This window comes from Leucopleurus acutus (genome assembly GCF_964270905.1).
Source record: "Leucopleurus acutus genome assembly, chromosome: 3".
NCBI classification, from domain to species: domain Eukaryota; kingdom Metazoa; phylum Chordata; class Mammalia; order Artiodactyla; family Delphinidae; genus Leucopleurus; species Leucopleurus acutus.
The window spans coordinates 92,327,350-92,388,297 of NC_139145.1; the positions used below are offsets into that span (position 1 = coordinate 92,327,350).

General features: G+C 37.1%; 2 protein-coding genes and 1 pseudogene across 7 annotated transcripts; 2 read left to right on the forward strand and 1 right to left on the reverse strand.

Annotated features, from left to right (window-relative positions):
• Positions 1–11,782: 11,782 nt before the first annotated feature.
• On the forward strand, positions 11,783–12,908 carry PYGO2 (pygopus family PHD finger 2; the record flags this gene model as incomplete). The annotated part of the gene is given in 6 exon segments (XM_082835661.1): positions 11,783–12,083; positions 12,086–12,202; positions 12,205–12,291; positions 12,294–12,334; positions 12,338–12,397; positions 12,399–12,908. Coding segments are annotated over 6 exon segments (1,116 nt in total).
• A 21,095-nt stretch (positions 12,909–34,003) lies between these two features.
• NUDT12 (nudix hydrolase 12) lies at positions 34,004–46,027 on the forward strand. Of its 5 annotated transcripts, none has more exons than XM_082835664.1 (7): positions 34,004–34,083; positions 36,524–36,735; positions 37,285–37,883; positions 41,301–41,468; positions 42,088–42,201; positions 44,240–44,439; positions 45,408–46,027. In XM_082835664.1, the coding sequence occupies exons 2-7, from the start codon at positions 36,530–36,532 to the stop codon at positions 45,516–45,518; spliced, it is 1,398 nt and encodes a 465-aa protein (XP_082691790.1). In that variant the 5' UTR covers positions 34,004–34,083; positions 36,524–36,529; the 3' UTR covers positions 45,519–46,027. The 5 variants fall into 5 exon arrangements, with proteins under 5 accessions (XP_082691790.1, XP_082691789.1, XP_082691792.1 ...); XM_082835663.1 differs by having other exon boundaries at positions 34,030–34,134; XM_082835666.1 differs by lacking the exon at positions 34,004–34,083 and adding an exon at positions 34,107–34,277.
• Positions 46,028–46,192: 165 nt separating this feature from the next.
• LOC309959506 (acyl-protein thioesterase 1-like) lies at positions 46,193–47,928 on the reverse strand (annotated as a pseudogene). The gene has a single exon. The product of its transcript is annotated as an acyl-protein thioesterase 1-like (transcript).
• Positions 47,929–60,948: the final 13,020 nt, after the last annotated feature.

The following is a 60,948-nucleotide window of genomic DNA, read 5'->3' on the forward strand; positions in this document are numbered from 1 at the left end:
GGGGATTAAGAGCGCTGCTTAAAGGAGCTCCAGAGACGGGCGTGAGCCGCGGCTAAAAGCACTGACCCCAGAGACAGGCATGAGACGCAGAGGCTGCTGCTGCCGCCACCAAGAAGCCTGTGTGCGACCACAGGTCACTCTCCACACCTCCCCTCCTGAGAGCCTGCGCAGCCCGCCACTGCCAGGGTCCCGTGATCCAGGGACAACTTCCCCGGGAGAACGCACGGCACATCTCAGGCTGGTGCAACGTCACAATGGCCTCTGCCGCCGCAGACTCGCCCCGCATCCGTACCCCTCCTTCCTCCCCGATGGCCTGAGTGAGCCAGAGCCCCCCAATCAGCAACCCTTTTAACCCCGTCCTGTCTGAGCAAAGAACAGACGCCCTCCGGCGACCTACACACAGAGGCGGAGCCAAATCCAAAGCTGAACCCCGGGAGCTGTGCGAACAAAGAAGAGAAAGGGAAATTTCTCCCAGCAGCCTCAGGAGCAGCAGATTAAATCTCCACAATCAACTTAAAGTACACTGCATCAGTGGAATACCGAAATAGACAACGAATCATCTCAAATTGAGGAAGTAGACTTTGAGAGCAAGATATATTATTTTTTCCCCTTTTCCTCTTTTTGTGAGTGTGTATGTGTATGCTTCTGTGTGAGATTTTCTCTATATAGCTTTGCTTTCACCATTTGCCCTAGGGTCTGCCCATCCGTTTTTTGTTTCTTTTTTTTTTAACTTTAAAAATATTTTTTTATTAATAATTATTTTTTATTTAACTAACTTTATTTTATCTTACTTTATTTTATCCTCTTTCTTTCTTTCTACTTTTTCTCCCTTTTATTCTGAGCCATGTGCATAAAAGACTCTTGGTGCTGCAGCCAGGCATCAGGGCTGTGCCTCTGAGGTGGGAGAGCCACCTTCAGGACACTGGTCCACAACAGACATCCCAGCTCCACATAATATCAAACAGCGAAAATCTCCCAGAGATCTCCATCTCAACACAAACACCCAGCTTCACTCAACGACCAGCAAGCTACAGTGCTGAACACCCTATGCCAAACAACTAGCAAGACAGGAACACAAACCCACGATTAGCAGAGAGGCTGCCTAAAATCATAATAAGGCCACAGACACCCCAAAACACACCACCAGACGTGGACCTGCCCACCAGAAAGACAAGATCCAGCCTCATCCACCAGAACACAGGCACTAGTCCCCTCCACCGGGAAGCCTACACAACCCACTGAACCAACCTTAGCCACTGGGGACAGACACCAAAAACAACGGGAACTACGAACCTGCAGCCTGCAAAAAGGAGACCCCAAACACAGTAAGAGAAGCAAAATGAGAAGACAGAAAAAACACACAGCAGAAGAAGGAGCAAGATAAAAACCCACCAGACCTAAAAAATGAAGAGGAAATAGGCAGTCAACCTGAAAAAGAATTCAGAATAATGATAGTAAAGATGATCCAACATCTTGGAAATAGAATAGAGAAAATGCAAGAAATATCTAACAAGGACCTAGAAGAACTAAAGAGGAAACAAGCAACAATGAACAACACAATAAATGAAATTAAAAATACTCTAGAAGGGATCAATAGCAGAATAACTGACGCAGAAGAACGGATAAGTGACCTGGAAGATAAAATAGTGGAAATAACTACTGCAGAGCAGAATAAAGAAAAAATAATGAAAAGAACTGAGGACAGTCTCAGAGACCTCTGGGACAACATTAAACGCACCAGCATTTGAATAATAGGGGTCCCAGAAGAAGAAGAGAAAAAGAAACGGACTAAGAAAATATTTGAAGAGATTATAGTTGAAAACTTCCCTAATATGGGAAAGGAAATAGTTAATCAAGTCCAGGAAGCACAGAGAGTCCAATACAGGATAAATCCAAGGAGAAACATGCCAAAACATGTATTAATCAAATTAGCAGAAATTAAATACAAAGAAAACATATTAAAAGCAGCAACGGAAAAACAACAAATAACACACAAGGGAATCCCCATAAGGTTAACAGCTGATCTTTCAGCAGAAACTCTGCAAGCCAGAAGGGAGTGGCAGGACATATTTAAAGTGATGAAGGAAAAAAACCTACAATCAAGATCACTCTACCCAGCAAGGATCTCATTCAGATTTGATGGAGAAATTAAAACCTTTACAGATAAGCAAAAGCTGAGAGAGTTCAGCACCACAAAATCAGCTTTACAACAAATGCTAAAGGAACTTCTCTAGGCAAGAAACACAAAAGGAGGAAAAGACCTACAATAACAAAACCCAAACCAATTAAGAAAATGGGAATAGGAACATACATATCGATAATTACCTTAAATGTAAATGGATTAAATGCTCCCACCATAAGACACAGACTGGCTGAATCGATACAAAAATAAGACCCATATATATGCTGTCTACAAGAAACCCACTTCAGAGCTAGGGACACATACAGACTGAAAGTGAGGGAATGGAGAAAGATATTCCATGCAAATGGAAATCAAAAGAAAGCTGGAGTAGCAATTCTCATATCAGACAAAATAGACTTTAAAATAAAGACTATTACAAGAGACAAAGAAGGACATTACATAATGATCAAGGGATCGATCCAAGAAGAAGATATAACTGTAAATATTTATGCAACCAACATAGGAGCACCTCAATACATAAGGCAAATACTAACAGACATAAAAGGGGAGATCGACAGTAACACATTCATAGTAGGGGACTTTAACACCTCACTTTCACCAATGGACAGATCATCCAAAATGAAAATAAATAAGGAAACACAAGCTTTAAATGATACATTCAACAAGATGGACTTAATTGATATTTATAGGACATTCCATCCAAAAACAACAGAATACATATTTTTCTCAAGTGCTCATGGAACATTCTCCAGGATAGATCATATCTTGGGTCACACTCAAGCCTTAGTAAATTTAAGAAAATTGAAATCGTATCAAGTATCTTTTCCAACCACAACACAAGATCTGTCAAAATACAAACACATGGAGGCTAAACAATACACTACTTAATAACGAAGTGATCACTGAAGAAATCAAAGAGGAAATCAAAAAAGACCTAGAAACAAATGACAATGGAGACACGATGACCCAAAACCTATGGGATGCAGCAAAAGCAGTTCTAAGAGGGAAGTTTATAGCAATACAATCCTACCTTAAGAAACAGGAAACATCTCGAATCAACAACCTAACCTCCTTGCACCTAAAGCAATTAGAGAAAGAAGAACAAAAAAAAACCCAAAGGGAAAAGAAGGAAAAAAATCATAAAAATCAGATAAGAAATAAATGAAAAAGAAATGAAGGAAATGATAGCAAAAATCAATAAAACTAAAAGCTGGTTCTTTGAGAAGATAAACAAAATTGATAAACCATTAGCCAGACTCATCAAGAAAAAAAGGGAGAAGACTCAAATCAATAGAATTAGAAATAAAAAAGGAGAAGTAACAACTGACACTGCAGAAATACAAAAGATCATGAGAGATTACTACAAGCAACTCTATGCCAATAAAATGGACAACCTGGAAGAAATGTACAAATTCTTAGATATGTACAACCTGCCAAGACTGAATCAGGAAGGAATAGAAAATATGAACAGACCAATCACAAGCACTGAAATTGAAACTGTGATTAAAAATCTTCCAACAAACAAAAGCCCAGGACCAGATGGCTTCACAGGCGAATCCTACCAAACATTTAGAGAAGAGCTAACACCTATCCTTCTCAAACTCTTCCAAAATACAGCAGAGGGAGGAACACTCCCAAACTCATTCTATGAGGCCACCATCACCCTGACACCAAAATCAGACAAAGATGTCACAAAAAGAAAACTACAGGCCAATATCACTAATGAATATAGATGCAAAAATCCTCAACAAAATACTAGCAAACAGAATCCAACAGCACATTAAAAGGATCATATGCCATGATCAAGTGGGGTTTATTCCAGGAATGCAAGGATTCTTCAATATATGCAAATCAATCAACGTGATATACCATATTAACAAATTAAAGGAGAAAAACCATATAACCAACTCAATAGGTGCAGAGAAAGCTTTCAACACCCATTTATGATAAAAACCCTGCAGAAAGTAGGCATAGAGGGAACTTTCCTCAACATAATAAAGGCCATATATGACAAACCCCAGCCAACATCGTCCTCAATGGTGAAAAACTGAAAGCATTTCCACTAAGATCAGGAACAAGACAAGGTTGCCCACTCTCACCACTCTTATTCAAGATAGTTTTGGAAGTTTTAGCCATAGTAATCAGAGAAGAAAAGGAAATAAAAGGAATCCAAATCGGAAAAGAAGAAGTAAAGCTGTCACTGTTTGCAGATGCCATGATACTATATATAGAGTATCCTAAAGATGCTACCAGAAAACTACTAGAGCTAATCAATGAATGTGGTAAAGTAGCAGGATACAAAATTAATGCACAGAAATCTCTGGCATTCCTATACACTAATAATGAAAAATCTAAAAGTGAAATCAAGAAAACACTCCCATTTACCACTGCAACAAAAAGAATAAAATATCTAGGAATAAACCTACCTAAGGAGACAAAAGACCTGTAGCAGAAAATTATAAGACACTGATGAAAGAAATTAAAGATGATACAAATAGATGGAGAGATATACCATGTTCTTAGATTGGAAGAATCAACATTATGAAAATGATTCTACTACCCAAAGCAATCTACAGATTCAATGCAATCCCTATCAAATTACCACTGGCATTTTTCACAGAATTAGAACAAAAAATTTCACAATTTGTATGGAAACACAAAAGACCCCGAATAGCCAAAGCAATCTTGAGAACGAAAAATGGAGCTGGAGGAATCAGGCTCCCTGACTTCAGGCTATACTACAAAGCTACAGTAATCAAGACAGTATGGTACTGGCACAAAAACAGAAATATAGATCAATGGAACAGGATAGAAAGCCCAGAGATAAACCCACGCACATATGGTCACCTTATCTTTGATAAAGGAGGCAGGAATGTACAGTGGAGAAAGGACAGCCTCTTCAATAAGTGGTGCTGGGAAAACTGGACAGCTACATGTAAAAGTATGAGATTAGAACACTCCCTAACACCATACACAAAAATAAGCTCAAAATGGATTAAAGACCTAAATGTAAGGCCAGACACTATCAAACTCTTAGAAGAAAACATAGGCAAAACACTCTATGACATAAATCACAGCAAGATCCTTTTTGACCCACCTCCTAGAGAAATGGAAATAAAAACAAAAATAAACAAATGGGATCTAATGAGACTTAAAAGCTTTTGCACATCAATGGAAACCATAAACAAGACCAAAAGACCACCCTCAGAATGGGAGAAAATATTTGCAAATGAAGCAACTGACAAAGGATTAATCTCCAAAATTTACAAGCAGCTCATGCAGCTCAATAACAAAAAAACAAACAACCCAATCCAAAAATGGGCAGAAGACCTAAACAGACATTTCTCCAAAGAAGATATACAGATAGCCAACAAACACATGAAAGAATGCTCAACATCATTAATCATTAGAGAAATGCAAATCAAATCTACAATGAGATATCATCTCATACTGGTCAGAACTGCCATCATCAGAAAATCTACAAACAATAAATGCTGGAGAGGGTGTGGAGAAAAGGGAACACTCTTGCACTGCTGGTGGGAATGTGAATTGGTACAGCCACTACGGAGAACAGTATGGAGGTTCCTTAAAAAACTACAAATAGAACTGCCATATGACCCAGCAATCCCACTACTGGGCATATACCCTGAGAAAACCATAATTCAAAAAGAGTCATGTACCAAAATGTTCATTGCAGCTCTATTTACAATAGCCAGGACATGGAAGCAACCTAAGTGTCTATCATCGGATGTATGGATAAAGAAGATGTGGCACATATATACAATGGAATATTACTCAGCCATAAAAAGAAACGAAATTGAGTTTTTTGTAGTGAGGTGGACAGACTTAGAGTCTGTCATGCAGAGTGAAGTAACTCAGAGAAAGACAAATACCGTATACTAACATATATATGGAATCTAAGAAAAAAAAATGTCACGAAGAACCTAGGGGTAAGATGGGAATAAAGACACAGACCTACTAGAGAATGAACTTGAGGATATCGGGAAGGGCAAGGGTAAGCTGTGACACAGTGAGAGAGTGGCATGGACATATATACACTACCAAACGTAAAATAGATAGCTCATGGGAAGTAGCTGCATAGCACAGGGAGAACAGCTCGGTGGTTTGTGCCCACCTAGAGGGGTGGGATAGGGAGGGTGGGAGGGAGCGAGACGCAAGAGGGAGAGATACGGGAACATATGTATATGTATAACTGATTCACTTTGTTATAAAGCAGAAACTAACACACCATTGTAAAGCAATTATACTCCAATAAAGATGTTAAAAAAAAAAGTTGATTTTATTTTGAAAAGCTAACATGAAATCACCAAAGAGATTACTTCTAAAGCAGTTCTTTCAGATAGAGCCTTAAAACTAAATGTCCAAATCATTTATTTTTATTTCCTCTCACAACTAATAGGGAATACAGTTCTCAATTTCTTCTAAGGCTGTCACAAAATAAAAGATTATTTTGAAAAAATTTTGATCTCATCTAAATGTCCAACTAAGACCATGCAAGGAAACTTTATGAAAACAACTCTCTCTAAGAAGCACCTTCCTTGTTCCTGTCTCAATTAATCTATTAATATTTAAAGTTACTTTTAGGTAAGTTGTTTTGTTTCGTTGAGTTTATTTCTTAAAATGTGCAAAGGACCAGGGACTTCCCTGGTGGTCCAGTGGTAAAGAATCCACCTTCGAATGCAGGGGACGCAGGTTTGATCCCTGGTCGGGGAACTAAGATCCCACATGCTGCAGGGCAACTAAACCCAGGCGCCACAGCTACTGAGCTCACGTGCCTCAACTAGAGGGCCCACGTGCTCTGGGGCCTGCGTACCAAAACCAGAGAAGAGAAAACTCACACACCACAACTAGAGAGAAGCCCCAATGCCGCAACAAAAAGATCCCGCATGGCTAAACAAAGATCCCGCATGCCACAACTAAAACCCGACGCAAACAAAAAAATAAATAAGTAAATAAATAAATACATAATATTAAAAGAAAAAAGTGTGCAAAAGACCAAATGATTCATTAGAGTCTGCCTACAGATGTTTCATGAAATTACATCATCTAAAACAAAATAATTCTAAGACCCAAATTAACAAACAGAAACTTTGTGTTTTGTATTTAGAAGACATTTAATGGCATTTTTGTCTTTCTTTCTCAAATTTTTCCAAAGCCTCTTATACTACGAATTAATTTCCTCTCTCCAATCAGAAATCCATCTTTACAGATACCTCTCTCCAATCAGAAGTCCATCTTTATAAAGTATAAAACTTAGGATCTAGATTTGTCTAAAATGGTAATTTATGATTTAAAAAACCCTAGATTCAGTTTAAACAGCAGCAACTGTAATTACATCCCACTTTTAACACTGCTTTACTGATCCTATTTAAGCTTTTGATTGATCCTATTTAAGCTTTTCAAGAACCAACATAGTGACAACTTGTTCATTCAGAGGAAATCAAGAAAAGATTATATTCAAATGAATATAAACTCATGTCATGTTCACTGAGATGCTCTCAAAGCTTTGGATGTCTTCTGAAACGTAACATATTTTGTGGTCACAAAGATACACTTCTCTCAGTGGCTTCTCATTTTAGGAACTGGGTTTGTTCATTTCTACAATACCTTTGCACCCTCTTATGGTCATTTTAGGATTTGCTTTATTGGGAGCAATTTATTCAAGGCTATTCAATGGTTTCTTTATCTTGTAAATTTGAATTTTTATTAGAATAATGACATTTACACACTTTCCACCTTTAAATCTGTAATTTCGTAATCCCAAATATTAATTGAAGCTCATACTTCCTCACACTGTTGAGAAAACAGAAGTATACAGAGTTGAGGTTACTAGAATAATAATTAGAAACACTCCATACCTTCCAATTATGTCTGACATATTAACAAGCTAATAAGAATTTAAGATTCTGCCTCCTAGGCACAAAGCAATTCAATAGTAATGCCATCATTAGGTATCACAGTTCTTATTTTCTGATACTGACATGATGAAATCAACTTAGAATCTGTTTGGGCCTGTTTATATAAAGCATGGATATGACTTCTAACTTAGTACAATGTCCTAAAAATAACAGCATAAATGTGGCTGTCCTTCATTAAGAAGTTGCAATAGCAAGATAAACACACATAACACACACATAAACACACACAACACACACACACACGCACGCACATACACTTTACACTTTATAACTTATTTGGCTCGTGTTGTCTTGGAAACATTAAATTCCTTTAACCTAGAGATCTTTAAAAAAAACCTAAGGATCAAATGTTACCATTCTATTATATTTAATTTGATAACCATAATAAAAACAAAGACCGCTTGTCCCTTTCCTGACTTAAAATCTCCTTCTTTCTGTTATAGTTTCATGTGTAGAAAACATTTAGGAAAAATGTGTAAAGCTTTAATGGCAAGCTTTATTTCTGAATTCATGCTGCTGCCAATGATAAGGATACCTGCTTTGTGATAGAAAAAAAAAAAAGAAACAACTGTTCAAACTGTACATATGGCAGAGGAACTACTCTTTAAAGTGTTTATGAGAAGAACTGTTGCATTACCATATTTTTTTTTCTTTCCAGGGCGACAGCTACACATTTTAAGATACTTTCAACTTGAAGTATAACTTGAGTACTATAAGCTTTAAATTCCTAACTTATAATACCTTCATATTTTTGTCAGAAAAATACATCAGAACCTATACATGTATCTATAAATCAATAATTTTGGTTTCAAAATACAACTACTGTTATTAAGGGCACAGACGAGTACTAACCCAAAGTGCAAGAAATTCCATAACTGAATAACAGTTGAGGGGACAGAAAATACAATTTCACCAAGCTAAAGTCAGATATCATATAGGATGATGCTCCACATATTTAAAGCTTCTATCAATTCCCAAATTACAAATGAAGTTTAAAAATAAAATTTTGGGTGGTCCATCTGAAAAATGCACTTATCTCTCACAGTAAATAATAGCACTTACAAAGATCACCAATGCCTGCACGATATCAATCTGTAGGTTTCCTATGTAATTCAATCACTGTATCAGATGTGCTGACAGCAAATATATACTTCAGAACATTAAAGTTATTGCCAGTTGTAAAAATATCCTTTCTCTACAAATATACTTTCAAAGAATCTAAAAACCCACATCATCTCTCTGACAAAGAAACCATGTATGTTGTCTAGAATACACTGTCCATATTTCATAAATACTACAAAATATGAAATTGCCAAGTGAACACTACCAATACCTCCTCTTGTATGCACTCTTTCACAATGACAGTCATTGACAACTGGAATCTACTTTACAGGTATGTCTATCTTTTTTAAAACACAATATGCTTTGTTGGACTTCCCTGGTGGTGCAGTGGTTAAGAATCCGCCTGCCAGTGCAGGGGACAGGGATTTGAGCCCTGCTCCGGGAAGATCCCACATGCCGCGGAGCAACTAAGCCCATGTGCCACAACTACTGAGCCTGAGTGCCACAATTACTGAAGCCCGCACACCTAGAGCCCGTGCTCCACAACGAGAAGCCACTGCAATGAGAAGCCCGCACACTGCAATGAAGAGTAGCCCCCGCTCGCCGCAACAAGAGAAAGCCCAATGCAGCCAAAAATAAATAAATATATTATTTAAAAATTTTTTAAAAATTAAAAATTAAAAAACAATATACTTTGTTAATGGGTATTGCAAATACTTGTGTTCAAATGTATCCTGTCCTACAAAAGTCTGATAATTTAATTGTATATTCAAAGATATAAAACAATTAAGTCCACTAGCATCAACAACCATTTAGGAAACCAATAAGTGTTGTTTGAAAGCAGAGTAACCCAGATGTCCTAAACTACTTAACATAAAATTTCAGGCCCTTCAAAATCAGCCACAGAACACTACTCTTCTTCAGCCTTATACCTTTTCACATTTCAGTGATTACACATTTAGCTCCCTTTATCAGAAATAATTCACTCTTTTAAAATTCTAATTCGAAAAGATACACACACCCTAATGTTCATAGCAGCAATATTTACAACAGCCAAGACATGAAAGCAACCTAAATGTGCATCAACAGATGAATGAATAAAGAAGATGTGGTACATATATACAATGGAATATATCAGCCACAAAAAAAGAATGAAACAATGCCACTTACAGCAACATGGATGGATCTAGAGATTAGCACACCAAGTGAAGTTAAGTCAGAGAGACAATGACAAATATCATATGGTATCGCTTATATGTGGAATCTAAAATATGATACTAATGAACTTATTTACAAAACAGAAATAGATGCACAGACATAGAAAACAAACTTATGGTTACCAAAGGGGAAAAGGAGGGGAGGGATAAATTAGGAGTTTGGAATTCGCAGATAAAAACTATATACAAAATAGATAAACAACAAGGTCCTACTGTATAGCACAGAGAACTATATTCAATATCTTATAATAACTTATAATAGAAAAGAATATGAAAAACAATATACATATATAACTGAAGCACTTTGCTGTACCATACTTCAATAAAATAAATAAATAAGAAATAATTCCCTCTCTTACTGTAGAACATCATTATACACTGGGATTTATCATACGGTAGTATAAAATATTTGTTTGAATGGCTCTCTCTCCCAACTGACCACCATATGAATTCCTTGAAGGCAGGAACTGACTTGATTCATTTTTGTTCTTTTTTTTTTGGCCACACCTTGCAGCCTGTGGGATCCTAGTTCCCCAACCAGGAACTGAACCCAGGCCCTCGGCAGGGAAAGCACGGAGTGCCAATTGCTGGACCACCAGGGAATTCCCTTGATTCATTTTTACATGCCCAGTACCTGAAAAATAGTAGGTGCTGAAGCAACATGATGCTTTTGGAGTCCAAAACATCATTATGGAAAACTGTGTTTTAATCCTAGGCTCAATCACTTAATTTTGCAGTTTCCTTATATGTAAATGAGGGATAAACACCTTGCAGGATTGTTGAGAAACTAAAAGATACCCATAAAGTGACTAACCCAGTGCCTGGCACATAGAAGGCACTGTAATATGTGTTCAGTAAATGTTAGCTGAATTGATCTTTCCCTACAGCTCTTTCCACTTATATATTTACTCAAAATATTTCCAGACTTCTCAAAATTTAAACCACTACCTTGTTCCTTTTTACTCTTTCCTATATACCAGAATTTAAATACAACCACAGCTATAAAAATAAAGGATTTTACAGTGTATTCAGGAAATTAATGCATTTGAGGGCAGTAAGTTCAATTTTTTTTCCAGAAATAAAATATCCTAAGGAATGGGAACTAAAGTACAGGGCATTCAGCTTTATTGTCTCTTCTATTTCTCACCAAAAGAGAAAAACAAAAAAGTTTCAATATTTATAAGACTAAGAAGGGATGAGCATAATTCTGCCTTAACATACATTTCTGTGGACCGCGAGGCTGGTCGGGCGGCGAGGCTGGGCGAGCGCGCAGTTGGCGCTGGGGCTCGCCGCCCCCGCCTCGCCGCACCTCGGCTTGCTGCCGCGCAGGGGCCTGCGCCGCCCCTGTCTCCCCTTCCGGGCCAGGGTGCAACCCCAGGGCGCGTCCGTCCCCGCCGCCGCTGGCTCCGGTCCCCCACTCCATGGCCGCCTCGGCGCCGCCCCCACCGGACAAGCTGGAGGGAGGTGGCGGCCCCGCCCCGGCTCCTGCACCACCCAGCATGACGGAGTTTGCGTCACCCCCAACTCCCATGGTGGATCACCTGGTTGCATCCGACCCTTCTGAGGATGACTTCGGAGCCCCTAAGGTGGGGGGCGCAGACCCTCCATTCCTGGGCAGTCCTGTCCCCTTTGGGGTCTTCCGTGTACAGGGGTGCATGGCAGGCCAGGTACCCCCAGGCTGTGACACTGGGGGTAGAGGAGGCCCCCAGCTTCTTCCTCAACAGCGCCCCCTTTCCCTCCCAACCCCATGGGCCCTGCTTTCAACATGCCCCCCCAGGGCCCTGGCTACCCTCCCCCAGGCAACATGAACTTTCCCAGCCAGCCCTTCAACCAGCCTCTGGGTCAAACTTCAGCCCGCCTGGTGGGCAGATGATGCCAGGCCCCGTGGGGGGATGTGGCTGCACAATCTCATCCACCATGGGACAGCCTCCAGAGGGGAGCTGGGCCCCCCTTCTCCCCCCCAACGCTTTGCCTAGCTAGGGGCACCTTTTGGCCCTTCTCCTCTCCAGAGACCTGGTCAGGTACTCCCCAGCTTGCGCCCCCAACACAGGTCCCTTCCCTGGTCCTGACCCTGGCTTTCCTGGCCCTAGTGGTGAGGATGGGGGGAAGCCCTTAAATGCACCTGCTCCCACTGCTTTTCGCCAGGAGCCCCACTCAGGCTCCCCAGCTGCCGCTGTTAATGGAAATCAGCCCAGTTTTCCCCCAAACAGCAGTGGGCGGGGTTGGGGCACCCCGGATGCCAATAGCCTGCCACCCCCTGGCAAGACAAGTGCGAGCTCAGCGCCCCAGCCTCCCCCAGGCCTGGTGTATCCATGTGGTGCCTGTCGGAGTGAGGTGAACGACGACCAAGATGCCGTTCTGTGTGAGGCCTCCTGCCAGAAGTGGTTCCACCGCGAGTGCAGGGGCATGACTGAGAGCGCCTGTGGGTTGCTGACCACTGAGGCCTCTGCTGTCTGGGCCTGCGATCTCTGCCTCAAGACCAAGGAGATCCAGTCTGTCTACATCCGCAAAGGCATGGGGCAGCTGGTGGCTGCTAACGATGGGTGATGCTGGCGAGGTACCCAGGAAGTGCATACGTTCCTCCCTGCTCTTCCAGGGTGGTTGTTTTCTGTCTGGCTCTTGGTCCTTGTTTCCACTGGCTTCCCATCCCCATGGGGCAGAAACACAATGGCTCCTGTGGGCAGAAAAGGAACTGAGACGGGCAGGCAGAAGAGCCTGGATTGCTCACTTTTCTGGAAACTTACGTGTTGAGACCTAGAGGTCCAGGAAACCAAAGCCCTGCCAAGCAGAGCCATTTTTGGTGGCTGTCTCTGGAGGCCTAGGGGTGTGACTGCAACAGAAAAGAGGCTGGAGAAAGACCTGAAGGGCAGGGGTGCCCCTCTACAGATGATGGATGCCCCCAACACCTGTGCCTAACACTCCTATCTAGCCCCCCAGCCCCAGCCTTAGTTTTTGGAGTCCAGTATTAAAGGTTTCTGGCCAGAGGAGTTGGGGGTCTCTTCCCATCTCTGCAGTAGCCCTTTCATGGGTGCTGGGAAACAGCTTTAGGGAATAAATGGAGATTTTCCCCTTTTCTTACCTTCCCCTTGCCTCCTCCAAGACCTACCCAACTCCTCCCCCCTCAGAGAACCAAATAGCTTGAAGAAGCAGGAGAGTACGTGGCTATGGCCACGTGGCTTGGTGATTTGGAGCTTCAAGACAGTAGGTAAGAGATGCTGTCAGGACATATCTCCCTCATACCAAAGTCACTGGTCCTTTCTCAGACTCTCTTGTGCTTTTTTCCTAATGACAATATTTTTGCTAAAAATTGGGATATGTGGTCTGACAGAGCAGAATATTTGATGTCTGGACTGTCCTGGAAGCCTGGACTCTGGCTGTACACCGCCCCCCCCCCCCCGCATCTGTTGCACATTAGTCGCAGCGCTGGTCTTCAACTTTTGGCGCCCTTACTTCCCTGCTTCCCTGGCTTGATTGAAGGAAAGCCTGAAAAGGCGCAGAGCCCTTACACCTCATTTTTTCTCCTGATGAAAGGATCCCTGTCACAGCCTGTGGGTGGGGAGGCGGCAGGACCTTCATTGCCATGGTACTAAAATGCAATCCAGAACCTGGATGTTTTTTGTTTCTCTCTTTCCCTGCTATGCTTTATATCTTCTCCGGCCTGGTGATCTAGCTGTTCTCCTTCCTCTCAGCCAGGGTCCTGCACTGCGCTTTGTTTCTATTTTATTTTTTAAGCACTGCCTGCCAGAGATGGGCCAGGGGCCTGATCGGAGCCCCTCACAGCTGCTGTCTCTTCCTTACAGCTCGTGCACACATTCCTCAGTGGGGTGGGGAAGGCAGGCTTGGGGTGTGGCCCTGAGAGGAGCTGGTGGTCCCCTGCCCCCCGCTTCTCCCGGGACCCTAGCGTGTGAAGAGAAGACAAAGGTATACTGCAGAACTCTTTCGCCTGCCCAGGTGTAGCATGCAGCCTTTGAGGCTGTGAGAAAAAAGGGAGTGGCCTCTGGGCCTCTCTCCTCCAGTGTTGCCTGCTGCAGAACAGCAGAGATGGCAGCCCCCCCACTGATGAGCTTTGTGTTGTCTTTGTGGTTCTGTGTGCCCCTCTCTTATCTGTTGCTATTTTTGTGGTCTCCCCCATCTCTGCATTTGGTAAGATGGCTCTTGCAGGGGGGCGTGTCTGTTCAGTCCCTCTCTCCCTCTCGCTCCACTGCTTTTTGGAAGGAAGTAGGGGTGGCAGAGATGTGGTGCGGAAATTTTTGTACGGTTGGATTAATAAAATGACTTGGAAAATCAAAAAAAAAGCCATACATTTCTGCCTTTTAAGCCCAGTTTAAACTTGATGAAAGGCCTAGAACACAGACTATTCATTTAAAAAAAAAAGATGCTTTAACTGCAGTGCACATTCGGTAGATAAAATCCAAAGAAAGCAGTCCTGCCTGAAACATTTACAAATCAATTCATTATACTGATTTGGAATGAGATGTGCTGTAATTTAAAACATAGATTACCACAGGCCAAACTTAAGTTCCATTTTTAAGGCACTTTCCCTTGGCTATGCACTTGACCGCAGAATTTACAAGAAACAACAATTTGCCTAACCTTAAAAAAAAGCCATTGCACTATTTACAATAGCCAGGACATGGAAGCAACCTAAGTGTCCATCAAAAGATGAATGGATAAAGAAGATGTGGCACATATATACAATGGAATATTACTCAGCCATAAAAAGAAACAAAATCGAGTTATTTGTAGTGAGGTGGATGGACCTAGAGTCTGTCATACAGAGTGAAGTAAGTCAGAAAGAGAAAAACAAATACTGTATACTAACACATATATATGGAATCTAAAAAAAAAAAAAATGGTTCTGATGAACCTAGGGGCAAGACAGGAATAAAACAGCAAACATAGAGAATGGACTTGAGGACACGGGGAGGGAGAAACGTAAGCTGGGACGAAGTGAGAGAGTAGCATTGACATACATACACTACCAAACGTAAAATAGATAGCAAGTGGGAAGCAGCCGCACAGCACAGGGAGATCAGCTCGGTGCTTTGTGACCACCTAGAGGGGTGGGATAGGGAGGGTGGGAGGGAGACGCAAGAGGGAAGGGGATATGGGGATATATGTATACATATAGATGATTCACTTTGTTATACAGCAGGAACTAACACAACATTGTAAAGCAATTATACTCCAATAAAGATGTTAAAAAAAAAAGCTACTGTATGTAAATACTAGTTTTTAAAGGGGTAATGCTTAAGAATTTAATCATAACGAAATTTCAAAAGTACAAAACATTATGTTTGAATTAACTAATAACTTCAATAAATCATTAATATTTTATTGAGAGCAGGCAATGTGTTTCCATTTCAAAATGATTTATCCCACATATAATGTCTAGAATGTTTCCATCTCATCTCCTAGTTCTAATGTAATGCTGGAAGAAAAATTTTAAGTTTCGTTCTTTTTTTTTTTCCATAGAAAAAGCTGCTCCTTGGGAAACCAGTGATTATGCTTAAGAGTCTTTTTGTCCTACTCAAATCTCCTGAAGACTTACTCTTTATCTATGCAACTTAAATATTTTGGGTTATTTTCTCCTTATCTGTCTTAAAATGCAGTGATAATAATAGCTGTCACTATACAAGGTATAGCTCAAAAAGCACTGAAACTACGTTTCAGAAAGACTCATCTAATTACAGTCATCTAATTACACATTACACTCATCTAATTACACATCAAGCAAATGGGGGCATGAAGTCGACTATTCAGTTAATTAAGTGGCTAAAATAAGTGCTTCTTGGAGGGGATAGAATATTTGTTAAAATCATTTTCTTCACAATATAGAACCTAGTAAATCTCTCTGTCATACACACACACACACACACACACACACACGCCCCTGCCAAAAAATAAAAAATAAAAACTACAGGAATCTGGAGGGCATAAGTAAATAAAATAATAAGATGCAACTGAATCATTCTGGAGTCTGCCTAAGGAGCAACAATCAATGTAAAAAAGTCTTTGCATACCCTTAAGTCTCCTTCAGTGAAATCTCTCTAGGGCCTCAGTTTCTTCATCTGAGCAATGATCCCATCAACTACATGATTTCTCAATTCTATTCTAATTTTAAGTGTTTTAAGTTCTTATTAAGTTAAATTAGATTAACAGAAATCAACGAAATTGCTGTAAGCTAATGTCTAGATGACACACGTACATATAAAGACATGAATGTTTAAATGAGCAATATGTAAGTTATTCAAACACATGTTACAGATCTTTTAAAATCCAAGAAACAGTAAACAGTTTTTGATATATCATCCTCAAAACTCTTCTTTGTTTCTAGTATTATAACACAAAAACTGTGAAAAACCAAACAGGTTTTTTTGGTATTATAACCAAAACCTCAGGGAAAACAAATTATTTTCTTTTCCAGGTTCCTTTTCTTTAAAATGAAAGAGAAATGAAACAAAATTATGGTCTATGAAAAACACCACAACCAAAGAGGATATTTTAAATTATTTCCACAGGACTTCCCTGGTGGTGCAGTGATTAAGAATCCGCCTGCCAGGGCTTCCCTGGCGGCGCAGTGGTTGAGAGTCCACCTGCTGATTCAGAGGACACGGGCCCCCGTCCGGGAAGATCCCACATGCCGCAGAGCAATTAAGCCCGTGAGTCATGGCCGCTGAGCCTGTGCGTCCGGAGCCTGTGCTCCACAACGGGACACGGGTTCGAGCCCTGGTCCGGGAAGATCTCACATTCTGCGGAGCAACTAAGCCTGTGCGCCACAACTACTGAGCCTGCGCTCTAGAACGTACAAGCCACAACTACTGAGCCTGCATGCCACAAATACTGAAGCCCAGGCGCCTAGAGCCCATGCTCTGCACCAAGAGAAGCCACTGCAATGAGAAGCCCGCACACCACAATGAAGAGTAGCCCCTGCTCGCTGCAACCAGAGAAAGCCTGAGCACAGCAAAGAAGACCCAATGCGGCCAAAAATTAGTTAATTAATTAATTTAAAAATAAATAAAAAATAAATTATTTCCACAAATGCCCAAAGCAAATTGGGCCTTCTTAAATTTGTTACCCTGTTGAACCAGAGTGCTTTAGCTTTATAAAAAGCTTTCTTGAAGTCTGCCACAAAATCTCAAAATAACTATCTTTTCTTCAACAGAAATAAGTGATGTTGCTGTGACATTTTTCCTGAAAACTTTAACAGGATTCAGACTACCTAATCTTTCTATTGTAAGTATTTTGGTTTTTTTTTTGTTTGTTTCTATAAGCAGAAAATCAAGGAAAAAATAAGCTGGATTTTCTGACTTATGTGGTCCCAAAATTAAAACAAAATTTAGTTTCTAAACAATTATTTTTAAACATATTCATCTTACAATTTTTAACCGATGCCTAAAATAATTCTTGAAATAAAATTAATTGGCAATAAATTTAAGTCTGTATTTAAAGTTTCCTTACTAATTGTATTACTCATGTAGATTTGAAAGATACATTCCTTTCCAAGCTGATCATATACCAAAAAGTCACCACCTTTGCTAGTACTGCCACCTGCTGTTGACTCTAAATCATTTTCCAACATACATAAATTGAAATAAAAATAAATGGAATAGCATGGACAAGTTGGTCTGGAAAACAAGCATCGAAACAGATTTTAAAGACAATTTGTGTACAATCCACCGATAAAGTTTTTTCTGACAATAAAGTTATATCTACACTGTAATAAGCCTCTTACTATGAAAGAGGAACATAGTATATGACTGAAAAGACCCTTGAGCCTTTTTAGTCACATTTGATTGAGATACATTTTTAATTCTTTTTATTGAAGTATACTTGTCATACAATATAATGTTAGTTTCAGGGGTACAACATAGTGATTCGACATTTATATACACTACAAACTGATCACCATGATAAGTCTAGTAATCATCTGTCAGACGGAAGTATATTTTTTACAAGACCATTAATTATGTGACAAAAAAGAGGGGATGCAGTACCAAAAAAAGTGAAAGTATTAAAGTTTTTCCAGGAAGAATTAAGTGATTTTTTAATTGAGTAGATATGTCTAATAAATGAAGAAATAAGCATATATGTACAAAGATATAAGCAAAAATTGGTGAATCCAGTTGAAGGATATACAGGGTATCATTTTTCTACCCTTTCTACCTTTCTTAGGTTTACAAACTTTCTAAATAAAAAGTTGGAGAAAAAAATATAATGCGTTGATATTCTTAATCTGCCTTACCAGTGCAGCTAAATTTCATGGAATTTAAGAGGACACTGAACTTATATTAGACAAATTTAATACATATTTTAAAGTCTGAGAAAGGCTGATACTTTTTGTTAAAGAATATTGAGGCTTTCTTTTTTTTTTCTCATTCTAGAGAAACATGATTTAGAGCAACCTTGGGCTTGTGGGAGGTGGCTAGTCATACAACTGGAGCAGTGACCTAACAGTGCCTCTTGGGTAAAACAGGAACAAAGTGTATAAAACATAAGTATACCCAATACTTTTTTCTTTTACAATTTAACAGCTTCAAAACTGTTACTTTAAAGCTTTATCAGTGTGCTTCCATTTTCCCTATCTATCAAACATTAAAAAAACCAAAACTGAGAACTTCTTTAAAACATATGCATGAAGATTTTATTATTAAAACTAAAGAAAATTCATTTTAAAGCTGCTTATTTTTTACCAAGAAATCTAACATTTGCATAATAGACAGCTTTTGGGTTGTCTGTTGAACTCTCTTTCTCTGAATTTCCCCACTCAATTCCCTCATCCACAGAATTTTAAAATCCATGATCCTAGATGGTCATAGCTTATAGGAGAGTGCTTCTCTCTTCTTGAAGTTCAGAAGTGGGATTCAAAAAGGATAGTTCAGTCTCTGACAGCATTTTTTTTGGTTGGTTTTTTTTTTTGATTTTTTTTTTTATATACAGCAGGTTCTTATTAGTCATCAATTTTATACACATCAGTGTATACACGTCAATCCCAATCACCCAATTCATCACACCACAACCCCCAACCCCCCGCGGCTTTCCCCCCTTGGTGTCCATACGTTTGTTCTCTACATCTGTGACTCAGTTTCTGCCTTGCAAACCAGTTCATCTGCACCATTTTTCTAGGTTCCACATATATGCATTAATATACGATATTTGTTTTTCTCTTTCTGATTTCACTCTGTATGACAGTCTCTAGATCCATCCACGTCTCAACAAATGACCCCAATTTCGTTCCTTTTTATGGCTGAGTAATATTCCATTGTGTATATGTACCACATCTTCTTTATCCATTCATCTGTTGATGGGCATTTAGGTTGCTTCCATGGCCTGGCTATTGTAAATAGTGCTGCAATGAATATTGGAGTGCATGTGTCTTCTCTCTCTCTCTCTCTCTCTCTCTCTCTCTCTCTCCCTCCCTCTCTCTCTCCATACATCCATCTATCTATGTCTATCATTTCTGCTTATTTATTACCCCCACTGGAGTGTAAGCTCTGTGAGTCCATGGTTGTTGTCTGTCTTATTCACAGCGGTAGCTTCAGCATCTAGAACTGAACCCGGTGAGTGATAAGGCTTAGAAATATTTTTGATGAAATAAATAGATGAATTAATCTACGCCATTCATAAAAATACTAAATATATGATTTGAAGGGAAAAATTATTCATAATTTCTCTCCAATAATTGAATTTCTCCTTTGGAATGTTTTATAGAAGTAAATCTTTTAAGTGCCACTCACAATTATGAAATATATTCCCGGGACCTTATACTTTCATAAAACCGTAACTGAATGTGTAGTTTTGATGACATTTGACTGGGAAAGCACAACATTTTCATGTGAGTTGACATTATCACTTTCTTTTTTTTTTTTATGTCTGTATTGGATAACTTTATTATCTTTTTTTTAACATCTTTATTGGAATATAATTGCTTTACAATGGTGTTAGTTCCTGCTTCACAACAAAATGAATCCGTTATATATATACATATGTTCCCATATCTCTTCCCGCTTGCATCTCCCTCCCTCCCACCCTCCCTATTCCACCCCTCCAGGTGGTCGCAAAGCACCGAGCTGATCTCCCTGTGCTATGCGGCTGCTTCCCACTAGCTATCTACCTTACGTTTGGTAGTGTATATATGTCCATGCCTCTCTCTCGCTTTGCAGTCTCTGACGTTTTGTAACATGGCAACATGAAAATTTAACAGCTATGGGGCTGCCATTGAGTACAAAATGCATGGAAAAGCAGAGAGAAATGCCCATGTGCAAAGAGAAGTTAAGAAAAGGCAAGTACAGATTTTTAAAAGGGTGGTGGGGAGAAGAAAACACAGAAAGAGAGAAAGGGAGTAATGCCTGACAGCTTTCTAGTCCCACATAAGTCCAGGAGTACTTCCTACCTATAGGTTCCGTGACCTCTCCTGTACCCATATAACCCCCTTCCCCCACTGAACTCACACTAGTTTGCTATGGGATTCTGCTTCTTGAAGCCAAAAGCCTTGACTCCAACAAGTCGTTAATACAGAAGATTCTTGGATATTTTTGATACAACAACAAAAATTAGACCCCAGCCAAAAATTTTAAAAACTGAAAGATGTAGATGCTGCCCATGAAGTACAACTGTAGAGATAAGCACTCTCCATAGCAAACTGTAATATTGATATTTACCTTGAGCAGAGTCCACACATAGGAATTACAATGGTTCCTGTGGTCGGTTGTATTATTTATTCAAAATATTCACTCCTCCTTATAAGTTCCCTCTCTTATGACTCTACTTATGTAAGAAATATCATTCCTGCCACCACAATCTCAGGCTTGGCCATGGAACTTGCTTTGGCCAATCCAAAGTAAGCCTAAGGAACCTGTGCCGTTGCCAAGCAGAAACCTGAATGCCATCTTGCAGTTTCAAGCTTTCCTTTCTCTCTGACCAAACAGGAAAAAACAACAATGTGAGGCTGTATTACAATAATGTGAGGATGTGCTACATGTCAACCTGCAATAGACATGTAACACAAACAAGAAATAAACCTATACTGTTGCTAGTCACTGAAATTTAGGAATTGATTGGTACCACAGTATAACCTGGAAAAAGCTGCTGGTGCACGTCTCAAACAGATTCTCATTATAAATAAAGCCAATGGGTAAGAAGGTAAATATTTAATTCTGAAGTTCATTTAAATATTGCTAAAAGCTCGTATTTAAAATAAGTCCTTTCAGTTTTCAAGCTACCAAAGTGTTGATGATTTTAAGGCTCTTTATACATAATACTTACCAAAGAACAGATTTATCGCTTTATCCATGTTTCTAAGAATTGCCAACAGATTTATCAAAAAGATATATTTCTTATTAAAATATATTTCAGAGATATTCTAATTTTAGCATATATACTTTACTAAAAACTGTGAATATCCTAAGACTTTTCAAAACAATGTATCATTTGAGAAAAAGTTTTAACAAAATTTTATATTCTCCTTCTATAATTATGAAACCTTGATTCCAAGGATTCTGATTCTTCCAAATAGTACAGACCAAAAGCATTGTTAACACCACTCTTATTTTATTGGTAATTTTATAATATCTTAGGTCTTATATGATCCAGGAATTAATTCTGCTTTAAGTATCTTTTTCTGAAAAAAATATACCTTATTCAATATAGTTTTGATAACTGAAAATAGTTATCAAATAAATATAAAATTAAATATGAAGCTAATTCTATACATTCTGCCACTAAGATTAGCTGTGTGATCTTAGGGAAGTCATTCAACACCTCTAAGCCAGTAGAAAGGCTTAGAAAAACAAGGAGAATAATCTACGCGAATTGCATAGAGTAGGAACCAAATGATGCTGTAACTCTTTGCTTAAACTAAAAGAAAGGCCACATGGTCACAATAAAAGAAGCAGAATAGTTACATATAGTTTTCATAAACCTTAATATGAAGATTAAATTGTTGAAGAATCAAGTAGTGTTGGAGACTCCTTCTACTTCTCCACTGACCCCACCATTTAACCACAATAAGCTGTATCAATGAGAGAGCTTTCTCATACAATTCACTTTTTTATTCTAGGTGATCATTTGATAAACACTATCCATTCCAAGTACAAAAATACTGTAAAATCTTAACAAAAAAGAGAGTAAGGAATAACCCCAATGTGTTTTAAGTTACACATGCCCATACTTCTTAAGCTTTTTCACATTTACTCATTTAATCCTTATAACAATTTTATGAGGAAGTTACTATTAATCAATCCATTATTCAGATAAGGTAACTGAGGCACAGATTAAGCAACTGGCCCAAAGTCACAGCTCAAAGTAACAGAGTCAGGTTTTGAACCTAAGCAGGTAGTATTAAATTAACCTCCACTTCAACCAAGTATTATCATACTTATACAAGTGAAGTAAAAAGAATTTGGGAAAGAAATGAAATGCAGTAGTGCCAAGAAAATAATAAACTATTATTTCATTAGTACACATTAGGAATGTCTTATTCACTTGAATTATTGAAGTTTCATATTGGCAGAAATCATGTGATTCATCAACTAATATAAATGTGTTCATCTAAATCCATTACTTCCATTGCTACAATTTATTTCTTCCATCGTTACTGATGAATCAACTTGGAAAAATCCACTTTTGTTTCATTAATGGGGCTGAGAAATTTTAACCTGTGAATTAGATTGTGTCCTTGGTAATGGAAAGGTAAACTGGAAAAGTTAAGATCATGAACAAATGTATAGTAGCTGTAACTCTAAAAATAACAGCTATTGCATCTAGAACAGATCTTTGATACAGCACAGTAGTCCACAGGAAAACACCCCAGATTGTATATATAGCATACATTTATTGTACCTTTTTGAGAATGAATCTGTAAAGATGACAATGTAAAAGAAAAAGTCCCATGGAATGACCTGTATAAATGTATAACAACTCTGCAAATACCAGTGAAAGAAACACATCTTAGACTGAGATTCAAATGCTAATGACAATTTATTGCAAGCTATTACTTGTATAAAGGAGATATGCCATTTAAACAGAGAAATTTGAATTCATGATTTGAGAAATCATTCACTAGTTGCAAGAAACTGTTTTTCCAAATTTTAAATTATATTTGAAACCTTCAAGTAAGAATCATAAGATTCAGTTAAATTTAAATAACTCAGATTTGACATATTCAAATAACTCAGAGCCTTTAAATTTAAAGAATTTAAAAACATAACCCTGTCCCCAATATCAGAGAAAGGTGACAAAAATCCATTACTTTCAGGAGAAAAGAGTCAACCATTTCCAAGGAGACTATTTGACTCTTTAGAAGAACTAATTTGCCTAAAATGAGACAGAATTTTTATGATTGGTCCATTATGAAAAAGATCTTATGTATTTTATTCCAATTTTTCAAATGAGAAAATTCAGACAGATTAAATATAAAAGAAGAACCCCTATATTTTTACATCTAAATTTGCTCAAAGACAAGTTATCAACAGAACAGAAATTTGGTTTTATCAATGTTCCACAGAAAAATGATTACTCAAACAACTTTCCTTGGTACTGTAAACTTCATAAAACATACACCAACTGGGAAATTACTACATTTTAGCTTTCAAGAAGGCTGCTCAGGATCATATACCTTCTCTTTCCAGAATATACCTGTTGCTTTTCTAACAATATCAATAAGCCCAAGAGGGCATCTACACACATTTCCAAGTTTCAATAATAGTCAAAGTATTAAATAATCCACTATAATGCACTATCCCAAATAGTCTTTGGCCAATATACCTCTTCAAAGAGATACTGTAATTGCTTCACTCTGCTTTCAATGAACGATCAATAATGAAAGTTGCTTTTTAGGCTTAACCTAGAGCTGTGCCCTGTAGGAAATGATGGATCTTTGTAAAATGTGTTACAGTTTACTAATAAAGATGCAGAAGAAGCACAACTGATGAACCAGCAAATCTGCTCTGACTTATTTGGTCTTTGCTGAATGAATTTCAATATCATCAAAATACATTATCCTTATCCATAACCTGTTTCCTATGATCTGCTCTATCCCCACACTCATTTCAAAAGGAACTTTAAGCACTTCAATATTTTACATACCTGTGCTAGTCCTATAGCATTATATAAAACAGGACATTTTTTTAAAGGATAAAAACGAAGCTTTCAGTAGAAAAAAGTTACCAGGTGACTATTTCGGACCTAGAGAAAAGCGAGAGCATTTACATAGCAATATTTAAATATAATAAATAGAATTTCTCACCTTAAATAATGCAAAATTACCTTCCCTAAATATTTACCAATGACCATCAGGAAACAATGAAGAAATCGGTTAAAATTCTCCTTTTACCAGTAACAGATTGCTTTATCTCGAACACACCTGTTAATTCTTCCCTCCCTCCCTCCTGCCCTCTCTGTCTGTCTCTTCGTTCCTTTCTTCTTTCCTTCCTTCCTGGTTCATTCATGAATTCATTTAACTTCGTGCCAGGCATTATGGGTATAACACGTGTCAGGCATTATGGTTGCCTCTAAGGATGAAAAGATGGACAAGACAGTTGTTCCCCAAAGGAGCCCCTAGTCTTTTGAACGTTAGAAAAAAAGAAATACCTATACTATAAAATATTATGAAAAAGGTTTATTCAGAGTGCTCTGGAACCAGACAAGGCGATATAATTTGGTTGCCATGAGATAGTGACACATGAACTTAGTTCTGAAAATCAAGTAGTAACTACTCAAGAACAGGCTGTATGAGGGAGGAGGTAGAGTGAGGCAGGTGTTTCTAACAGAAGAAATAGAAGGAGGTGACATGCCACAGCTCCTGTAATTATTTAATTATGGATCTAGGGTAGGTAGAAAGTAAGGGAGTAGTGGAGTTCTCCAAAGCTGGGTACACAAGACAAATACAAGAGTACAAGAAGAAAAAATGAGAACTTCTTTTACAATTATCCTTACCACCTCCTTTTTCCAAAATTCTGTTTTTCTACATATTATATACTGTATACAATATTTTAGAATGTTAAACCTTGTACATGTGTATAATTTATAAATAAACATATTCTAGATATGTCCCCCCCAAAATGTAATTGATGGTATTGCAATTAAATAAAAAGAAAGAACCTCATAATCTATATTGTCCTGAAGGTGATGCTTAGTAATAAAGTACTTTAAGCAAATGAACAACTGCATTTAAAAGATCACTCTTTTCGTTGTATTCTAGGAGATAAATTAGAAGAGATATGAGACAAGAAAAGCAGTTGTGAAGCCTCTGCAGTAATCCCAGTGAGAAGATCTTAAACAATGATGGTGGCACAGTGGGAATGCCAAGGAGGCAGAGGCTGCTTATAAGAAAAAAGATTGTAAAGTATAAATCAGATTGACTTACATCATTCATTATATTTTGGTGCTACACAATTCCATAAAGACAATTTATACATTCTTCCAAAAGTAGGCTTACAAATCAAGGTATAATGTACTATTATCCTATTTGAGGTCATTAAAACTCAAAGATGAAATTATATTCTGATTTCAGGACTAGGACCAATATTTGAAAAGCAATATAATCACTGTCCTAGTTATTTCACTACAGTTTTTTCTCATGGATGCTAAATTAAAATCTTGATCACAGAAGATGCGAGAGAGGGGAGGAAGGAGGGGGTGGCAAAGGTGAGGGTGAAAGATACTGTCCAATATTAAACTAAGATGTTAAGATCAGTATCTGATTATCCCATGCCATCCCATAGTGATGGAACAAAGATAGTATTGTGTTTCTGTTTTCCCTTTCAGCTTTACCAGATTCCATAGGCCAGGGACTTTTAAATAAATCTGCATCCAAATATATCACAGATTTAGTTTGCTAAGAAAACCAGAAACCATGCAAAAGAGAATGAATGACGAGATATAACTTAAGTAAGTTAAGCTTTATCCATTGGGGGTTTAAAGTTGGATTTAACAAAATTAGCTACATTTTGCATAACTGATCTTCATTAAGTACTATTCTCCATCAACATTTTAAGAACTCCTTACTTTTGAACGAATGAATTAATGTTCAAATTTTATTTCAGATCAAAGTGCCTGGTCTTACCTAAGATGTATCACATTGATGGTCCTATCACCAGTCAAGTTCCCTGTGATTTAAACTGGAGATATTTTCACCCATAGCAGATAACTTTTTAACTAGGACAAAATGGGATATTATAAGAGCTATCCCTAGTGGCATTTTGTAATAGTTTCTTATCCTGCTTTCTAAGTATTTCACGTGGCCTTCAGTGGCATAGCTTCTCTCTTAAATTACTGTAGCTTTCCCACAATTCTGTTGGTCATATTTATATTGGAACTGGCTAGACTGTATAGTGGCAATAAGTGGGTCGTCAAGGATTTTTCACAAGAACTTAAAATACAGAATGTATTTTTAACATTAATGTGTTAAGCATTAATGTTAAAATTACCAATATTGAAAATCAGTTTTCTATCCTAAAAATGTATAAACTCTGGAAATTTACTGTATTAAGACTGACAATTCAGAGAATAAAAACAAAATGCCATCCCACAGATTCAAAAAGTATTTATTAATCATTTTAAATTTCATTCCTCTTTTTAACGTATTCTGAGAATATTGAAGCAATCAGCATTGTATTATTGTTGTAGTGACAGCTTAGGAGGCAACAGAAATCCTCTTTGAGAGATTGAAATCAGACATGTTGGAGACAGCAGACAGCACTGCTGGGGCACTTTGTTTAGAAATAACGGGATAGGTGCCCTCTAATCATAGTAAAATTATCCCAGTTTTTCATTCCAAAACTCCAGATTTACTTCTGAACTAACCCTATATGGGCTCAAAAAAAAGAATATATTCACCTTCAGCAATAAATTAACTGACATGTGAGCACATAACATGAGGCTTTAAATATAGCACTAAATTACCCATCTTCCATAAAGATAGAATGGACTCTGATTCATAGAGCAGGTAACAAGCCTAAAGCTCTCAATCATGGCTGAAGGAATTTACGTGCACTGCAGACATTCACTCTTCCCCTAGAAGGTCATCGTTTCACAACCTGGGAAATAATCCCTGCCAGCCGATTTGCAAAGTGCCTGAGGCAACGCTCCTGAGAGGCATAACTCCTCTTCTTTGGAGGCTAGAGGTCAGAGCCATGATCACAGCTCAGTCAAATTTAAAGGAAAAAATATCTGGGGTCAAAAATATCCTAAGGAAAAATAGAAGACTAAAACGAAAAAAATACATTGTGCTCCTCTGGGCTTTAGTATGATGATGGAAAAAATCCGTTGCAGAATATTAAACTTAGATTTTTTTTTCATCTGATAGCTTCAAAATAGCTAAACTAAAACTGAATACAGAATCTGATGAATGTCATGCTGCAATCAGTTTTGAGGACATTTTTAAATGCTACAAATCCATTTAAATCCTCATCAGCCTAGACATTCTAAAAAAATAAAATAAAATCAAGTGTAAGTAACTTAAACATGAAATGTGAGCAGCGGCTCAATGATTAAATTACTGTATCAATTAACTTGAGTACACAGAAAGAAGGCTACTCTTTCAAGTAATGTTAATTCTGCCTCTGATCAGACAAGACTCTTTCTCACATCATGGGTGTTGCTTCATAAAACACAACTCATACAGCAAAAAGGGAGAGACCATTTGTAAATAAGAACAAACTGCTGTTTGAGAATTCTTTATAAAATACATAAACTAAATTGATGTTTGTGTGAAAAATAGTCATTTCCATATACTTCTAATGGTGAAAAACTCTGAAAATTGTTTTTGAAAATCATAAGACATGAAATTACTATTAAACTCAACAAGAGTGACTTGGTACCCATAAAAATCATAAATGAGCACATTTAAAGATTAAAAGCATTTCTTTGCGATGTACACATTACAAAGGGTAAAGTGTTTTATTTTGGTCATCTCTGTCAACTGCTATTACATGCTGTCATTCTTAGTAAGAAGAAATGTACTTGCAAAAGCAGAGTGAACACAATAGGCCTTAAATCGGACAAGTTGGGGACTGCTGACAGAGCGCTGTCCACAATCTGCCTACCAAGGCCCTAGAATATCAGGATTTTATGGTGTGTTTTTCTGACATATCTGACACTTAGTGGACTCTAATACTTCCTTAAAATCTGGACTACTAACCTACTTTTATCTCTAAGTTTGCTCCTACTCTTTTAAGAGTTCAGGTTCTACCCAGGCAAGGAGGAAAGGAAGAATCCCTGACAAACAGATTCTGTTCTTTCATTTCCTGGCCCTTCAAAGCTCAGTTCAGAGGTTACCTCCTCACTGTTTTCTGTATTACTCAGAATAGACCTGTTATGGCCAGGTAGCAACTTAACCCTGAAATTTCAGAGGCTCACACCACAAAAATTTATTTCTTACTTATGCAAAATCCACTGCAAGTCTGATAGCTCTCCAAAGTAGCTCCCTCCCTAGGGTAAATGCCAGTCCTATCTCCTTGTGACTTGGTCATCTTAACATGCCACACCCAGATTACCATAATAGGGTAAAAAAGATCTGGAGCACAATGTACCATTTCGTAACTACTTTGGCCCAGAAGAGCACCACTTCTATCCACTTTGCATTAGCTATAACTAATCACAAGGCATAACTAGCTTTAAGGAACACGGGCCATATCCTCTTCCCAGATCTGGAAGAAGAGAAGAATAAGACAGGGGTAAGAACTTTAGGTCTCCAGTGTACCTTTTCTAACCCTGCCATGTAAGTGTAGATTGGGTACCCATAATGTGCTCTCTACTTTGTCTTCACTCTATCATAGAAAATGTAATAGTTTATCATCTGTTTTACTTCATTAGGCAATGAGCTCCCTGAAAGGAACAACCAGATATTATTTTCCTGACTAAATTCCGTAAACACACAAACATAACCACAGAAAGTCAGATGCATGCCATTTGAGAAGTTCTAATTTCCAAGGTATGGTAGCAACATCAAAAATACATTTGACTTAATAAGAGAGCAACCATTTACTTAACATCAACAAATATTAACTGAATGTTTCCTATATGCCAATCAAAATTACAGATCCTGGGAAAACAGAAGTAAATGAGACAAATGAGGACCTTCTCATGTAGTAGTTTACATTCTAAGAGGGACAAACAATAAATAAAGAACAGAAACAAGAAATATCAAAAACAAGAATACCAGAAACAAAATATCAGTGGGAGAGCTACTGTAAACTAGGTCATCAGGGAAGCCCTCTACAAAGGTGACATTTGAACAACCCATGAATAGCAAAAAGGAGCCTACAATTAGAAAATCTAAGAGAGGAGTATTTTTAAAAGAGGGACCAGCTATCCCAAAGTCCAGAGCAAACTTGGTGTATTCAAGAATGTAGAATATGTGTATGATGTATGTAAATTAGATCCCTATCTGTAATTACATGTGACATTATTTTATATCAAAGACCTTATGTAGAGTTCAAGGGACCTTCACTTTTTTTTAATTCACCTCTAAATTGTTTAAAGCACAGTTCCCAGCATATCTCATTATCAACCACCAACTTTTATTAACTGTCCTTACACGTGAAAGAAAAGCAGCTATCACTGTAGAAAATTTTTTTTAAATTAGACTCTCTTCACTTATAAAATAAAATCTATTAGAGAAAAAGGCAAAAATATATGAAGTATTAATACAAAAATTTAAAAGCAATATGTGGCAATAATGAGACATATCTCCAGGTAATATAAAATTAATCACCAAGTAAAATTACCTACATAAACATTTATTTATATGTTGTTCATAAAATAAAGTTTCTATCTAGTTGAAGGAAAATTGACTAGACAGATTTTCACTAAATTTGCAGGAAACGGCTGGCATATTTCTGTCTTAAGAAATAGTCTATGTATTACACACAACATTCACTAGCAGGGTGCCAAAACTAAAAGAAAAAGTTTAAGCATCTAAAAACAGCTAAAACTAAAAACTGCAACAAAGGGTCCATGAGGTCTTAGAGGTCTGGCAATAAGGAGGGATAAACCATTTTGGAAATTGATGCAATGGATGAGCAGAGAAAACAGTGATTTCAAATTTGAACTCCAAACTATTTGACTCAAAGGCAATCAATCCAAATTCCATGCATTGATTTGCAATAACACTGACTCTAATATACAAAACAAAAAGGAATGTGTTCCAGGATGAGTGGTAATAGTGATTTGTTTATTTAATGATTCTCTCAAGTTATGCAGAGGAAGCTAACTACTATATAATAGAGGTTATGAATTCAAAGAAGGAAAAATCCTTGTCTTAGTTTAGTTTTGCCCAGAATCAAATCCTGAGACAAGGATTCACATGCAATTGGTTAACTAGGAGGAAACAATAGTAAGGGAGGTTGGAAGTGAGACAGGGAAGGGAAAACCATCAATAAAGGGTTGGTTATTAATCAAGTGTCCATTGTAGATAAAAAGAACCTAATCCCACTGGGGGAATCTGGTAGCCAGTCTAGAACAGTGTAGCCAGTGTAGTGAAAGACTGAGAAAGGCTGAGGTATTTATATACTCACTCATGTCAGTCATCAGCTTAGGGCTGCTCCCAGGCAGTATTACTTATCTGGCATTTCTGATCTACTGAGCAGGAAGACAAAGTGGGATTTGGTGACAAGAAAAGGCCCTCAGGCCAAAAAAATAACAATAATAATACTATTGCTGGCAGCTAGAAGAAAGGCTAGCATACACTGAAGTGGCAAGAGAAAGGGAATGCTGGTGGTAAACTGAAATCATATGGTCAGGAATGATATGGTCAGGAATGATCTAGAAGAACAAAGAGAAGAGGGACTTGAGATGGGCTTTGAGGAATGGGTTGGATTTAGTTAAGGGAAAACATTTAAGTTAGGAAAAGTGGCCTGAGCAAAAGTATTGAGGAAAGGAAGAATAAGACGTATCCTACCTAGGTCAGTTATAAGCCAGTTTGGCAGGATCAGAGAGACAATTTATACAGAATATTCTTGGGAAAATATAGCTAAAAATATACACTGGGTCCATATTAAGGAAGGTACCTAATGCTAATCTAAAGAATTTCAACTTTTTATCCTAGGTACTGAGGAACCTTTAAGTTTCTAAATGGGAAAGTAATAAAATGAAAACATTATGGCATTAATATCTACGTTGGCAGCATTACTGCCCCTGGAATATAGACTCCTATTGGATAGGATCTGTATCTATTCAACTTCCCTAAAAGAGGATTACATGCAGAGAAGTATTTAGTACCCCATTAGCAATGAGCACCCCAAGTACAAAGGCTGTGGTATCTAAATACCATTTCTTACTAAAAGGAACCAATGCTCCTTGGAGAAAGGGCTGAATCCAGGAATGTGCAGAATATTTACAAAATCAGTCTAAAAACATTTCGTTATGCCAGAAAGGAAGTAAACTATCAAACACTACAGTGGCCTGGTCACAAGAATTCAGGAGCCCACCTGAGGGAGTTCCCACTGGCCAAAGAAGAAACAATTTGAGCATTAAAGTAATAAATATTATAGATATATATTAAAATTTTTAACATCCATGAGTTCATAAATATACTTAAAAACCTGAAGGTGACAAGGGAACTAACTCATGCTGAAAACTAAGAAATAAAGGAGAAAAATCACACATTTATCTTACTCTTCCTATAAAAACTGTACAAATACTTAAAAATGTAAAGTTCTTTATTATAAAAGAATTTCTGTTAGTAAAGGTAGAATTAATGATCAAATAAGAATATTGCTATTTTGCACCTCCTAATGAAATCATGGACATAGCAGTCATCAATGGCTGCTAAAACTATTAGCTAAAAAGGCGAAGGAGAATTTATGCTGTTTATCATAAACTTTATCAGGTTGACAACATCTGAACCCAATAACCAACCATAACATGACAGAAAGATAACCAGATAGTGTATGTCTCTTAAAGTAATGCAGTAGAAAGTAAACAGTAACACCTATGAAGTCTTTTCAGGGGAAAAAACAAAAACCCCTCAATCTGAATAATCCTGTAGATTTAACTACCAGTTTAAAAAAAGACAGGAGAAAGGACATCATAGGTATCCATACAATTTGCAAAATTCAGAATGCACGAAATTCTACATGATCATAGATTGAAATACATCAAAAGTAGGCCTCCCTGGTGGCGCAGTGGTTGAGGGTCCGCCTGCCGATGCAGGGGACACGGGTTCGTGCCCCGGTCCGGGAGGATCCCACATGCCGCGGAGCAGCTGGGCCCGTGAGCCATGGCCGCTGAGCCTGCGCGTCCGGAGCCTGTGCTCCACAACGGGAGAGGCCACAGCTGTGAGAGGCCCGCGTACCGCAAAAAAATAAATAAATAAATACATCAAAAGTAATGTGGAGACTTTGTTTAGGTCTTGATTTCAGTAAATCAATTGTAAAATATGGAATAAAATTTAAGACAATTAAATTTGACATTGCATGTCTCTTTTATGATATTACAGTACTGTTAAAATTTTAAGTGTACTAATCATATTGCAGTTATGTTCTTTTTAAAAGCCCTTTTATATTTTAGATATATATTCATAATTCCAGAAAGCTTAATCTTATATATTTATCAATAAAATAATATGATGTCTGGAATTTACTTCAAAAGAATCCAAAGGGCTGGAAAGAGGGCTATATATTAATCATTGTTTAGCTAATTTATATAGGTGTGTTCGTTAACCAACTTATTTAAGATATGTTTGAATACAGAGATTGGGTATTCCAAGTGAGTTAACTTAAAGTATTTCTGACCTCCTGCCTCATCACTGAAATCATTAAAGACTGAAGACAACTACTCACAGAAAGAAACATAGAACAAAGTTATAAAAAAGTAGTTATGGAAGTACAATGTCGGCGCACACGTAAAAACTCCACTGAGAAAAGAAAGAACTTCCAATGCCTAAAATCGGGGTAGGAAGCAATGGTCAACCCTGAGACTCCTTAACTGTTACTGAATGCCAAGTGGGCAATTTAGTAAAGAAAAAATACCTGATCTGGGAGTTAGACGACTAACAACGCCGAGCTTTGTAATTTCGAACTCACTTAACTTGTGTAGGTTTTGGAGTACGAAAACACGGGAAATTAAATAAAAAATAACAGTAACAATAATAATTGCGTTGTGTGTACATATGTTATTCTATTTAAACTTGGGCGACTGACATAAACTTTTTAGAGGACTACTTAATGAGGTAGGCATCAACACATGGTCTCATTTCTCATACGAGGTGATTGAGGTTCGAGGCGAATAACCTGTTTAAAGTCATATACTGGAACGACTTGGTCCAACCAATATTCCAGGTTTATCTAACAAGAAAGAATGCTTTGAACACTCCAACGCACTGAACTATATCCGAGAGAAGCTTGTGGGGGCTAGATGTGAAATTCTGGAGAACTTAAAACCGTTTCCACAGACCTACAATTTTTCATCGCTCTACACATCTCGGTCTCACCGGGAAAAAAACAAAACCAAACCAAACAGCCCTTCACTCACCATTAGGAAGCCGGTGCTCTCAGCTGGGACCTCCTGCCCCAGCTCCCCAAAGCCTCTATCCGCCAAGCCCCGAGCCTTCTCGAATCTCTCAGTCCGTGATCTTCAAACTACACCTCCCATAAAGCCGTGCGAGGACACCGGCCCCTCGCCGGAAGTTTGAGAGGCTCCATCCGGCGCCGGGGAGAGCGAGCGTGGGGGTTTCCTGGATCCTCGAGTACAGCCTGCATTCTTCTATTCTGGTCACCTGTGGGTTAGTAGCAGCAGCGGCGAGTTAGTCGGCCCAGTGCCGCTTCTGGAGCTGGTAACCAGTTCTCTGTGCTCTCGGGTCTCCACGCTGTCGGGCCCTTCCCTGCTGGGTGGTGTGGCGCAGCCTCGCGCTTGGACTTGCAGCCCAGGCGCCGGGGACTGGGCTGGGGGCTCAGCCGATCCAGCGCAGTCTTTGAGGTGGGGAAAAAGAAGTGCTGCTTCATGTGTGCTTTCACGTTTTTAAATAAAAGTAATCTCACAGTAGTGCCAAGGGAATAAACTCTCAAGGTATTTGACTGTTTGGAGACATTGGAGAGACCGTGCAATGGGTGGCGCTTGGTTGGTTAGATGGCCCTCTTGAACGCCCAAGAAATAATTGTCGGTGACTTAAGTGACAAAGCTGTATTTGAGGTCTGCCCTGTCTCTTGAGCCATGTGACCTTGGACCAGTCAGGGGCACCGGGGTACACATCAGTAAAAATGGATGTTCGTTTGGCTAAATCTAAGACTCTTTAAACTCAAGATTCTTTAAAATGACTTCTCAGGATAGTCCGTGTTCTTGGACAGCAAGGGCAGCATTTAGCTAACTGAATCACCTCATCCTGCCTTCAAATCCTTACCTTCAGGAGAACCTGACAATGAGAAGTGAAAAAGTAAATCAAACAGTAGAGGTGGACTTTAGACTGTGTGCTCTTCTGGAATGAGTAATGGTTCTATTTCTAGATGGCTTTTCTGCTGAGAAAGCTAAGGGAGAAAGTGCATTTTCCACTTCTTTTCACCTGAGACTACTGTATGCATAAGCATTGCGCTGGGGGTAGCGAATGGAACTATATTTTTGGAGGCCAGTTTTGCAGTCAACCTGCACTGAGTGGGCTGTGGAGAAGGTAAGGAAGTGACCATGACTTAAATATTGCCTGAAGTAAACCTAACTGAAGAACCTGTATGAGATGATTTTAAGGAAAAGGCAACTTTAAAGGGAGACCATACATGAGTCAGTATACAGCAGTGCAAAATAAAGTCCTGAAAAGTTGTAGCTTTCGTTATTCATAATGTTTTTAAAGCATTTAGGAATCTTAATATGAAGAGAATGGTGAAGTAAATTCTAGAGTAAATCAAAAGAAATAAAAAATTGTTTTCTAATCTAGAAGTCACTCCTACTTTAAGTTGTATACAGAATTTCAATATTTTGTTTCTATTCCTGTGAGTAGTTTTGACCTATTTATAGGTAGCAGAAAGATATAAATAGGTAAGGTAAACAGTCACAAAGCCCACTTTTTTCTTTTTATATTGTCATGCTATTCCTACTACACAACTGATCAACAAAATTGCAGTGTCAGAACCCTAGAGACAACTGCTGTCAAAAATTATGGATTATAACCTTTCTTTCTCTTTAGCCTCAATACCTTATGCTCAGAATGGTAGAAACCTAGTTAGAATCCCAAATCTTTTCTTAATAGAATTTCATAGAAAAAAAAAAACATACCTTACAGAAAGTACTTTGAGAAGTTTATAGACAACTGAAATATGAACCATTTCCACCCACACAAACACAAAAGCTCAGTTTGTGCCCTACCACATTCAGTCCACAATTAGGCAACATTTATTAAAAGGTATGGAACCAATTATTTTCTTTTTTACTGAAATAACAGTAACAAAGCAGACAAAGTTAATGGTTTTAAAAGCTTCTGTGATTCAAGTATAGTCAAAGTGACCAATAGAACAGTGTCCAATAATAGGTCCAAAATATATGGTCATCTCATTTGTGAAAAGGATAATACTGCAATGTAATGGGACAAAGATACTGAATTCAAGAAAGATGCTGAGGCAAATGGATTATCTATTGGGATAAAATGTATCGTGACCCCTACCTCACACCATGAGCAAAAATCATTCCCTGATGGATTAGCAGAATTAACTATGCAAGGTAAAGCAATAAATTTTTTTCATGTGAAACGTAGCTTTTTGAATAGGATCATAATTTCCCTGAGAGGACAGATCTGTTTCTAGTACCACAGATTCTAAGAATACTACTTGGCATCTGCTGAAAACATCTGTCTTTATTTCTGTCTGCTTGCTTTAACTCCGCTCATGCCCTGATCCATATTGAAGTCCCTCTGGTTTGCCTGAAATACACGTTCCTCTTTGTAATGTCTGTTACCTTATTCCCCCTCCCAATGATGTCACCCCCTTCAACTGTATTCCACCGAAGTTCTTTATACATTATTTTATACATCCCCCATGTTGAATTATATTTAAAATTCTCAACTGATAACAGTTTTGAAATTATGCTGTGATGACAGTTGACTACTAGTTACCTTTTTAAGAGTATATTGTTTTAGAAACCATAACTAATATTCTAATTATATCAGCACCCTGATAATGGTCAATCATTGATACAAGAAAGCAATTGCAAATGAGTTTTTTTTCCTATTTTCCTATTTTAAGGAAGAAATGTCTTCTGTAAAAAGAAGTCCAAACCAAGAAATTACATCCCAATTTCACTGTTCAGCTGCAGAAGGAGATATTGCCAGGTTAACAGTAATGCTCAGTCATTCTCCATCTCTTCTCAATGAAACTTCTGAAAATGGCTGGACTGCTTTAATGTATGCTGCAAGGAATGGGCACCCAGATGTTGTCCAGTTTCTGCTTGAGAAAGGGTAAACATTTTAGGCTGTACCACCTGAAGGAGTGTCTGGTTTAATTTCTGGTTTACGTATTTTCTTTTAAATTTTTCTTATAGCCATATTTATAACATTGGGCTTGTAAATAACTCATTGAACAGTCTTGTTATATAATAGCATAATTTCTAATTAAAAATTTTTAACTTTTTTTAATTGGGAAATTAACTCTTCATACTTAACAGCAAAGAAATTGAGTTAAATTAATTTTTTTCTCCCAAATAGAATGTGTAAATCTACCCACTATGACTATAGAAAACTCCTTGTAAAAATTTAATATCTCATTATAGCACACAAAACGTATGCTTTTTTAATTTTATAAATAATCTTCCAGAAATTTTAAATATCTGCTGTCTCTAACTTTTAATCATTTATGATTGTCTCTTTTACCTTTCCATTAGTATATTATGTGCTAAAACAAAAAGAAATATATGCAATTATTAAATAGAGGGGCTATCACGTACATCTGGAAATATTGTAATAAATACTGAAGAAAATGTTTCTTTACTTTTTTGCTTCCATCCATAGGTGCGACAGATCCATTATCAATAAATCAAGGCAGACTGCACTGGATATTGCTAAATTTTGGGGTTATAAGCATATAGCTAATTTACTAGCTAATGCTAAAGGTGGGAAGAAGCCTTGGTTCCTAACCAGTGAAATGGAAGAATGTGAAAATTATTTTAGCAAGACACTACTGGACCGGAAAAGTGAAAAAAGAAATAATTCTGACTGGCTGTTAGCAAAAGAAAGCCATCCAGCCACAGTTTATATCCTTTTCTCAGATTTAAATCCCTTGGTTACTCTAGGTGGCAATGAAGAAAGTTTCCAACAGCCGGAAGTCAGGCTTTGTCAGCTGAACTACACAGATATAAAGGATTATTTGGCTCAGCCTGAGAAGATCACCTTGATTTTCCTTGGAGTAGAACTTGAAATGAAAAAAGAGTTATTTAATTATGCTGGGGAAGTCTCACAAGAAAAAGATGCAGAAAAAGATGCGTTGGTTGCCTGGTTTGCTTTAGGTATAGATCCTGTTGCTGCTGAAGAATTTAAGCAAAGACATGAAAATTGCTATTTTCTTCATCCTCCAATGCCAGCTCTTCTGCAATTGAAAGAAAAAGAAGCTGGTAAGAAGTGAACACTGTTTACTTGTATTGGTAATAATCTGATTTTTGGTACTGGATTGAAATTGCATGTATCCACAATTTCTAGGAAGCACACTCTTTCCAGGAAGCAATGAAATTAGGCTGTCTTCATTAGAAACTTCCTAAAGTTCTCACCCTAGAGGACTACTCTCCCGAGTGGTTACAGCAGTTTTAATCAGCCAGGATTAGTTTCCCCAGAATTAACCCTAATGCATACTGGTTTCACTTGATTTTTTAGTGAATGATTATTGAGTGCCTGCTGTACACTGAGCATAATGGCAAAGACCTTGACTGTTTTGCTTTGCTGTCTGTTGCTTGCTATGCCAGTTCATGTGGGGTCATATATATCATGGTAAGAATGAGGGATTTTATTCTAAATTCCATTTAAATGTTATAACCTGGCCTAGGTTTAAAAAAAAAAAAAAAAACCTCACTCTGGCTGCTTTGTAGATCATGAACTGTAGATAATTAAGTGTGGAAGTCAGGAGTCCTATTAATAGGGGACTGGAGATTACAGTAGCCCAGGTAAGAGATTGCAGTGGCTTGGATTAGTGGAGTAGAGAGAAAGGGAGAGTTTGCGATATTCAGGAGGTAGAACTGATAGGGCTTGAACAGTAGGTTGAGACTTATAAGTGAGAAAGAGATGCTGGTAACCTAGACTACGTCTGAGTTGTTAAGATGATAATAGGGGAGATGGAGGAAAAGTGGTACATTCAAGATATATTTTGGAGAGCAAATCAGCGGTACTTGCTAATGGAGTGGGTATGGGGTATATAATAATGAAAGAAAAGATCAAGAATGACTGCTAAGTTTGAGACTTTAGTAATTTGGTAGATAGTAGTACTCTTTCTTGATAAAATAATATAGAATGATGGGTAGAGTGAGGGAAGCAGGACAGACTTGAAGTAAATCAAGATTTTCACTTTGGGCATGTTAACTTTCAGAGAAGGGAAATAGAATCTGGAACTAAGGAGAGGAACTGGAATATACCTGTATGGCAGTCATCAACACAAAGGTGGTATTTAAATCCCAGGAAATTTCTGAGATTACTTAGAGAGTTGAGAGCAAGCAAAACAAAGAACCTGAATCCCCCTAAATTTAGAGGTCAGATAGGAGAGGAGCCATCAAAGATGATGTTGACAGTGCGGCCATAAGGTAAGAAAACAGGAGAATGTGCTCATGGAAACCAAGAGAGCAAAGTATTTCTTGGCGTTAGTAGTCAAATATATTGAATGCTGCTGAGAATTTGAGTAAGATGACAAAGATTTTTTTTTTTTTAAGAATCTTTGGTTTGATAACATGAAGCTGTTGATGAATTTGATGAGAGGAGTGTCAGTGGAATAGAAGGTATATTACAGTAGACTGATGAGTTAATGAGAGGTGAGGAAGGGGTCACTTCTCAATGTCCACATTCTCTTAGGCGATCTGGTAGGCTCTTCCAGAGACTTCTTAGCACTCATCCCAAAATCTGGGGTGGTATGTTTTATTCCCCACATCTGTGGAAAAAACACAACACTTTTAAAAAGAAAATATCCTTTCTTTGAAGCTGTATATATAATTTTAAGATCAAAAGGATCTTTAAAAAAAAGCTAGTAAGGAAACTGAGGCTGTTTTACTCAGCTGCTTTGTAACCTTACATAGATACTTAACCTCTGTCTGCCTCAGTTTCCTCCTCCCAAAAATGAGGATAATAATAGTACCTACATTATAGTGTTGCTCTAAACATTAAATAAGATAATGTATGTAAAGATCTTTGCCAGGTGCTTGACACATAGTAAGTACTCAATAAATGTTAGCTTTTTTTTTTTTTTTTTCCCCCCCCGCTATGTGGGCCTCTCACTGTTGTGGCCTCTCCCGTTGCGGAGCACAGGCTCCAGACGCACAGGCTCAGCGGCCATGGCTCACGGGCCCAGCCGCTCCACGGCATGTGGGATCTTCCCGGACCGGGGCACGAACCCCTGTCCCCTGCATCAGCAGGCGGACTCTCAACCACTGCACCACTAGGGAAGCCCAAGTGTTAGCTTTTTGTATTGTGATGATACTGAAATACTGCGATACCTTGAGGTAAATTACATAATACATGGTAACAGAGCAGGCAGATATTTAATGTTGCCTATGGTTCACTGAATGTCAGTGTTACATTTGTTTTTATTTATGGTTTATTAGTTGCATTTTTCCTAGTTTAAAATGTTGTTATTGCTGTTTCTGATTGTTTTGTTTATTCCAAAATCCTTAGACCGAATAATCTATTTTAGGAGAGAGGTTTTGTCAGGCATTTGAAATGTAGCATTTCTACGCTTATTGCCCCAATTCTAGTATTTTTGGTCAGGCCATATTAATTCTTTTTTGAAGTATCAGGGTAAAGGCTGTAGACAAAGTGTACATATTCTAAGATTTATTCTATTAGGCATTTTTGTCATAAACAAAGTTAATCACAAAAGTTGTAAACACAATATTTTTAAAAAATTATTCTGTGTAGTTTCTAGTTGTAAACAGAGTATGTTCCATAGTGACACAGTCCAGTATTGTCTTAGTCCCAAGGAAAGTAGAGATGGGTACCTACAGTTTCCTAGTAATATTGTCTTTATGGCCCAAATCTAAGTTAAGAACTGTCTTTGTAGTGTATTTTTATAAAAGTCACTATTGTAAAGTCACTATTTGTAAAGTCACTATACGCTAGAGTCATGCATATCCAAAATTTACAAATCACCTATAGTAAATGCCGAAACTAATACAGTGTATACAGATGTTAGTACCTCTATCTTTTTTAAATAAATTTATTTATTTTATTTACTTATTTTTGGCTGCATTGGGTCTTCGTTGCAGCGCGCGGACTTTCTCTAGTTGCGGCAAGCGGGGGCTACTCTTCATTGCAGTGCACGTGATTCTTATTGCAGTGGCTTTTCTTGTTGGAGAGCATGGGCTCTAGGTGCGCAAGTTGCAGTAGTTGTGGCATGCGGGCTCAGTAGTTGTGGCTTGCGGGCTCTAGAGCGCAGGCTCAGTAGTTGTAGTGCACAGGCTTAGTTGCTCTGCGGCATGTGGGATCTTCCTGGACCAGGGATCGAACCCATGTCCCCTGCATTAGCAGGCAGATTCTTAACAACTGAGCCACCGGGGAAGTCCCAGTATATCTATCTTATATGAGAGTTATATGAGAGACAATATTTTATTAGTCCAAATTAAAGGTAAATCTAATTTTCATTTGTCATCTGTAGAATTAAATCTTTTACTTTAAAAGAAAGATACAGATCATAAAAATAGGAATAATAAAACCCTTGAGCACACAGCTATTCAGAAAATACAGTGTACATCTTTATTATGACCTAAGAATATTTTACTTCTATATTAATTTGTTTACAGTTTGTCACAGAAGTAAAACTTCTCTTGCTTCTCTCGTAGGGGTTGTAGCTCAAGCAAGATCTGTCCTCGCCTGGCACAGTCGATATAAGTTCTGCCCAACCTGTGGAAGTGCAACTAAAATTGAAGAAGGTGGCTATAAAAGAGTATGCTTAAAAGAAGACTGTCCTAGCCTCCATGGTGTTCACAATACATCATATCCAAGAGTTGGTAAGCCTTTTCTTTTACAGTGAAACCTCAGCCATCTGGAAATCTTAGGGAATAAGGCATTCTGGAAAGACAAGATTTTGAGTTGCTGAGGGGCTTACCTTTTTATTGAAAGCATGTTTAATTTAACTATTAAGACTATAATTATTAAAGTATTGCATACTTTGATGACTTTTACTACCCTTCTTAACCCTGGGTTAATCAGCATGAATTTCATGCATTGAGATACATGATTTCAAAATACCTGCTTGTGGCATCACCAAAGCAGTAGAGCCTGGAGCTAGCTTCTCATTACTGCTGGTGTCTGCCTGTACTTTCTCTCCTCCTAATTGGTGCTTTGAGTTGGCTGTGGAATTAGAAATCTGATAACCCAGCCCTTTAAAGTTGTGTGAAAAAAGGATAGACTCAGCAACACCTGAGGAGGTCTCCTGGGAGTAAAGTGCATGGTGCATTAGTGACATATATGTTTGCTGCTTAGGAGCCTTTTACATTTGATTACCGGTTCTCAGTTGTGATTACAGGAGATGCATGTTTTTATTATCCTACTAGACAGTGACTTTACACAGTGAGTCTAAATTATTTTTTCCTGTCATTCATACATCTGATTTTTTTTTTTAAACAGATCCAGTAGTAATCATGCAAGTTATTCATCCAGATGGGACCAAATGTCTTTTAGGCAGGCAGAAAAGATTTCCTCCAGGCATGTTTACCTGCCTTGCTGGATTTATTGAACCTGGTAAGCCTTTTCTTAATAATTTTTATAGTAATTTTCATTTAACTTATAATTTCTAAATAAAAAGTTTGGACAGCATTTGAGAAGTAAGTTCCATAAAGGCAAGGACTTTGTTTTATTTATTGCTCTATCCTAAACCTTTAGAGCATATGCCTGATATGTTATAGTAGTTCAGTAAATATTTGCGGAATAAATGAATTAATATATCTAATTAACACGTTTAATCTCAACTTCCAATATTAATCTACATTGATAGATAATAATAGTACTAAACATATGTAGTGCCACACTTTCCTGAAGGCTTTCTTTGTATTCAATCATGTGATCCTCATACAAAGTTATAAAGTAGGTGGTATTTCAGCAGTTTTACAGATGGGGCACTAAGGTACAGGGGCTGAATAACTTGCCCAGGATCAAACAGCTAGTAAGTGATAGGGCAGGGATTCAAACCTGGGCAGTTTGGCTCTGAGTCCATGCTGTTAATTTCTATGCTGCCTCTAAGTAGCTCTAGGTCATTTTTTTTAACTGCTGTATAGCCTTCCATTTATGAATATTCTGCAATTCATTTATCCAATTCTGCTGTTGGACATTTAGTTTATTTCAAAGCTTTTACTATTACAAACAACACTGCAGTGAATAATCTTGAACTACTCCTTGTACACATTTGCAAGGAGTGGTATAAGCCTCCATAGGGTGTATATCTGAGAGTAGAATTGCTAGCTCATAGAATATGAGCATCTTAATCTTTTCCACATATTGCCAAGTTGTTTTCTGAAGTGTTCCTACCAATTTACACTCCCTCTGGAAGTACATGAAATGTCTATTATTCCTCATCTTCACCAGGTTAGGAATATCAAGATTTTTATTTGCCATTCTGATGGTTATGAAATGGTTATGTCATTGTCGTTTTAATTTTTATTTCCCTGCTGATGGAGCATCTTTTTTCAGATATGTATTAGGCATCCAGTTTCTTTTTCCCTGAATTTTACATTTTTAGCTTCTTTGCCTATTTTTGTTTTGGTTGTTGATCTTTTTTTCTTACTGATTTTAGGGGTTTTTAAATATGTGTTGTATGCTAATCTTTAGTTTGGTCTTACAAATATTTTATGCTAGTCTATGAGTTATCTTTTCACTAATTTTATGAATATAAATTAATTTTAATATAGGAAATTTACCAATCTATTTGAAATAGAAAGCTGTATTTAAATAGCAAACTATTTCTAAACTTTCAGATAAATTTAACTTAGAAAGTATTCCCTTTATTCTAATTCTCAGTTTCAACAAATCAGAAATATAAATTACATTTATAGGCATTACTTTATTATAGCTGGGTCAACAATTATATAGAGAAAAATAATCATTTGGTAAGAGAAAAATAATGAGTTTCATTGTATGCTGTTTTTAAAATTGTAGTTTTTAACTCTTTGGAAAAGAGTTATCTGCAATAATTGTTTGACAACATAAAAAAATGTTTCGAGATTTTAGTGAGGAAAAGGTTAGCTACATAAACAACATAATATATAAAGTGTTTGCATAGTGTTTAGCCAACAGTAAGTAGGTGCTGGATAGTCGTAGATGTTATAATTTTTAAAATATAACAAGTTTAGACCTTTATGAAATGAAAAGTTTCTTGGCATTTTGATTCTGTAGGTAGTCATATAAGAAATAATGTTTCTTGGGCTTCCCTGGTGGCGCAGTGGTTGAGAGTCTGCCTGCCGATGCAGGGGACACGGGTTCGTGCCCCGGTCTGGGAAGATCCCACATGCCGCGGAGCGGCTGGGCCCGTGAGCCATGGCCGCTGAGCCTGCACGTCTGGACCCCGTGCTCCGCAACGGGAGAGGCCACAACAGTGAGAGGCCCGAGTACCGCCAAAAAAAAGAAATAATGTTTCTTGAATTCCAATCTCGTTTTAGGCTTCTGCTTTCTGATTCTTTGAATTGGGTTTCTGTCCAAAGTGTTTTCCAAATGTTTGAACCATTTGGAGCACAAAATGTCCAGGGTATGTTCATCAGCTACTTGTTCTTTTGCCCCATTTGGTTAGGGGAGACAATAGAAGATGCTGTTCGGAGAGAAGTAGAAGAAGAAAGTGGAGTCAAAGTTGGCCGTGTTCAGTATGTCTCTTGTCAACCATGGCCTATGCCCTCCTCCTTAATGATTGGTTGCTTAGCTGTGGCAGTGTCTAAAGAAATTAAAGTTGACAAGAATGAAATAGAGGATGCCCGCTGGTTCACTAGAGAACAGGTGAAGTTCAATTTAATTTCCTTCTTCTATTGATTCTCTGACTCTGTTGGTTTGGGCATGTAGCAAGGATACATGTTTTCAACAAGTTGAATGAATGGCTATGGCCCCCTCATCATTCTTGGATTACAATGTAATTGATGTGTCCACTGTTAACTCCTTCTGTGAGATTCTTCTAGTAATGATGACTGTGCCGTTTTCTCATTTCAAATGCCATTCCTTGAGATAATGATACCTTTCAGTGGCCTTAAAATGGGTGAACATTATTTCAGAGATGAGAAGCAGGAATATTATTATTAGACATATTTTAGTTTGTAGCATTAAAGCAAGTAACTCAAAAAATATCAGTAAAAATGCATATAAGTTTTGAAAAGTTCTTGTTCATTTTAAATGTACTTGACAAGACTGACGAAACTGTATAACAGATACACTCACAGAACTTTTTAAAACTCATCCTTAAGTAATACAATGAAAGATAAATTACTTGTCTGTGTTTTGTATAACCCAATGTCTTTGTATAGAAAACAGATGGATACTCCACAGTAGTGAAGACCTGAAATCCTTAGTGACTTCGCTTACACAAAATTAATTTTATATTATGCTCAACCTCAAAAAAAGTAGAAATTAGATTTTTTTTCCAGAATTTTATAAAACGATAAAAGGGAATTTTTTCCAAAAGTTGATTTTCACTTTGAAAATAAATGTGTAGCATATACTTTGCTTTTTCATAACCTTATTTTCATCAGGAAAAATGTCTTTCTGGAATATTTTAAAAATTGAATCACTGACTCAATGAAGCAACTAAAACTAGTGTACTAAATTTTGCATGTTGAATATAGATGTTATTTCTCCTGTTGTTATTCACTGTAAAAGTCATTACATTTTAGTTGAATTGTATAAGCATAGAAATAGTATTTAAGTATGACAGACAGTTTTAAAATCCTAATACGTTTTATTATGGTGTATTTTAGGTTGTGGATGTTCTGACCAAAGGGAAGCAGCAGGCATTCTTTGTGCCACCAAGCCGAGCTATTGCACATCAACTAATCAAACACTGGATTGGAATGAACCCCAATCTCTAAATCAAATAACTAAACTTTGACTATGTCTAATTGATTTCTTTTTTTTTTAAGTCAAAATTAAATTTTATTTCACACTGATAGAAACCATGAAAAAGATTTACATTTTCCCACATTACAGCACAACATTTCAACAGAATATTTCTTGCCATAAATTAGATCTTGCTGATATGTGTGAAACAATAGTTTATATTCTTAAAGATAAAAGCAAAATGACTTAGTAAATGATTGTTTAAAAACTGTAAATCCAGACATAAACATATGGCTTCATTATTAACATCCTATACTGTCCATACAAAATCGTTTCCATCATCAAGTAGCACCCATTTATAAAGCATTCCTAACAGTGTTCTAGTCAGTTGGGATAAGCAGAAAAATTAACAACAGTTCAGAAATATCAAGCGTACATTTTTGCTACATATTAACCTGGGTGGTAACTACACCATAAAAATCTATTTAAAATCAAATAATTGCTACTTTTATGTTTGCACAAAAACTAACCTAAAAAGATCCTCTCTAAGGGCTTCCCTGGTGGCACAGTGGTTGAGAGTCTGCCTGCCGATGCAGGGGACACGGGTTCGTGCCCTGGTCCGGGAAGATCTCACATGCCGCAGAGCGGAGTGCTCCGCAACGGGAGAGGCCACAGCAGGGAGAGGCCCGTGTACCGCAAAAAAAAAAAAAAAAAAAAGATCCTCTCTGACTACAGTGAAAATTTCAAATAAGTCCATTGGCAGATAAAAGTAAAGCAGATTCTTTGAATGGGATTGTTCATTTCCTAGAGCAGTCGGTTTCAAACCTATGTGCAAAATAAGTAAACTAAAACTCTGTGCTACGAGGAGAATCATCTTAGAGCAAATCATCTTAGAAATGACAGTTTGTAAGATCAGTCTTAAATATTTCAAAACATACTAGAACATGACCTAATTATTCTTCCAGATAATTACAGAAGAATACTACCACAGAATTATTCTCGTTACCTGGACTGAAGATTCTAGTAACTCTGCAGGCCTAAACTGCAGACAAAGGTCCAGTTTAAGAAGTAGTGCAGAAACTTTGAAGGGATGTCTGGTTTCTTTCTACAAGTATAAATACATTTTCAATGCCATCATGTCTGTGATTCAGAATGTCAAATTACGGCATGTATTGACAGCAGATGTTTATGGCAAGTAGGCAATATTTGGTCTGTTATGAAGGATAAAAAAGAAAGAACGTATTTCATTTCTAGAGAGGAAAAAGAATATTAAATAGAAATTATATTCAGGAAAGAAAAACCTGGTCCCCAAAATAAAAGGGCCATGACACTTAGAAGCATTATCCCTATAATTAGGAATAATGTAATAACACATTCTTACTATGTATTATAATCATTAAGCACATATGAACACATATATAAAAATGCAGATACTGCACGGTGACAAATTTGGGAATAAGTCCAGAGTCGAAGTCACAGCATGCATAACCTGTCTTAACTGCTCATTTATACCTGAACAAGTTTTCATTAAGCATACTAATAATTTTCAAGTGATGTAATAAAAAATTTGGTTGCAGTATTTTATTATTTTGCTGAATTACATTTGGGAGAAAGAAGCTAGCTGCTTCACCTATTTTAATACTAGTATATTCTGGATCATACTATAGAAACTTAACAGATCATAAATTTCCCACGAGGAGATTCATTTAGTCTGTGTCATTGGTGTGTATTTGCAAAACATTTTAACACTGCGAACATCAGAGGTTTCAAGATCAGGCACAGGAAAAAGCTTATACTCTATGATGATGCTGGTGTGCACTTCTCCACAAGGTCTCTTAGTGACGTCAATCAATGGGAGGTAGGAGTTTATCAATGAACTGCTTAATATCCATCATTTCCTGTTGACATGAACCGTGCATCATGCCTCCAGAGGTTTTGAAGGTTACATTGGCTGGATTTACCAAGGTTTTCAGCCTTTCAGCAGTGGAGAACCAAACACTAGGGGAACTAAAGGATCCAAATCTCCATGGCACTGAAGAATAGAAATGTCTCTATTCACGCCACTGATAAGACCCTGTGGAAAGGAAGCTCGCAGCGGCAGCCAGCAGCTGAGAGCGGTGACGCCGGCCGGCTTCTGCTGTGTGGTCAGTGCCATGTACAGAGATAAAGCTCCTCCTTGAGAAAATCCTCCCAAAATAATTCTGTTAGAAGGAATGCCATTCTTCACCTCTTGCTCTATCAAAGATTTTACACTTTCTGCTGCTTAATTCCTGTGAATCTGGTGAAAGCCCAATAAATGTCAAACCAAGTAGGCATGGCCACGTTCATATTTAATGTTACAGACATAACCGGTCCCGTGTCTCCCAATCCTTGAAGGAAAATCACCGCAGCGGAGGCCTTCCGGACGGCGGGCACGATGGCGGGCAGCGGGGTCGACGTGTTATTGCCGCACAGGCACCGGCTCGACCCACCGCGCGTCCGAAGCGGAAAGCGGTGCGATCGCCGCATCCCGCCAGCGCACGGGCGCACGCTCAGGCGCGTGCGCGCCCACGCGGCGCCGCACCGCCCTCAGACCCCGCCCTAATTGATTTCTAATTCCATTTATTCCTCAAGTGAGATTAGAAATGTTTAATGCGCTTTAGGACGTCACAACACAAATATCATACTGGGTTTTCGAAATATTTTCGAAATGTACCTTCCATCTTAACGATAAAATTCATATTTTTAAAAATTATAACATTTCCGCAGATTTTGTTAAATCTGAGTCAGCATTCTCTGAACTTTCTGGGGTGGGGGGAGTTGTGCTCCACAGTTTTATCTCACAAAACCGTATTTCTAATAAGAGAAATCATGTAAAGAAGTATGTGCTGAAAATGCAAATAAACCTAAATTTCAGCACCTCTTGTAAGCATAAGACCATTCACTAAAGGTCTTTTTTGAGAAATGAGACAAAACATTTTTAATGAATTTTGAGCTTGATTTTTAATACTTTCGTTATCATGAAGTCCTTTTGGTTGTCAGTAGCTGATTTTTGCTCATCTTCCCATTGTAGTCCACTTTTTCTCCTGGTTCCATTGTTCTAACAGTGGCACTGTTACAGTGTTACTACTAGTCTGTTTTGATCAGTGTTAAGAATTTTCTATTTTAACAACTCTATTAGTGAGCACTATACCACGCCCTCAGGGAAAGAGAACTTCAGTGAGAGAATACCATTGTGTCTGGGACCCCCTTCTTAAACATAAAATTAATTAACATATCTATTTGTTAGCTCTACTCAAAGTTGTTCTTAAGACAAATCAGGAGTCTCTGCTTTTTTCAGTGAAATTAAACATATCTACAAGGAATTCTTTTCAAGGTCAAATATTAAATAAAATCCCAGATAGATTTACATATTTAATAAAAACACTGGCTTATGTCATTTTGTGATAAGGGAATGTATCTTCATTAGGGGAAAATTATATAATCATTACTAATAACATTTATTAAACTCAAATACAACATCTTGGTTTTGGCCGTATTTCAACACATTCTAAGAAACGTTTATTTAATAAGCATATCTTAGAACTGAAACAGTAAGATTTTAGAGAAAGTAAACTGTAGCATTTCACAATTTTGCAACATAAAACTGTCATATTTTATAAGGATGTTTTGAAATTGTTTTAAAAGGTACTTTATAAATGTATAAATTTATATAATTCGGCTCTTTACTATTCTATGTTGGAACTGGAAAAGAACTTAAAGACAATATTTGTAGTTCACTGCCTTTTTTTTATAGATAAGGAAAAGGAAATCCTGAAAGATGAATTTAATTAATTTATCCGTTAAAGGTGAATTAATTAATTAATTGGTGAAAGTCACACAATTACAACCACTTACAATTGTTAATACAATTCATTATAATTAACTTAATTACAACAGTCTGTACTGTATAACCCAGTGCAGGATTCTCCCTCTAATAGGAAGTAAAAACTATTACTCAAAGTATATGTGGGGTGATAAGAAGAATAACTTTAATTTACCAAATCCTGTTAATTAAAATTTAGGTACTAAAATTCATTTAAATAATACCTTTCTCAAACAAAACTTTATTTTACTAATGAACAATGATTTTCTTAGTAATTGATGAAAATATTGATATCAGAACTTTAGACAAAATTAAGACTTACATAAGACATTTAGATACATAATAAAATTTGACTGTGGAGTAACTAAGCCTGTGTGCCACAACTACTGAGCCTGCACTCTAGAGCCCACGAGTCACAACTACTGAAGCCCACGTGCCTAGAGCCCGTGCTCTGCAATAAGAGAAGCCACCACAATGAGAAGCCTGTGCAGCACAACAAAGAGTAGCCCCCGCTCGCCGCAACTAGAGAAAGCCCATGCACAATGAAGACCCAACGCAGCCAAAAATTTAAAAAAAAAAAGATCTGAAGGGACAAAAGGCCTTAAGGAGGGAAATAGAAAGGCTTCTGGGAGAAACTGACTGAAGTTCAGATCGTTAGGTATGTAAACCAGAAAAACATACATATCAGACAGTAAATAGGATTGCTGCAAATAGAAGAATTTGGGGCATTCCAATTTAGATCTAGAATTTCGCCATATTCATCTTTTGGTTGTATTATTTAAATATCTTCTGAGTGCACTTTTGAGACTAAAGTATTGAAATGCCAGAAAATATTTAGTATGAAGAATATAAAGCCTTAGTTTTAATTCAGGAAGCATTATCCCAGATACAGGTAATCTGAAAGTTCCTTACATTGAAATTTTAGGGAAGAGTTAATACACATTTCTTGGATATATGGAACCATTAACAGAAAGGAAATAGTCTAATGCCCTTCAAAGGTTTCTGAACTACAACTGGTGGTTATACTGAATGGGGTCTGATCTTTTATAGCTCAAAGACAGCCTGTGATAGGAACAATCTTAGACATATGGTATATTAACATGTGATAGCTAAATTTCTTTCCACCTGAATTTTCTATGTAATTTGTACTATGACACAAGGACCTACTGCATAGCACAGGGAACTCTGCTCAATATCATGTAACAACCTAAATGGGAAAAGAATTTGAAAAACAGATACATGTATACGTATAAGTGAATCACTTTGCTGTACACCTGAAACTATACAACATTGTTAATCAACTATACTCCTATATAAAAATAGTTTAAAAAATAAAGTAACTATGCAACAGTTAAAAAAAACATTTGAACTACATAAGTATACAGAAAATGATGTGCCTTGACTATTACAAAGTATAATGACTCGAGGTTCAGTTTTACACCAAATGTACTTTTAATACTTACAGATTCTAAGATTACATCATAAAATTCCAGGTTTTCATAGTGTTAGGATAGCCAAGTAAAACATAAAATATCAACAGAATGTGATTATAAATTTAGTTTTGGATATTTAATCCTGTACTCAGGGAAAATCAGCATCTAAGTAAATTATTGTTTTAATAATTATTAAACTGCTAACCTCTGAGAGGTGGATAACCACTCGCAGATAGAAGGAATAGCCAAGAAATGTTAGAGGTTCAAGTGCAATGATTGTATTCTAGTGAAAATGAAGGTAACAATACATTAAAATATTTATTTGTTTATTTTCTACTTTGTGTGTTATGTGTGGTTTTTTAATATGTTTTGATAAATGTTTTCTGAAAAATGGAAAAAGCCAAATTTCAGTCATCCTCCTGTTTAGAATTAAAGATGTGTAAATAAAAAATACAAAAACCTATTTAAAAGTTGCCATATTTGGAAGCCTTAAATTTTTTATTTAAATATTTTAAATCTTTCTAATCTTATAGTTTGGGGTCACATATATTTGTGTACATACATACACACACATATACGTTTTATATATATACACACACACAGACTTAATATATACACAAAAATATATAATATAGTTCAATAATTTTTTATCTTCAGATTTAAAGTTATATATCTATCCTAACATCTATTTTTATTACTTGTCTAATATTACCAGTGTTTGCATTTTTAATTTTGTTGGAAAAATGATTAAGTAACTTTTTCAAAGATAAGGTTAGGGACATAGACGAAGACAGAAAAGAATGGAGCAACAGAGGATGAGACCATGAGATAGAAGGAGAAAAGATAAGTTTGTTAATAAGCCAAATAAACTTGATTAAATCTTGTAAACAACAGTAGACATCTAGTCCTAGAACTGTGTTACTAATGTGAATATAGCAAAATACTAGGTGAGACTGTTCTATAAAACAAATCTATTAATTATTTACAATAAACTGTCCACAATGCAAATTTTATTAGGGGTGAGAACCAGTTACTAGGTTCTGAGTGTGTGTGTGTGTACACGCACGTGCGAGCTCGTGAACTGGGAGTGATGGGTGATGAGTAAAATTTATGTGCTACACTTAAAAGGGCCAATTTTCTCTTAGCAGAAAAATGTCTAGGACAAAGTAATCCAAAGTGCAAAATTAGGAATGTCTGTCTACAAATGTAAAAGATCTGGGTCTTGAGGCAAACCAGAAGCACTTGCAAAGGGGTTAGAAAGGGAAGGCAGAAGATGTTGACTTCAGTGCGGATGAGAGGGGTGCTTGATAAGGGGGCCAAATGCTTGGGAGCTTTGACACCACAGGGACGGAGGAGAGGCACAGAGACATGGTGTATTTTGAGGAGACAGGAATAATACTGTTGCCAAGAGCCTGCATCTTCAAAAAGAATCTCATCGGTCAGGAGAGAACTGGAAAGGACTTGCTTGTGAAAATAAACTTAGTACTGAAAATGATTTTTTTTCCTACCTTGTCCTTTTTCTTCCCAGGACACTTAGTTAGAATTCAAAACACCTTCTGAAAGGGGGTGTGCAGTTTATTATTATATACAATAGATTTTTCAAATAATTCCATTTATTTGCCCAAAGTAGAAATGGTCAAAAGGAAAGTTATTTGAGTAATAAGATGGCATGAGAAAAATGGGTAGTCAGCAGCCTGAATTCTTTTATATGGGAAAATCTTTTCAACTGTATAATAAACGCTTGGTAATGTTGATTGGGCTAACAGGCAAATACTATTTTCACTGAAGGATATCCACATATAATTGTACTAACTGGTGGAAGTAGCACTTTTAACTTACGTTTATTCCTTCAAGGATACATTTCTTTTATTGCTAAGCAGACAGCATCATACACTGGACAACAGATATTTCTCCTTTTCACAATTCCCATTATAATGATGCTCTACAGAATAGTGGGGTGGCTTTGGAATTTTAAAACAGACCTTAAGTTTTTCCTAATGGATACATTTTACTTCCTAACTAGAAGTCTGATAAGAGACAAACTGCAGTATAAAGAATGAAAAAATATCCTGGCTTTCCATTCCTGGGCTCATGGGAACTATACCAGACCAACTCCTTGTCTCGCCCCTGATGGATTAAGAATGTTCTTCTAATCACTTAACTTGTGAGGTAGTTTCATTTTTAGTAATGTGGAAGTTCCACCCAGCAGTAGAAATTGAAAATGGTACTCATATCTATCTTAGAACAGAGTAAGTGGACAAGTGATCTAGTCTGAAGTTTATTTTTGTTTACTTTTTATCCTGCCCATTTTACTCTAGCCCAAAATTGTACTCTGTTTGGAGGAGTGTGATGTTTTGAACACCTCAGTATAAGTACCTTATAAATATTTATTACTGCTTTCAGACAGCAGTGAGCTGAAGTCATCTCCATCAGTGGGGGTAAAAACGTTTTAAAATGCCATTTATCCAACAGCTTTGCTGCTAAGAGTTACTTTGCTTTTTTGCTGGGTTTACTTGTGTTAATGAAACGAGTTTGAATACTCTAGTGCCAAATAGTTTGGAGGATTTGGAACTCCAAAGAAAAGATGCCCCAACAATGTGTGCAAATTCAAATCTCCGGGGCTGTGTTGGTGCTGACCATCATCTGCTCTGCATTGTCATAGTGAGGGCTTCAGTGGGAATCTAGCCATGAGCGGGAAGCCAGTAGGAACTCCGTGTGTTCTGGGATGACAGGAGAAAATACAGACATATCTGTGTGAACCTCAAAATTTTCATGGCCGTAGAGCTATCTAATAATGATTATTTTTGGAAAATACTCATATTATACAAATTACTAGATTTGTCATACTGACCTTTTTCTTTATTTCCCAGCCATTTTGCACATCTTCATGAGTAATAAGCATATTTTTTCATTCTATTATGATGATATATTTATCACATAAATGCTTTGTTCTGTTTTACACCATAAAAGGGGCACATAATTCTCCTTGTTCAGTATATCTAACATCATACTAATAAATTATAAATTAAGTTTTCTGGACTTTGTAAAAGTTCTTTTTTGCCTGTTCTTTCCAATGTATTTCTAATAACTATGGATCCCTATTTACAACAAGTTCCTAAGAAAACAACTCTAGTTAGCTAATTCTCACCATACTAATAACGTTTACACAGGACTTTATATATAGAATATTAACAATTATTATTTCATTTTATCCTTAACCCTATGAAATGCATATTAATATCATTAACCCCATTTTACAGTTGGTTAAAAGGGATTAAATTTCTCAAAGTCACATTGTGAATAATTAGAGGAGCCCAAGTAGAAGAGCCCAAGTTTGAATCCAAGTATTTCACCCAAACCTTTCATTTTTCCACTTACCAGAGCTATCTTACAGAATTTTCTTAATAATGCTGTATTAACAAAAGCACATCTAGTCTTAATTTCCTCCTTCAATCCTTTAAAATTTGGTCAAATTCAGGTTGGGTCTTCTACTCTTGTTACTCTGCACATTTCTGCAGTATCTTCACTGCTTACTTGGTTCCCAAATTGTATCTCCAACTGTCTATCAGACATGCCTAATTGGATATCTCAGAGCCTCCCAAATACTACATGTATAAAATTATCTTTTCTTCCAAGCATATCCCTGTTTCTGTATCCTTATTTTAATAGTCTTGCAATTACTCAGCATGGAACTTTGGGTATTGTTATCCTTAATTTGTCTAATTTATCTCTCACCCTACCCTACCCCACAGCCAAACAATCTCCAAACCCTATCCCTTTTTCTTCTCTTCCTACTTCAGATTTTATTCCCAATCTATTCTTCATACTACAGCCAAAGGAAATCTTAAGGGGCAATCTTTACTAGGCTTTCCCTTACTTGAAATTCTTGAAAAAAGACTCCTCTTTGGACAAAGGATAAAGTCTTATTTTCTTAGCAGAGCAATTTACCTCTGCAGTTTCAACTCTCATCACTTCCCTTTCTTCCAGCCCCTTATGTACCATAATTGATGTTCTTGCAAAAAGGCACAAGACAAACCTTCTAAATTTTTATTAGGCATTAATAACATTCATTAAGGATCACCTGAATAATTATGATCAATATCATGTGCTACTTGTTTAAATAGAAATGTTTCATTTATTTAAAGATTCTAAACTATGTTTTCATTGATATATTCATAGGACTTCAAAAATTCTAAATCAGGGCCTGTATTATTTATCCCAGTTTTACAAATGAGTCTAGGAGAAGTCAGATGACTTCCCCAAGGTCAACATAGGATATGAAAATGGGACTCACATTTAAATCTTCTTAATCAAAGTCCACAACCTCTACCATACCGTACACCATACTGCTTCTGCCCCTAAATCTACCATACAAAGATAAATGAATGACTTTATAATTAACCCCATCCATGTAAAGAGCCCAACTAGAGCATTTACGTTTTCATTTTTGTCTGGGTTTCTTCCACTTCATTTGCACCATGTGAACATCATAGCTGTGTTTCTTGTATGCCCCATCCAAGCACTTAAGACACAAAACACACAGTGCAGCATTGTTCACTAAAAGTGTATCTGAAAATAAGCAGACTGTTAGGAATGGTTAAGACAGATAATAATAGAATGATTAAAGGATGGTAGCTCATTCCTGACACTGCATAAGATTAAGTATGCTAATCAGATTTTGGATTTAGAAAACCCGATAAATCCCAAGTAGAACAGGACAAGGTACTCAAACCTTTACTTCATTTGCTTGCCTTTCAAAATACATATTTGCATTTTATCCATGTCTTCTTTAGAGCTGAAGAACTTATGAAGGCTTTAGCCAGGTGAGTTGATTATATGTTCCTTGTACCTTTTACTTTTTTTTTTTTTTTGCCATTTTGAACGAAGTATTCCCTATGTTAATTCTTGCTATCCTAAATTAGTTGCTTAGCAAAGGATAAAAGCAAAGGGATAATTATTTGAATGTTATATATGAAGATAATTTAACAACATATTTCTTTCCAGTCATAAAAAATCTAACAGCTGTTTATAACTTGCTTTGTTATCAAATAGGATGGATACACCCGCCCCCCCCCAAAAAAAATTCTAAATAGTCCGCATGCTTAGGCCTCTTTGATTTATGCTAAGAAAGACATCATATGCACATTTGAATAGCCACCATCCATATCCTAATTTGGCTATTTGAGATAAATTGTACATTTGGAAAGCAAGGAAAATGTTACTGAGAAACTAGGCTGCTAAACATAATTGAAATTCATTCTGAATTCACTGAGGGTCAGTTTCACTTCAAAGTAGCAGTCCTTGTTTTGAATTCCTATATTCTGCTTTGTTTCATCTACAGCATTAAATTTACTAATCACCAAAATGATTTTCTCCTCTGGTTTGGTTAGAAGAATTTTTCTTAATTTTATACTTAAATTTTCTATTGTATAAATGTTTATATTTAATTGTTTTAAAATATATTAATTACCCAAAACATTGTGATCTAATCTCAAGAAAGGAGACATTAAGGATTAAAATTTGTTCTGTAACAACAACTGCATCTACTCTTAGATTTTGACCAATTTCATAGGCAAAATATTCTGGCTGATATCTTTTGTGTAAATAATCCCAAATCAAACTTTGCAAAATAATGTATTTGCAACTTCACTGTCAGTTGATCTTTAAATAATATGTTCCAAGATTTTGATGGCAATGTATATTTACAATCAAAGATTCCTCTGTGGATCAAGAAGTTGGCCAGTCCTTCTCACCTTCCTTACTCTCACTCAGAATTTAAGTACTGGTTTTTCATCTCTTTTTCTTCTCCCAGAATTTAAACATTAGTTCTTTCATTCTAGTGTCAGATTACCATAATGTTGACTAAGTGTCCTAAAATTATTTATTTGGAAAGTAAACTAAAAAATAAATCTCTGTTGTCTAATTTTTTAAAAAAGATACTGGATTCCCTGAGTTGCTAGCAATTCATGTTTTTTCTTAAATGTTATGTGAAATCATTTAACTTTTCAAAGAAATCTGTAGTGACCATGTGATAAAATTACAGTCAGGATGTTCATAAAATAGTCTTGGTGTCTTCTCTTCAGGGGGAAAATCATCCAATAACAAAGTTTTCAAGTAAGTCATTAAAATGACACACCAGGAATTTTAACTGTGATGGGTCAAATTCTCAACTGTCCTATCACCTATGATGCCTCTTTCATAGACTGTTCCTGATTATTTTTGCAAAAAGCAGAATAAAAATTCTGAATGTGATCGGACTTGTGAAGATAAAAACTTACTACACAAAATGCACTGATATGTTACTCTTACCTCATGAGACTGCCCAGACCTCAGTGAATTTGAGAGATGGGATGGAATGTTAGCACTGATTATCTGCCCAATATAAACCCAATCATAAAGTGATTAAATTAACTTGGCAGATTAATTCTAAACATAATTTCTCATTCCTTCATCATTGGCCAGACTGCAATTTACACACTTTTTAATGACAGTGGACAAAACTACAGCTTAGTCAGTAGATCAAACTATGTAAAAGGAAGGTCAGCAAAAAAATATCAAGCATAGAACATTTTTAAATAAATGCCTTGGGACTTCCCTGGTGGCGCAGTGGTTGAGAATCCGCCTGCCAATACAGGGGACACAGGTTTGAGCCCTGGTCTGGGAAGGAGCAACTAAGCCCGTGCACCACAACTACGGAGCCTGCACTCTAGAGGCCATGAGCCACAATTATGAAGCTCACGGGACCAGAGCCTGTGCTCTGCGACAAAAGAAGCCACCGCAATGAGAAGCCCGCGCACCGCAACAAAGAGTGGCCCCTGCTCGCCACAACCAGAGAAAGTCCGCACACAGCAACGAAGATCCAACGCAGCCAGAAATAAATTAATTAATTTAAAAAAATAGGGACTTCCCTGGTGGTTCAGTGGTTAAGAATCCGCCTGCCAATGCAGGGAACACGGGTTCAAGCCCTGGTCAGGGAAGATCCCACATGCCACGGAGCAGCAAGGCCCAGGCACCACAACTACTGAGCCTGCGCTCTAGAGCCCGTGAGCCACAACTACAGAGCCTGCGTGCCACAACTACTGAAGCCCGCGCGCCTAGAGCCTGTGCTCTGCAACAAGAGAAGCCACCGCAATGAGAAGCCCGCGCACCCCAACGAAGAGTAGCCCCCGCTCGCCACAACTAGAGAAAGCCTGCGCACAGCAACAAAGACCCAATGCAGCCAAAATAAGTAAATAAAATTTTTAAAAATAAATAAATAAAATAAAAGCCTTTTTACTGCTTTCAAAAACTTGCATTAGTTTGGATTAAGCTACATAAATGTATTTACTTTAGTGAATAAATAAAGTGAGCATAGAAAATATTTTTAACTGTTGATTCTAAAATTATTGGAGAAGGTATATCCTCTATATATTTTGAATAAAACCTCTTTGAAGTCCTTATATCTTATTTAGAGTGATATTCTTATCAAATTATTCTTTTAGAGGTAACACAAGTAATTCCAAGGTAATTCAAGTTATCTTGAATTATAAATTCTAAACCAGTAATGAGGTTTAACATTGCCCAAAGTACCCTAAATATTGCTAAAAATAAAAAGTTGGCTCTTCATAAGTAGCTGATAACAACATTTCCAATGAAACATTTGAAGAACATTGTTCATTACTTTCTTCTGAGTGTCTTGAAGTAGAATTAACCTGCAGCCATTTTTAATTTAAATATTTACTTGAAATTATTCTTACTCTTTAGAATTTAACAGTGTGGTTATGGGTTTTCCTTGGTTCTAGGCTGGAAAGGAATGAAGATGTTACACATTTTCTACCATGAGCAATCAAAAACTCCAGTGTCACAGACTTGATGAGATTTGCCCCTGAGGAGTAAGACACAACCCTCATTGAAAGAATCACAGGGATTTCATGTTTGGGAGGAATTACAAACTGAGGCTTCTGTATGGAGATCAAGACACAGTATATTCAAACGCTACTTCAAACAGCGTTTTAAGGATGAATGCTTCAAAATTAAGAGGGTGTCACTTAAACCCATCAAGAGTTGGTAATTCAGCAATTATTAAGTCTTCAGAGAAGCATAGCTCTTCTGGAACATAGTTATTGAAGTAGTGTGGCTCCACTTCAATAAGTGAAAAAGGAGACAGCATTCCTCTTTAGAAAACTCAGAGGCATTCTTCATTAAATTAATAGGTACGGGAAAGTCTTCAGCAGAAAAAATGTAGTCCCTGAGATTTATTCAATTAGCCTTTGGTGTCTATTCATTTGCTGACTATTATCAAGTATCTAATGACATATTTAAGTGCACATATGTGCTTTATTTTTCCTTTTTCTTCATCTTAATGGAAACACACCTATTTAGTAAACTTTTTATTGTTTGAAATATGTAAGTGTTGAAATGAAATTGTCACCTCTGGTCTAGTTGCAGACAGTATAATTAGCCAAAAAGGAATAATGTGAAGTGTCACATAGGACTGAGTACATGGAAATGGATAGATTCTTAAGATAGATTCTGAAAAGTCCCTTTGCTGGTCAAGGTCAGAGTAGGGGAAAACCATAATTACAGATTTCCCAGATCTAGCAATTGAAAAAAAATTTAGAGTAGGTAGGGTTCTAATTGTAGTTGAATAGGATGATTCCTCTTTGTGCAGTGATATTTAATTCATGCATCATTCTGCATGTGGGATTAGCTAAACTTGCACCCTAATAGTCATTCCAAAGCCAAAGAGGAAATGAAGCAAAGCAAAATAACTTCCAGGGATTTCTAGTTTAATATTGTCATGATAACAGCACATAGAGTATGACTACACCTTCTAAAGTGAGAGACACATACCATTGCTGATATGCAAAATGGCTTCAGGTGGTACAAGATGAAAATATTTTCTTTTTATTAGTTATTTGTTTTTGTTTTAATGTGTATTAGCTACAACCCAGAATTTCACATATATTGTTGTCTTACATGAAGCTAAAATTAAAAATTTAGTGAATCAAAAATTATTAAGCAAATAACAGCACATATTTCATGGCAGTAGTAAAAATCATAAAGGTAATACACAAATTACTGAAGTTGGGAAACAGTAGAGCAAGTTGTACTCATTCATTCATCCAACAAGATTGACTAGCTATGATGTTTGTCCATACATATGGAATAGGAGCACATTAAAGTATAAGATGGATAAGATCACTGCTCTTGTAGAGCCTACATTTTGGCCCACATCTCTAGTGATTCCTCAGGAGACGGGGGTAATCTAAGGCTGTCTACACTGGGGTGTTTTATCTACCTTTGCTGGGCGCAAAAGTAAATTTCCTCTGAAGCTCTGTTGGCTCAAGTCAGGTTAAATATGGCGCAGCCAGGGGTCTGGTTCAGTCCTAGGAAGATATTCTCACTAGTGGTGCTTCATGAAGAACCATGCCCTACAAATACTGAGCTCTGAGGAAGATGAACTTCTGGGTGCACCCTCATAAATAGGAAGATCAAGTCTAGGTGCCTCATTCACCCTGCCAAGTACCCTCCTTCTGAATACTTCCACTTTACCATTATCCCCCATGTACTTGCCAACCACTTCAGTTCTTACAAGCAAAGTCAAACCCAAAATATGGAAACCTTTGACTCTGAGAAACCAAATGTGAACACAGGGGAGACAAGTAATTAAAAGCACAACATGGCATCTTCTTACACTGGTAGCCCTGGCCTGCTAAGCTGACTTGCTAGATTTTTATCACAAGTCATGGTTAGCACAAGATGAAAGAAGGATATTGGGGAGTTAACAACACCTAGCACAGTTAACAACAGCACAGTCTGGGCAGAGACACTTTACACTGGTCTGAGAAAAATTAAAAAGTGATCTCTCAAGGAGTTTTCTTCCTAGAAGCTTGCTGATATAGAAAGAAGGAAAAAGAATCTGTGCTTAAACCAAAACAAAAAAAATTTAAAATTAAGTCTTAGTGTGTACCAATTGGGAAAGGAGGAAAATGAGGTGAAATGAAATGAAACTGAATTCATTGCAAGCTTCCTCAGGACTGCCCTAGTTTAAAATCTTAAGGTTGTTAAAGATTTTCTGAATTAGGTTCCATTCTACCTATCCAATTGTATCTGCTTCAGTGGGGTTTCTGAATCAGAATCACTTAGTGTGTTTGTAAGGGGGTAGGAGGTTTGGTGGGTGCTTATTAAAAATGCATATTCCTA

Bases quoted from the DNA above. Each gene is read 5' to 3' on its own strand.
- NUDT12 (XM_082835662.1), top strand. From the start codon at position 34,900: ATGGAACTATATTTTTGGAGGCCAGTTTTGCAGTCAACCTGCACTGAG. The intron at 34,963-36,523 runs GTAAGGAAGTGA...TCCTATTTTAAG, and splicing joins CTGAGTGGGCTGTGGAGAAG to GAAGAAATGTCTTCTGTAAA. The intron at 36,736-37,284 runs GTAAACATTTTA...TTCCATCCATAG, and splicing joins CAGTTTCTGCTTGAGAAAGG to GTGCGACAGATCCATTATCA.